Source organism: Gadus morhua, chromosome 17 (genome assembly GCF_902167405.1).
Source record: "Gadus morhua chromosome 17, gadMor3.0, whole genome shotgun sequence".
Lineage (NCBI taxonomy): Eukaryota > Metazoa > Chordata > Actinopteri > Gadiformes > Gadidae > Gadus > Gadus morhua.
Genome location: NC_044064.1, coordinates 158,505 through 228,305, shown reverse-complemented (window position 1 = coordinate 228,305; position 69,801 = coordinate 158,505). Strand labels below are relative to the sequence as shown.

The window sequence follows — 69,801 nt, the reverse complement described above, 5'->3', positions numbered from 1 at the left end:
TGCTGTCACATGGAGGGTAGTGGTGTGTAAGCTAGTAGCGCGCTGTTACATGGAGGGTAGTGGTGTGTAAGCTAGTAGCGCGCTGTCACATGGAGGGTAGTGGTGTGTAAGCTAGTAGCGTGCTGTTACATGGAGGGTAGTGGTGTGTAAGCTAGTAGCGTGCTGGTACATGGAGGGTAGTGGTGTGTAAGCTAGTAGCGCGCTGTTACATGGAGGGTAGTGGTGTGTAAGCTAGTAGCGCGCTGTCACATGGAGGGTAGTGGTGTGTAAGCTAGTAGCGCGCTGTTACATGGAGGGTAGTGGTGTGTAAGCTAGTAGCGCGCTGTTACATGGAGGGTAGTGGTGTGTAAGCTAGTAGCGCGCTGTCACATGGAGGGTAGTGGTGTGTAAGCTAGTAGCGTTTCAGATGCATCGTACACCACCCGCGCCTGTTGCTCTTGTGACGTCATTTCCTGTCTTGTAGCACTGCAAGCGTTCCTGTTTGTCTTTGTGGGCGTCGCTACACGACGACTTAAGCAGCAATGCAATATAGTGTGTAAGAGCATTTAAAATTGACAGTAAAACTACCAACGTGGTACAAATACAAAGAAAATACATCTCATTACGGGCGCAGCCATCTTTGTTTGTGGAGTCGTACGGTTTGACACGGTGGACTCTCGGAGTGGGACGGACACAAAGGGGGAGTGCCTCGGTGAAAGGTCACCAGGCAGCTGGGAGGTGTCCCACTTTGCAACTCGTGCGGGGGGAGCACGAACGCACCAATAGCTAGCTGGTAGCATGCTATTACATCTGTTAAAGGTTTGCATTTTATTCAACTTTAATACATGCTCAGTAACTAGATATAGATATATAGATAGATATTTTGTTCTATATAGTGTGTATAGATACAGTATAATGTATAGATACTGTATACTCTATACATCCCTAACCCTCATGGCTCCTCCCCATCCCAGATAATCTGAACTTGGACTCCAGCCTCATCATGAGCTCCACTCACCTCCCGTTGCTGTCCCGCTGACCCCCAGGGGCCAAGGAGGGGCCGACCGGGCCCTGTGGGCCCTTTCCTGTAGACCGGGCCCTCTCCTATAGACTGGGGGCGGTGGCCCTGTCCTATAGACTGGGGGCGGTGGCCCTGTCCTATAGACTGGGGGAGGTGGCCCTGTCCTATAGACTGGGGGAGGTGGCCCTGTCCTATACACCAGCCCTGTGTCTCTGTGGACCTGCAGACTGCCTCCTTGTCTCTCCTCTTCGTATGGCAGCTCTGTGACTGTGGAACCATGTGAAGTGCTGCACTTGTTCCTACTGAGAACTTTGTCGCTTTCAGTTTCAATAGAGAACTTGTCTAACGTCAAGATCAAGGGAGGCCTGAATTAATCACAATAGATTTCAATATGTTTATTAAGTCAATTATAGATTTTTCCTTTGAAATTGCAATGAAACTAATGCATAATTGAAAAATAAAAATGCAATATTTGGCCTAAGAAATGTCAGGAATTGTGCAAAAGGAAAAACGTCTCTCTCTCTCGCTCGCTCGCCAGGGTGTTGTTCTCCGGGGCTGCAGCTGGATACTATTGGGTCTGTGCGTAAACGAGGCATCGATCAGAGTTTCCTTTCTGCCGGCGTTCGGGAATGTTTTTAATATATAGCTTTATTATATGAATAAAATCAATACTTTAAAAACAGCGGCGTTGCTGTTGTATTTTCGTCTTTAATGTGTAGTTATATGTTTTTAGAGTTTAACCGAAGTTCACCTCGTATGTAATCTGGCCAAAAAATATATACTGCCAGCAGTTCTCGTTTTGTCCATCAGAGGGCAGGCGTTGACTGACTGTGAAACAAAGGGTATGGGAATGTCTTAAGTTGTAACATTATTCCATTAACGAAGTCAAAATCTTAACTTGCTGTTTGGTTCATTTAATTGCATAAATAGTATTTCATGGAACACCAATCTCGAAACGTATGCTATGACAACGACCTACCTATGGGGACGATATATCCGGGGCACCGGTAGTGCCGGATATCCGGGGCTAGAATTCCTCATCCGTCGGCGTGTAATTGTTTACAGTCCGACGAGCAACTTTAAACGCAAGTATTGAGTTGCAGCATATATTTTTATTTGCAGGCAAGTCTAACGTTGTTATCATCGTTTTATACATACATATAATGTGTTTCAACACAGTTTTCTATTCAAAGATCTCAACTGAAGTTCACCTCGTATGTATTTGCGTTCCTGGCCACACAAAATATATACTGCGTGCAGTTCTCGTTTTGTCCACCGGGAGGCAGGCGTTGACCGACTGTAAATATATGTGTTTTCATATGAAATGAACATTAAACAACAGATAGGTGCAATAAATACACACATGCAGAAGGTATTCATGTTATTTATGTTAAATCAATATATGTTCTACTAAAACTCAGAAAAAGCTAAAGTTTGTAAGAAACCAAACCGTTTGTAAATCCTTCAAGATTTCAGCGAGATAAGAGTATTAGCGTTTTTGCAGATCACTGATTTACGGCCGCTACAACAGATTCCACCAGAGAGCTACCTATGGGGACGATATATCCGGGGCACCGTTGGAGCCAGATATCCGGAGCTTGAATTCCTCATCCGTCGGCGTGTCATTGTTTACAGTCCGACAAGCAACTTTAAACGCAAGTATTGAGTTGCAGCATATATTTTTTGTTTGCAGACAAGTCTAACGTTGCTATAATCGTTTTATCTATACATATTATGTGTTTCAACACAGTTTTCTATTCAAAGATTTCAACTGAAGTTCACCTCGTATGTATTTGCGTTCCTGGCCACACAAAATATATACTGCGTGCAGTTCTCGTTTTGTCTACCGGGAGGCAGGCGTTGACCGACTGTAAATATATGTGTTTTCATATGAAATGAACATTAAACAGAACAGATAGGTGCAATAAATACACACATGCAGAAGGTATTCATGTTATTTATGTTAAATCAATATATGTTCTACTAAAACTCAGAAAAAGCTAAAGTTTGTAAGAAACCAAACCGTTTGTAAATCCTTCAAGATTTCAGCGAGATAAGAGTATTAGCGTTTTTGCAGATCACTGATTTACGGCCGCTACAACAGATTCCACCAGAGAGCTACCTATGGGGACGATATATCCGGGGCACCGGTGGAGCCAGATATCCGGGGCTTGAATTCCTCATCCGTCGGCGTGTCATTGTTTACAGTCCGACAAGCAACTTTAAACGCAAGTATTGAGTTGGAGCTTATATTTTTTGTTTGCAGACAAGTCTAACGTTGCTATAATCGTTTTATCTATACATATTATGTGTTTCAACACAGTTTTCTATTCAAAGATCTCAACTGAAGTTCACCTCGTATGTATTTGCGTTCCTGGCCACACAAAATATATACTGCGTGCAGTTCTCGTTTTGTCTACCGGGAGGCAGGCGTTGACCGACTGTAAATATATGTGTTTTCATATGAAATGAACATTAAACAGAACAGATAGGTGCAATAAATACACACATGCAGAAGGTATTCATGTTATTTATGTTAAATCAATATATGTTCTACTAAAACTCAGAAAAAGCTAAAGTTTGTAAGAAACCAAACCGTTTGTAAATCCTTCAAGATTTCAGCGAGATAAGAGTATTAGCGTTTGTGCAGATCACTGATTTACGTCCGCTACAACAGATTCCACCAGAGAGCTACCTATGGGGACGATATATCCGGGGCACCGGTGGAGCCAGATATCCGGGGCTTGAATTCCTCATCCGTCGGCGTGTCATTGTTTACAGTCCGACAAGCAACTTTAAACGCAAGTATTGAGTTGGAGCTTATATTTTTTGTTTGCAGACAAGTCTAACGTTTCTATAATCGTTTTATATATACATATTATGTGTTTCAACACAGTTTTCTATTCAAAAATCTCAACTGAAGTTCACCTCGTATGTATTTGCGTTCCTGGCCACACAAAATATATACTGCGTGCAGTTCTCGTTTTGTCCATCAGAGGGCAGGCGTTGACTGACTGTGAAACAAAGCGTATGTGGGAATGTCTTTTAAGTTGTAACATTATTCCATTAACGAAGTCAAAATCTTAACTTGCTGTTTGGTTCATTTAATTGCATAAATAGTATTTCATGGAACACCAAAAATCTCGAAACGTATGCTATGACAACGACCTACCTATGGGGACGATATATCCGGGGCACCGGTAGTGCCGGATATCCGGGGCTAGAATTCCTCATCCGTCGGCGTGTAATTGTTTACAGTCCGACGAGAACTTTAAACGCAAGTATTGAGTTGCAGCATATATTTTTATTTGCAGGCAAGTCTAACGTTGCTATACTCGTTTTATCTAGGCATATTTTTTTTTGAATAGTTTTCTGTTCAAAGATCTCAACCGAAGTTCAACTCCTATGATTTCGCCTTCCTTGCCACAGAAATCCAATAGTATCCAACTGCAGCCCCGGAGAACAACACCCTGGCATGACGGAACACCCAGGCGGGACAGAAGTACTGTGGCTGGACGGAAGTTACCTCCGATTATTTTTTCTATAGACAAATAAACGTATTTATCGCTTGAATTAACAAAACATAGAAATAAAAAAATATTTCGACGCGTTAGTAACCATTTTTAGAGCTTAAAAAAGTTCTTAAACTTATTAGACCAAAAAATTAGAATAAAACAATATTATGAGATGTCAGTAAGCTATTTTTATAACTTCATTTTGTTAACGTTATTTAGACGAATAAAATGATTTAGGGTGTAGACAATTATTTTATGGAATTGTGTATTATACACTTTACTAATTAAGTAATTGACCATTAGAATTAAGTAATTGGAATTAAGTTTTTTTTTTTAATATGTCTAATAGAAACAAATTTATTTTTTTGTAAAGTATATCATCATAATTTGATATAAATATACATTGAAGAATAACCACACCAAAGTTTCCTCACAATTTATTTAACAAATAATCTACAGAAGCTTAAAGATATAGCTTCTTCATGCTAACTGCCATCAGCTCCAACTCACTGTCAAAAGAATCAAACAGTCAAATCAATATTAAGCCTAAACAATATATTATTTGTATTCTGTCACTGGAAACGTCATTCACTTCTCTTTTTCGCCTCAGTCTGGAGACTGGTGGAAGTAGTCCAGCCGCCATTTGTTTGGCCTCCTCCATGAAGTGTGGGAACCTTCTGCCGTGCCTGTATAAATAAAGAGAAATGATTGTAGGAATTATATATATTTTGTTAATATTGGGGTTGAGGTATATATTCATATTTGAAATAAAAAAAAAGGGTTAGTGTTTTTTAGTTAGTTGTGATCGCCGATGTCTTGCTTTCTTGTACTTTTGCCTCTGTAGTCTGTTTTGATGCTCGTCATTGTAGTCCTTTCCTTTTGCTTAAAAACATAAGGGGTAACGCTGTCTTCTTTTTTATCGGGCTTAATGAAAAAAAACTAAAGGGCTAACACTGTCGTTTTTATTGGTCGTCATGAAAATTGTTTCTATCAATTCAAACTTAACGGACAACACTGGTGTTTTCTTATCTTAAAAACACAAGGGGTAAAACTGTTGTTTTTTATCCTTCATCAAGAAAAAAATCATAATGGGTAACACTGTCGTTTTTATCGGACGTCATGAAAAATAAAAAAGGGTAACACTGTTATTCAATCAAATAAAACATAAGGGGCAACACTGTCGCTTTTGATCAATTATGAAATAAATGGGTAAGACTGTCGTTAGTTCTCAAAGGAAACACAAGGGGTAACACTCTCGTTTTTTATTGGTCGTCGTGAAAAAAACCATAAGGTGTAACACTGTATTCTTCGTTAAAAAACGGTCGTTTTCTATCAATTCAAACTTAAGGGAAAACACTGGTGTTTTCTTATCTTAAAAACATAAGGGGTAACACTGTTGTTTTTTATCGGTCGTCATGAAAAAATCATAAGGGTAATACTGTTATTTTATCAAAATAAAACATAAGGGGTAACACTGTCGTGTTTTATCAATTAAAACATAAGAGGTAACACTGTCGTGTTTTATCAATTATAAAATAAATAATTGATAAAATGTCATTAGTGTCGTTAGTTCTCTAAGAAATCACAAGAGGTGATGCTGTCGTTTTTTATTGGTCGTCTTGACGTCACTGTTCCATCCGTTTAAGTCAGAACCGTTGATGCAGAAGTTGATGGTACATCCGTTCGAGTCAGAACTATGGATGCAGAAGTCGATGGCTCTGCTGTAGAAGTTTGAACCGTAGTTTGAGTAGTCAATTGGTCAGAAGTAACTGTTCCATCTGTTGAGGTCAGAACTGTGGATGCAGAAGTCAATGGTCCATCCGTTTAAGTCAGAACTGTGGATGCAGAAGTCAATGGCTCTGCTGTTGAAGTTTGAACCGTTGTTCGAGAAGCCAATTGTTCAGACGTTACTGTTTCGTCTGATGAAGTTGGAAGCGTCGACTTTTCAGTTGAAGTCCCTGTACAGAAAAGTTATTATTTTACACTTCTAATTATTTTTATTCGCCGTACAGGATTTAATATCAATGTGACAGGTAATATGTATGACAATAAAGATGATAAGAGCAATCTTAATCTACATATACTTCTGTACATTCTGTATTTGTATCTGTCTGGGGGATGGCTGTGAATGAGAGCACTCATTCCCCAGAACAGATAGGAAACAGCTCTCCTGCCGAGGCACCTCTTATTGGTCAAAGGTTCTAAAATGCTAAAATTGTCAAGTGTTGTCTCCCCACTTCTCTACCAGAGGTTTCAAGGAGACTATGTTTGCCGGGACATGAACCCATGTTACCAGATCACGGTTGGGATTAGGTGTGCATCGACTACCTCCGGTACACCACGAGACGCACAGAAGTAGGTGTTCGGAAGTTATACTTGTAGTTGACGTCATATAGGAATCAATGTCATGTGAATCTACCGTGTCAAATATGACTTTGACCACGTTCTGGCTAGCCTGTCAGTGGTCAAGTGGAGTGTCTTTACGTTACTAAGGGGAGACGTTCGTAAGCACTGCAGACCTGGGTTCAAGTCCCACCAACAACACTCAGATCAAACATACTGGCTATTTTGAACTGTGAATCTCGTGAATTGTTAAGTCAATTATAACTTCTCACCAGTACCTTGCTGGTGTCTCTGTGGCGCAGGTGATAGAGCTGTTACCTATCTGTTCTGGAGACATGTGTTCGATTTCCTGCCACGGCAGGTTTTGTGGGAATGATTGTATGGTGAACGGATGATTGCGAATAACCGTCTGTGTGAATTGATTGATGTGAATGACTTAATTCACATTAATCAAATTGCCTAGACGGTAATTCAGAATGAATGGGTGAGTGGGAATGGCTGTCTGGGGGACTGGATGGCTGTGAATGAGTGCACTCATTCCCAGCCATCCATTCTCCCAGACAGTCATTCGAAATGAATGTGTGAGCGAATGGATCCCTTCACTAGACAGTTGTTCCCACTAACTGCCCATGGCAGGAAACAAACCCATGTCCCCAGAACAGATAGGAAACAGCTCCACCACAGAGGCACCTCTTGTTAAAAAAGTGTAAAAAAAAACAACAAATATTTTATAGACATACCCAGGACTCGAACTCAGGTCGCTAGATCTCAGATGAGGTTGAATTTTTCAACAGCAGCAGTGTCTTTCTCCATTGCGCCACCGAGACACACAGTCTGTGAATCTCAGAAGTTCTACTCGTAGTTCAAGTTAGAATGGACATAAAAACAGGAGGATTTCCTAATCAACAAGATCCTGTGCTCTCAAATGCAGGATGTACGTGGTCCAGTGGAGGGTACTGACGTCTTTAAGGACTGACCTTCATAAGCACTGCAGACCTGGGTGAAGTCCCCCCAATGACACCTTCGGTGACCAATTCTTGAGACACGTGCTCCTCGTGGGTTCAGCTCACGCCAAGATTGCTCTCCCTGGAATCAAAATACATTACAATAATCAATTTCAAGTGAACTGTAAAGTCAATTATAACCTCTCACCACTTACTAGCTGGTGCCTCTGTGGCGCAGGTGGTAGAGCTGTTACCTTTCTGTTCTGGAGACATAGGTTTGATTCCGGCCTAGCCCTAGGCCGGAATCGAACCCATGTGGGTGAATGGATGAGTGCGGATAACTGTCTGTGTGAATTGATTACTGTGAATGACTTAATTCACAATAATCAATTTCAAGTGAACAATGCTATGTGAATTATAAATTCTATTTTAAACTTTAGCGCAGTGGCTAGAGCTGTCGGTGATCAACTCTGGAGACGAAGCCCGACCTAATGAGCTCGTTGATACCCGGGTAGACAACGCTGAACTTGTATGTTCCTAAGCTTTCCTTGGTGAGTGTAATCTAACCTATCTAGGGGGGGGGGTCAGGTGCGAGGCACTCACCACAGGTCCACAGCCACCGTAGGCGAACAGCTCCGTGTCCCGGTGCACCGGGATCCCACCGAATTCTGCGTGACCCCAGGGGGCGCTGTTGCATATGTTCTGCAATATGCATGAGTTTGAAGCGTAGACAGGCAAGGAAAAAACATAAATAAAACATAAAATCTCCCCCCAACCCCTTACCTTATTATTAAAGGTGCTTAATAAATACATTTGATTTGATTAGCATTTTACAGCCCCATACAATGGATAGGGCGTTTAGTACGGTCCTTCTTTACCCATAAACAGCTACAGTAAGTGTTAAATTACGCTGATTTACCTTTGAGCATTTCCTATTACAGGCTACTTTGTAAAATGCTGTTTAGAATTAATGTTGGTATCAAGAAAAGAAAGACCCACTGGTGGGGGGAGATCTTATGTTTTAGTTGTAACACACATGTTCATGTTGAAGAAAATGTGCAACAGGTATAATTGAAATTTACTTCATTGAGGAAATAATACTGAAGTATTAAGTAAGTATTAAGTATTTCAGTAGGTTTCTTTTTCATCAAAATATTATGATATCTTATAATTGTTAGTATTTGTTACCATCTATCTGTAGATAGATGGTAACAAATAATATATAGATGGTGTTTTCTTTTTTATCACTGTTATATTAGATGTAAAGACTTTATCGATAAGAAGATATATCCATCTATAAAGTCTGGCATCTTAAACGTCAAAGTACACTGAAACACTGAACCCGATCAGCGGTGAATTGACTGATCACCAAACAGGTGGTCAGCTTGAGGGTGAGGGGAGCCTGCGTGCGTTGCTGACCGTGTTGGGCTGCAGGTGAGCGAGCGAGGGCAGGTTGAAGAGCCCCTGGATGAGCTCGGGGGGGGCAGGCCTGGCCCAGCCACAGGAAGAGGGCGTGGCCGTTCTCCAGCAGGACGGCTCCGCCGTCGGCCAGGCGGTCCTCGGAGCAGCGCAGCGGCGACGGCACCGCCTCGCCCTCCAGCTCCATGTTGTGCTGCGGAAAGATCGGAAACGTTACAATTGATCGGAAATCTATTTTATCGAAAAACCATCATCTACCGAGTTCCGCCGAGTTCCACAGAGTTCCACCGACTACCATTTCTAGCCGAGTCAGAGTCAGCCCCTGCCCCTCGGTGAACCCCCCCCCCCCCCCCCCCCCCCCTCACCAGTGGGATGAGGCGGGGGTACAGCAGCAGCTGGGTGTCCTCCACGCCCATGGCCATGACGGCCAGCCGCTGGTGGGCGCGGTCGTCCGTGGACAGCTCCGTGCTGCCCACCAGGGGGGGCCGTCCTCATCAGGCTGTTCATGTACACGGGGAACACCTTCATGGTCTCGGGCAGGATCAGCTGGGAGGAGGGGACGGACGGATGGAGAGGAGTCCATTAGACCAGCCAGAGAAGTCATTACATTTAGGCCCAATCCCATTTCTACCCCTTACCCCTCCCCCTGGTTTTGAAGGGCTACCCCTTACGCCTTCCCCTTACCCCTTGCCTCAACTTATTCAAGTCAAGTTTATTAAAAACATTCACATGTTTTGAGTAAGAGCCCGCTTTCCGAAAAAAGTTTATAACTGCCTTGGCATTTTTTGAGCTCAGTTTCATCCACCAATTAAAACCGTTGTGGATGGCCGTAAAGGGTTAAACGGACATCGTTGCAGTTTCGCAGGGATTTCTCTCCTGATATTGTAGGAGATGTCATCCGCAGTCATCTTTACGAGGAGAGCATGTGGTCCCGGTTACCAGGAGAGATATTAATCCCAGTGGCTGGTAAGCCGACGAGCAGCCATGTTAAACCAGACTTTAGGGTGATGTATGGAGTGGCAAGGAGAAGGAGTAGGGGGGTCAGCCTGGGGTCAAACCCAGGCCCCGGCATTACAGTGTGGGGCTGTCTGTCAGCACGTCTTAGGTATGATGAACGTGCGTCTGAAATAAAGCACTGCTCAGACTCCTTTTCTCATTATTACTGCTACTTGGACAACGTTTGCTAAAGCCTCTGGCAGGTCAACCTGTACTTTTTCTTGTTTTTCTTAACGGGAAGGTGTTTGGAGTCATGCCGGCATTGTTAAACCGGCAATACATATCAATTAATACTGTTAACATTGAGATATGATCACACTTTAATTCATCTGGCATAATGTATCTTCTAACTAAAAACAACAAATGAACGTCTCAACTGGTTCGGTTATGACGTCTCGATGACTGATTAACTTCTAATTCAATTGTTGGCGTAGTGGAATATATATCCGTCATCTTATCATCACTATGAAGGTATTAAGGCTGTAAACGAAGCAAACGCATTCATTTTAATAGCTGGTATTTTCCAACTGACATTTCTAACCGACATATTCAAACTCAAATTGAGGTTCAAATAAGCTGAGGAACGCAGAAGAGTTACTGCGGTGTGGAAACGCAAATGGAAACGCAAATCTTTAAAACCTAGGGTGAGGAGAGGGGTCGGGAACGAACAGAGAGAGTTGGATGGTCACCTGTTTTGGAGAAGAAGTTGATGAGCGAGTCCGTCTCGCAGCTCTTGAACAGCTCCATCAGCTGGGAGCTGCAGTTCAGACTGAGGTTGTGGACGCGCAGACGCCTCTGGCCCCCGGCGGTGGTGTAGAGCAAGGCACACTGGGTAATACGGACAGACGGACACGGCTTTACAACAACAGCGGAGTACACGATTGTTATAAACGAAGCGCTGGTGATGCATCGTGTCTGATGATATAAAATACAACGAATAGAGCAAGGCATTAACATCGCCAGGGTTGGAGGTTTGATTCCCACCGGGGCTGTTTTACGCTGACAATGTTTGATAAGGTGTTGTGAGACACTTTTGATCGAAACTCCCACGAAATGGCATTCATCAGATTATCCACCCAATGGTTTAGAAGATAATAACTAACCCATGGCTAGCAAACATTTGCTGGGCGGATTATTATTGTGTTTTGATACATTCCTGTGACAAAAAAGACCTGTAGATTATATTTCCCATTCATCGGTTTGCTGAGCGTGCGTTGTGCGCGCGTTGTGCGTGCGCTGCATGTGCGTTGTGCGTGCGGTCCCCCGTGACGCGCGTACCTACATGAAGGCGCCCGTCTCCTCGCTGAGCGTGTCGTCGTGCTTCAGCTCCACGGTGATGGCGTGGTCACAGTCCACCGCCGCCAGCTCCACGTCCGTCGTGTTGTTCATATACACGCCGCCGAAGAAGTCTGTCGCCCGGAAGCCTGGCGGGACGGCGACGGAGGTTGAGTTACTGCGGGTTGACTGTTAAACGGGAGGTTGCTAGTTCGACCCCCCGGCTCCTCATAGCTCGGTGTCGTGGTGCCCCTGAGCGAGCCTTGCATGGTAGGCACCGACGTGGATGTGTGTGTAAATGGATGTAGGTCGCTTTGGATAAAAGTGTCTGCTTAACGCCCTAAGGGTAAGCTATACTTGAGGACGTGGTTTGACCTTGGATGCTTTTTATTTTTAGTTGAAACTCACACTGCTCAAGAGAAATCCTGCCTAAAAAAAAAACTAACCTTTCACTACCCTCTCCACAGTTATTGTTCGCATTAGGGCATTTTATCTAAAATGATTGTTAAAAGTATCCAGGTTGAAAAATCCTTGACATCACCTTTAATATAATTCCCATATTTTTTCAGGTTTACAGGTTTTTGCATACCTGTGCTGGTGCGGACGCGCATGATGGCGTCAAACCCGATGGGCTTCTCCACATCCTTCCTCAGGTCCCTCAAGAAGTGTTCCCCCGTCGGTCTCCACCTAGGAACCCAAATTAGCGTTCAGGCTGCGCTTAGAGGAGGTGCGTGCGTGTACCGTTTCACTGATACACGCACATGCTTGTTGAATTTTCATGGAATTCAATTTTGTTTGGATTCTTTCTCATCAACTGTGTTGACGACTGTGATAAACAGTCTTTTGAATCCTAATTAATTGCTACTCTTTCTTTATCACTTGAGGCCAACTACTGAGTAAATATAATAATAAAGCAAAGCTAAGCGTTGTTTTTTTTACATCTGATCTAAAGTCTGCTTCAAGTGCACATGCCTGGCCTGTAGCCAGAGACAATAGCCTAACTGGAAAGTATCCACAGTTTCATTAATAGATTGTTATCCCATTTCGGGCCACAAAAACATCCATGTTTGAATAGATTGTAATGTGTTCTAAACGCACAGACACACACGCACAGACACACTCAACCCATCAACACAGCAACAAACACACAAGCAATATAACACTCACACCCCCACACACACACAAACACAGACACACACACGCACACACAACCCACCCACCCACCCACACACCCACACACCTGGAAGTTGCTGTACTTGTAGACGGCGCCCCCGGTGTGCGGGCACATCCCCCTGGTGGCGATGTCCAGGTACTGGCTGGGGAACAGGAAGAGGTCCACAAGGCACTGAGCCACACAGTCCTTGGACAGCTGCTCGTACACGCCCTTCACCGGGTGGAACAGCGTCTGATTGGGCGGCAGACACATCAATCAGTCAACCGGTCAACCAATCACAGCCCTTTATCTGTCCCCGGGGGAAATTTTGCTGAGATGCGTATGGTAAGCAATTTCTGTAACAATACAGGAACTATGGAGAAAAAAACATGAATCTAAAAATGAGCTGTACACATTTTACCAGTATACCACTTAAAATGGAAAGATCAGCATTCCTTGATACGCTAAATGAATACGCAAGGAGCATTTGAGGATAATGATAATGATAGATACAAATGAAATGGGATAATTATAAGATGAGATGTAAACATGTTTAAAAAAACGTCATAAGTAATTAAGCACATGAGTCAAATATCAAATAGAACAGATATGTTGAATCAGTGCATAACCTCGACCAGCTTGAGCCGAACTGAGAGTAGAAGCAGTGACCCCGAGCCTCACCTTCTCCTTGTCCGTGCTGACCAGGTTCTTATCGTCTCGGTTCTTCAACTTCCCAGGAGCCTCAGCGGAGAGAGAGAGAGAGAGAGAGAGAGAGAGAGAGAGAGAGAGAGAGAGAGAGAGAGAGAGAGAGAGAGAGAGAGAGAGAGAGAGAGAGAGAGAGAGAGAGAGAGAGAGAGAGAGAGAGACCTCCTGTTACAAGCTCTTTGGTGTGGTCTCTGTAGACACAAGCCTTTTGGGCAACAGAACAGTACCTCATTGCAGCGGACCACCGAAATGAGCACAACATTTTTTATTCTGAATCATTTTTCCCCAACTGAAACCTGCAAGTGAACCTCAGCTCTGAGTCGTTCCTCGACAATGACATCATGTCGTTTCAGTTGTAAGAAAAATAGAATAATGTTCTAAAATAGGTACAAGATTTCCCTTGATGTTTACAAATATACATCAAGAAAGGCTGCATGTTGGCCACAAAAAATATACTGCCCGCAGTTCTCGTTTTGTCCATCAGAGGGCAGGCGTTGACTGACTGTGAAACAAAGCGTCTGTGGGAATGTCTTTTAAGTTGTAACATTATTCCATTAACAAAGTCAAAATCTTAACTTGCTGTTTGGTTCATTTAATTACATAAATTGAATTTGATGAAACACCAATCTCGAAACGTATGGTATGACAACGAGCTACCTATGGGGACGATATATCCGGGGCACCGGTGGAGCCGGATATCCGGGGCTTGAATTCCTCATCCGTCGGCGTGTCATTGTTTACAGTCCGACAAGCAACTTTAAACGCAAGTATTGAGTTGGAGCTTATATTTTTTGTTTGCAGACAAGTCTAACGTTGCTATAATCGTTTTATATATACATATTATGTGTTTCAACACAGTTTTCTATTCAAAGATCTCAACTGAAGTTCACCTCGTATGTATTTGCGTTCCTGGCCACACAAAATATATACTGCGTGCAGTTCTCGTTTTGTCCACCGGGGGGCAGGCGTTGACCGACTGTAAATATTGGATTGTGGGCCTCAGTCTTGTGATTGCTCCATCATCTTTTCTTATGAAAAGCGTCTTACCATATTAAGCGCTATATACATTTCATTTATTATTATTATTATTATTATTATGCACAAACAACAAATGAACGGTTCGGTTATGACGTCTCGATGACTGATTAACTTCTAATTCAATTGTTGGCGTAGTGGAATATATATCCGTCATCTTATCATTACTATGAAGGTATTAAGGCTGTAAACGAAGCAAACGCATACATTTTGGACAAAATGGCCAACTCCAAAATACAAATGTGACATTCCAAAATTTCAGTGCAGCAGTTTCCTGTTGCCGTACGTTTTCATCCAGATCAGTATCTCGTCTTCCTACAGTTCAGCAGACATGTCTTTAACCCTGGAGGTGATTGGGACCATAGATATATATATTAACTAGATCAGGGGTTCTCAAACTATATGGGGCCTGGGACCCCCCCCCTATAGGGCAGAAATTATTTCAAGGACCCCCTCATAACCGCAACACAAATGTAATAGGCTCATGTCTATTTTTTCTGTTAGATGCTTTTGAATTATTTTATGCTTCAATCATTCAGTGCTAATACCACAATAGTGTTAATTAAGCATTTTATTGTATTTTGGCATAACTTTACAATATGTAAATAGATTTAACTTTTTTATAAATGTGTGTATAAAAATTATTTCGCGCACACACACACACACACACACACACACACACACACACACACACACACACACACACACACACACACACACACACACACACACACACACACACAGGCCCGCCGACAGGGGGGGACAAACGGGTACGTTGTCCCGGGCCCTGGACTGGCCCTGGAATGGGGGGGGCCCATAACTGGACCCCCATGAAGTTGGGATTAATTATTGTATGCATACTTCAAAATGTGTTGATTTAGAGAAGAAAATTGCTTTATTTGCATTAAATTAATGACTCCTAGATTGTTTGCCTTCATTGCCCTTGAAAAAACGGCCAATAACCCCCCATCACCCCTATGCCAAAATGGTTTGGTCTTTGGAGAAGAAAAAAGACAACATCATTCCATTAGTGGTCAGTGCGCGAGTTGATTCAACATGCACAAGTCAGGAGCCCTGGAAAAAAAAAGAAAGGCGAAAAAGAGAGGAAGAAGCCGAAAGCCTGAGGGGATCTCTTTATAAATATTTCAGAAAAGACTCAGGTGATGCTGCAGGTACCAGTAAAGGCAGCTGTGCAGCACAGCCAGGTAGGACACGGCCAACTTTCTCCAGCCCCGTCGTCAAGTAACGCAGGCACAGGCGGCGTGTCAAACATATTAGCGCAGCACCACATGAGCAAGTCACACGGAGATCAATATCAGACAGACAGGGGGCATTGAATAATTTGATAACCACAACGGCTTTATTACACTGTGTTTCATACGCCTATATCTAATTGAATCTTAGAATATGCACATTACCCCGCAAATAGGCCCATGTCCAAATCAAATGTTTCAGGCAGGCACGCGCTGCGCACTCCAATCAGGCTGAATTGATTTGAGAATCATTCCCAGTCAGCTGAATTACAGCCAGTGTAACGCGGCTCATGGTTTAAAATAAGCCAGTGGCATGGCAACATGTGAAATTGCCATTTAGATAGAGTTGGATGTAACGAATGGGTTATAAACGTGACGTTTTGGGGTAGCCTGTAACTTAGTTTCTGATTGCCGTTAACTTGAAACTCGCCAGATGAATGGGCTCCGCCTTGTTCCCCAAACATTCTCTGGAAGTTCAGCGGACATAAACGCGGGTCTGGCGATAAATAAAAGTACCCTTGACATGATTCCCCTTGGTCAAGTGAAAAATGGTCGATGAAATGTGCAGTTAATGAGCTCTAAGTGAATACAATAGCGTGAGTTTTATTGTGGTTTGATTCTGAAAGCCATAACTTCACTCAGTCCATATCCATAGCCTATCCAATTAAAGTTGTAAATAATCCTTTTGGTTTATCCGTAATAAATGGGCTTGTCATCCCGACGTCATGTGTTTGGGAGCTGCACAAGGGAATTCTGTGGTTGTGTTTCGGCGTTTGACAATTTTGGGAACAAAAAAAAAAAACCTTAGATTTTTAAACTTTTGTAGGGGGCCCATTGAGAGAATTTTGTCCCGGGCCCAGCCAAACCTGTCAGCGGCCCTGCACACACACACACACACACACACACACACACACACACACACACACACACACACACACACACACACACACACACACACACACACACAATACCCAACCCAAACAAAACCAGCAAAACATGACACGGCAACATTGCCCAATGTTGTCACAATGGAGATGGGACAACGGCAGAGGACATGTTTATTTCCAAATGTCTGCAAGGATTGGTTTACAAGAGAGATAGTAAAGTGGTGTAAAACAGTTATATTCACCCACGTAAACACGTTACCTACTGTTACCAATGGTCCATCGTAACAAATCGCCTGCTCGGCATGCCATGCATATATGGATGCAGCTTTGAAGGGGACGCAAAACAAGCATTGGCAACTCTGTTGAACGCTGATTGGCTGTCATCACGCGTTTGCTGCCAAACCCGCAACGCGTCTCTACATTCACTTTGAATGGGATCGTGCTGCGCGGCATATTTTTGCATCTTTTGGTGTAAACGCAGGGCAGACTCGAGCATGCGTTGACAGGTTGACGCAATGTTAACAGAGTTACTATTGGCCGAAAATTAAAGCAGGGGGAGGGCTGAACATACGGTTGCGCTGAGCATTCACCAAATAAAAAAAAGTTTCACAGCTAATGTAGCCGTTAGCACACTCAGGATCTCGTAATTACGAGATAATATCTCGTAATTACGAGATAAGGATCTCGTAATTACGAGAAAAGATCTCGTAATTACGAGATACGGATCTCGTAATTAAGAGATAAAGATCTCGTAATTACGAGATAAGATATCATATTTACGACATAAGGATCTCGTTTACGAGAAAAGGATCACGCCTCTCATTCATCAATAACGTTGCTGGCTAGCTGCAGGCCGGCAAAGTTGACGCTATCCGCGCTATCGTATTTAATCTCCTGCTTGGGTTGAGGCAATGGGAAATATTGATGTTCCTTAAAAGTGAGGAGGGCATTAATATAAGTATGTCAACATTGCGCAGACGAAGTCATTGGGACTGCTCAGGAGAAAAGCCCAGTCAGACCTGCTACAAGTGGCTCTCTTCCTGCAGGAGCAGTTGAACCAGTACGGGATGCTTCACGGATACAAATTGATGCATCTGAAATGCAACCAAGCAGGCTTGGTAGCAGGGCTGGACTGGGACCAAAAAATGGCCCTGTCTTTTTTGGCCATGGCAGCCCACTATGATTATTTATACGACATGCAGAGGCACAAAACATACCAGAAAAAAATAAAAACAAAAGAACGTACCCGGGCAGCGATTGTTGACGGGGGGGGGGGGGGTTGTATCGTGGACGGTTTCATTCCGTCTATACGAGCGGGTGTCCGCCTGCAGCCAGAGGGGGGGCCACTAACTAAAACACAGTAAGTCAAAGTGGCACGAGAGAGAGAGAGAGAGAGAGAGAGAGAGAGAGAGAGAGAGAGAGAGAGAGAGAGAGAGAGAGAGAGAGAGAGAGAGAGAGAGAGAGAGAGAGAGAGAGAGAGAGAGAGAGAGAGAGAGAGAGAGAGAGAGAGAGAGAGAGAGAGAGAGGAGAGAGAGAGAGAGAGAGAGAGAGAGAGAGAGAGAGAGAGAGAGAGAGAGAGAGAGAGAGATTCTCTGCGCCTCCTTTACGTTTCTTCTCCATTTTTCTGTCAGTTAGTGACGTGACTGATTGACAGCCGAGGCCCAAGGGGCGGGACCTCGGCCCTCTGCTGTGTGTGTGATAGGGCCAGGGCCAGCCTACAACCAATCATAATGAGTTATGGCCTGGGCCAAAGTTTTATTGAACTTTCAGGTTAAGTTGACAGCCCGCACGACCGAGAGGGAAGGAACGGACCTCGGCCCTCGGCTGTGTGACGGGGCTGGGCCGGGCCGGGTCCATTTAAAAAAAAAAAAAAAAGTAAACCTCGTCGGCCCAAAAAGGCCTGCCAGCCCACCGGGCATTGGCCGGTACGCCCGATGGCCAGTCCAGCCCTGCTTGGTAGTCACTCATACTATCAATCTTTAAAGATATTTAAACTTTGACGCGACATTCGCGTGATGACAGCCAATCGGCGTTCAACAGCCTGGCCACTGAGTGACATGTGTAACGTAACAGCCAATCGGCGTTCAACCGGCCAACTCAGTGCAGTGCAGTCCGGGCCCCGGGGTGAACTGCAGTATGGAGGAGTAAGTGATTGTTGCCGTTTGCGACTCCCGGAGCTCTTTATATCATATTATACAACGGGGGGCCTAAATCCAGCGATCTGACTGGTTCCTAACTGTTGTATAATGAGCGTATACATAACTGCTATGACGCCCAATGAAGGGGGTCGCCGGCCCTCCGCTGCGCGTCGGGGCCGGACAACGCCCCTTAACAGTGGTATAATGAGCATATACCACAGCCTGGCGTGATCTATTGCTTAATTATTCTACTTCATTTAAGAATGCTCGATTCTGATTGGCTGGGAGGGATGCATTAATCCGGCATATTGCCCGCTGACTTGTCGGTTCTACTTGCTGCTTACTGAGCACAGTAGATCAATACGCCGCTTGTATCGTTTTCTATCACATACATTTCAAACATGAGGTTCATTGTAACAATTATTTGGAATAAGGAGTGCATGTTTGATCGATCGTCATTAAAGCTGACTTGATACGAATGTAACAACTACATTATTAAACTAGTGATCAGATGCAGCCTTGTGTGGTTGCTATAGAAACGCGTTACCTACAGCTGAGCTAACGTTATTCACCGTAGTTCTAAAGGGAACTACTTTTCGAAGGAGATTAATTTAAACAGAGTATACATTTAATAAGCATGCAATACGAATGAGAAAATGGCTAATTATTAAAGTATTTGAATTGTTTGATTATGTTGGCCGGCGAGAAGTAGAATAAACGGAATAATCACCTCAAGGCAGGGCAATAAACAGTTTGATATGCCCGGCTCGTGGAAGGGCACATCAAACTGTTTATTGCCCTGCCTTGAGGTGATTATTCCTTACATAGTGGAGGGTGTAGTCTTCCCCAGGAGGGTGAAGTCTACTGAACCAGACTGACCATGTTAAGGCCCAGGAACCCTTTGCAGTTATTTTGACGTAATTAACTGATTAGAGTGTGACATCTTGAGTCTATAATATTGAACTTTTTTCTCAATATTAAAAATTTAGGAAATACAGAATTTTGGGCTTTTATGAGCTGTAACCAAACAATCCACATGACAGAACAAGAGGACGCAGGTGCAGTAATTCAGCGGAGCATTTTGCAATTCGCTCCTCTAGGTGGATGTCTGAGAGGGGACTCGAACCATAGTCTATAGAGGTTTAACCAACACTATTACCGAATCTAAGAAGGCTAGTCCTATTATTAAAGGCAAAAATGTAATGCCATTTTTTTTTTTTTTCCCAAAAAAGGACAACGGATAACAACTTAACTTAAATAAATCCCTGACGTCGCGTCAACATTAATAAACTCCCACGGTCCGTCCTGCTCCTCCCTGAGATCTGGAGACATCATGGGTTCGAGTCCCGGCGACCCCTCTCTCTTTGAAACCTCTGGAGCCACGGTGTGAGCTGACCAATAAGAGGACCCTCTGTGGGGAGCTGAACAATAAGAGGAGCCTCTGTGTAAATTGTTACTGTTCTGTTCTTTAATTGGTCCATAGAGCCAGAGGGCTACCGTCGGGCTCATATATATATATATATATATATATATATATATATATATATATATATATATATATATATATATATATATATAGAACACTGTGTATATATATCTATGGTAGGGCTCTTGAACCATAGACATAGACCATGGAAGAATGTCTTGAACGCACCCTCATGTACGTCCTCAGACTTCCGGTTTTAGTTTTCAATCAGGAAGTCCGGTGACATGCTGTCAGCTGACATGCTGTCAGCTGACTCAGGGCAGGAGTTCTAAAACCAGCCAACAGTTCGATCGGTGGTCTGAGCTCTTAACTCCACTTCTCCTCCTCATCATGTCGTGTCTGATCTGCGGGCCCAAGCTGGCGACGTGCGGCATCGTGATCAGCGTCTGGGGTGTCGTCATGCTGGTAGGTGATTCACGCTCCTCTCGGTCCGGTCCCCCTAACCCGCTCCCGTCTCACCCTCTCCCGTCTCCCCCTCAGGCCCTGCTGGGGGTCTTCTTCAGAACCCACTCCGCGGTGCTCATCGAGGACGTCCCGCTGACTGAGGAGGACTTGAGGGAGTAGGTTATCCTATCGCAACTACTAACCAGAGGTCCAGTTCACTAACCTGTGTCTCTTTCACTAACCTGTCTCGGTCCTGTTCACTAACGTGTATCTCGGTCCTGTTCACTAACCTAACCTCTTGTGGTTCCAGTACCAACCCTCCTCAGAAGGTCTACGGGATCTACAACCAGGTCGCCTACAACTGCTTCATCGCGGCGGCCGTCTACGTGGTGGTGGGGGGCTTCTCTGCCAGGTGGCGCTCAACCGGCGGAAGGTGATTTGGTCAATGCTGGTTCTCATGGCCGTGTTAGAATAACATTCACATAAATCACATGACCACCCGAGTCCACGATGTGTAGTAATGTTGATGTTTCATCAGGAATACCTGGTTCGGTAGCAGCCCCTAGCGGAGAAGAGGACTTCCTGGAGCTTGAGGAGCGGTTAATGCGCTCCATCGCTGTAAACACTTTGTGCCAAAACATTTCCTACGACAGTCTCAGTGCCTTCTTTGTCTTACAAATGGTGAATTCAGAATAAATGATTTTTTTCATTTATACATGGCTTGATCACAGAAGTTGTAGATGTATTTTGTAACAAGGAAATTATAAATCCCTGAAGCATTTTGCAGACACAAGTGGTTTCCTTGCAACCGGTTTGATTGAAGATTTTTCCTCCAACTTCACTGTGAAAACTATGCAGGTGCAGATAAACACTCGCAGTATAATCGAAATCATGACATTATCTTTACATTAAATCGTAAATTACATGCACAGTCAAACAAGCTGAACATAATACATGGAAATGGCAAACCACAACTTTTTTCATCTAATCTCGACTGGGTTTTTGGATTGTCTGTGCCGTTAAAGTAGCATTAATAATCGTTTACTACTTTAACGGCACCGACAATCCAAAAACCCAGTCGAAAAAGTGCAGTTCAAATCGTGACGAAGCTCTTACTTCTTCGCCATCTAGTGTATTTACGATCATTAAAAAAATATATTTCATGGGTTTCAATGGAGAAAGTAATTATTCTATGGTCCCAGTCTTTATTTGCCCTGGATTACACATATGTTTGCAGATTTAAATTATAATTTTTCATGCAAAGAAAAAATAAAAAAAATCGCAAAGTTTAATGTTTTGTGTGAGAACTCATAGTGAACTACAGCGCTCCCAAGCCCCGGGGAACAGTGCATACTTCCGCAATCCACCGCTGCTCAGCGGCCAAGCCGGGTATTGCAGCTGTTTAAGCGGGCTGTGGACGGGTCCCTCGATTCAATGGGGCCCAGAAGTAGTTATCTCCGTTCACTCCGATACAAGTTGGGCACAGGAATGTGTCTCTGCAAAAAATGACTGGATATGAATCAAAGGCTCATAATTATCTTTATGCCCTGTACTAAAAATATGTTAGTTTTCTCTTTTCAAAACGCCAACTCAAGCGTTTTATTAGCAGTTTTGTTATTTTTTGCTGAAGGAGGGGTGGGCAGCTGAAAGCAGTCGTAGTGAAACAAATGTTTTCGGCCCGGCATTCGAGAGGGCCTAGAGCACGGCTCCGTTAACTTCTCGTGTCCGGGGTTTTTCCTTTTACCTTCTTTCAAGGAGAGCACAAAAGCCTTGATCGAGGTGAAAGAAGGTGGTAAAATGCACCAAAGACACAGCCATGTTCCGACTGCTGGATCTGTTTGCGAGTGGTGGTGACGTATATCATACGCGTCGAGAGCAGCGGGAGTTGTAGTCCACAAAGCGCCCCACACAAAAACTAACCGTATCAAACTCCTACCCGCTAAATTATAGTTTTCTTTGCATGAAAAATTATCATTTAAATCCACAAACATATGTGTAATCCGGGGTATATAAAGACTGGGATCAGAAAATAATTACTTTCTCTCCATCGACTCCCATTCATTTTTTTCGGTCTCATAGGTCCCATGAGCAATGGCGACTTACGAGCTCTATTAGGAAGGGGGGTCTACTCATGGACATAATAAAGGATGGACCACGGACTGGAAAATGGCCGCCCATTCATTCCTATGCAAACCTGCTCAGTGGCGCATGGCTACATACAGGAGCGATTTGCTTCCGCGTTATGTGGCCAAGACACGTGACCTATTCCGTGACGTACCGGATGCAGAGATCTTCTTCTTCTTCTAGTTTAGTGGCGGATCATAGTTTTTCCCCATATACCGCGACCTACTGGACTACTACACAGGAGTTTGTGACAAGGACGTTGACAAGGACAAGGACGTTGGCAAATCATACTTTAAATCATACAAATAAATTCAAAGAAAAAACCAAACTAACGAAACAAAATAAACAAAATAAAACAAACTAACAAAAGAAATGAATAAATAAAAATAAGAAATATATATACTTAAGGTTAAATTCTTCTAATTAGGTTAGTATCTTTTAGCTAATTTATCAGCAATTTCATTGCCATATATTCCATGGTGGGCTGGAATCCAACAGAACTGAATAACTAAACCAAGGCTTATAATATTTAAAAGAAGATGCTTTACCAAATCACCAAATCTTCACGTATTGAATTATTTGTTATAAAACTTAGTATCTACAACCCATCTAAGAGCGGTGATTATTGTGGCCATCTCGATTGAGTATACTGATAAAGTCACCCACTCTATATCCATATCCTTTTTCAAATTCTGGAATATATATGCCAATACCACATTGTCACATTGAGTTAATGGAAGTTAATTCGGAATTTAATTTAATTCGGAAGTTAATGGAGCCGTGCACTTCAAAATAGGTCCATAGCAAGGAGCCGTTTGTTTCAGTACGGCTCCTTTCAGCTGCCCACCCAACATCAACTGCTAATAAAACGCTTGAGGAGGCGTTTTGAAAAGAAAAAACTTACTTTTTTTTTAGAACAGGGTAGATAGATAATTATGAGCCATTGATTGATATCCAGACATTTTTTGCGGAGACACAATCCTGTTCCCCACTTGTATTGGAGTGGACGGCGATATCTACTTCTGGGCCACATGAAATGACGGACCCCCGTCCACTCCCAGCTAAAACAGCTGCAATACCAGGTTTGGCCTCTGAGCACGGGTGGATTGCGGAAGTATATGCCTATCCTGGGGGCCTGGGTCTACTATGGAGGTAGATTTGTGTCTTTATTATGCAATCAAAAATAATAGGTTTGAGAGCAAAACTTTCCACACTGCAATCAAAAAATAGATTTGAGAGCAAAACTATCGACACTGCAATCAAAAAATGTTTTATTGCAAGATAAATTAATGTGATAAAAAAAATATTAATGGGAATCCAAAAGTTTTGTTTGCAAACCCAAAAGTTTTGTTTGCGAATCCAAAAGTTTTGTTTGTGAATCAAAAAGCCTTTTTTGCGAATCCTAAAGTTTTGCTTGCGAATCCAAAAGCTTTGCTTGTTGTTGAGCTAAATCTCGTGGGCGGGACCTACGCCGAAAGATGTAAGACACGTCTCTATTGGCCAGTCTCGATCGGAGTGACAGCTTGGCAACATCCGAAAAGCCGCTGCCCCCCGACCGCCTCCAAAAGCAGATTGTCGGCCTGTTCGTTTGTGCCTCTCAATCCGCGGCGGCGGTCAACAACATCGCCCTGCTCTCCTCTGCCATCGTCTCCTTGCCGGCTGACAGGGAGGCCTACGGGATTCTCAGGGCACGCAAGCGCGCGCACGGGACAAGCCCATAAGGCGAAGCCTAGACGGCGTAGCCTACATGAAATAGAACTCCCTCTCTCGTTACTAACTGTGGATGTTGCCAAGCTGTCACTCCGATAGAGACTGGCCAATAGAGACGTGTCTTACATCTTTTGGCGTAGGTCCCGCCCACGAGATTCAGCTCAACAGCAAGCAAAGCTTTTGGATTCGCAAGCAAAACTTTAGGATTCGCAAGCAAAGCTTTTTGATTCGCAAACAAAACTTTTGGATTCGCAAACAAAACTTTTGGATTTGCAAACAAAACTTTTGGGTTTGCAAACAAAACTTTTGGATTCCCATTAATATTTTTTTTATCACATTAATTCATCTTGCAATAAAACATTTTTTGATTGCAGTGTCGATAGTTTTGCTCTCAAATCTATTTTTTGATTGCAGTGTGGAAAGTTTTGCTCTCAAACCTATTTTTTGATTGCAGTGTGGAAAGTTTTGCTCTCAAACCTATTATCTTTGATTGCATAATAAAGACACAAATCTACCTCCATACTCTACTCCCCAAGTTTGCAGGGGCACAATCTGCTTCCGTGGGGCGTTTAACTATTTAAATAAAGTTGTATCCTTAAACAACGTAATAACGATGTTTAAAATTGTAAACATAACTTAAAAGTTATTTCCTCTATGCTTATCTTCTAATATGAAAATACAAAATATAATAACAGCATATTTTTAATGATGACAGTTACAGAAATGATATCAAAAGCCATGTACAGGAAACATCAATCACAGAACATCAATCACAACAGGAGGCTGCAAGTGACCCCGCCCCCCAAGTGCTGGTCTCTACGGCCCACTCGCTGGACTGAACCTCGAAAAAAACGTTAAACTGGGACCCATAACAGGGGGTCGGTCAGTCCTGGGGAAGGGGGGGCAGTCCTGGGGGTGGGGGGCGGTCAGTCCTGGGGGGGGGGGGGGGGGGGGGGGGGGGGGGTCAGTCCAGACATGGGAGGCTGGAGCTGGAGCCGCCCTCCTCTTCGTCGGGGGGGCAGGCGATGAAGTCAGCCAGCATGGAGGCCACGCCCCCTTCCTCCACCTGAGAGACAACGCAGTCACACTCAGTACATTACACACACTACACAATGCCCACAGACTGTGCACTGCCCACACACACACCACACTGTCCACACGGCCTCAACCTGTTTGACGAAGCGTCTCTGAGAGGCGCTGCTCATCAACAGTAGACCTGGAGGTCAGCCTCCTTTAACAACCACTTCAAATAAACACAGGCTTTAAAGGGCCCCAATTTATTAACTCATCAGGGGCCCGGCCCACTAGGGATGTCACCAAGGGGGTGGGCCCACTAGTGATGTCACAAGGGGGCGGGCCCACTAGTGATGTCACGAGGGCCCACTAGTGATGTCACGAGGGCCCACTAGTGATGTCACGAGGGCCCACTAGTGATGTCACGAGGGCCCACGAGGGCCCACTAGTGATGTCACGAGGGCCCACTAGTGATGTCACGAGGGTCCACTAGTGATGTCACGAGGGCCCACTAGTGATGTCACGAGGGCCCACTAGTGATGACACCGAGGGCCCACTAGTGATGTCACGAGGGCCCACTAGTGATGACACCGAGGGCCCACTAGTGATGTCACGAGGGCCCACTAGTGATGTCACGAGGGCCCACTAGTGATGTCACGAGGGCCCACTAGTGATGTCACCGAGGGCCCACTAGTGATGTCACCGAGGGCCCACTAGTGATGTCACCGAGGGCCCACTAGTGATGTCACGAGGCAGCGTTTAGTCACCTTCCTCTTGTCGGCGCCCTGCAGGTCTTCCTCCTCCCTCTTCCTCTTCAAACCCTTCACGTCCTCGGGGCTCTCGTCTTCGGCTCCGGTGGTCTGGAGGTTGGCGGCGCCGTCACCCTCCTGCGGGGGCCCCGAGGGGGCCAGGGTGCTGCTGGGCGGGCTGCCGGGGGGCGGGGCTTCTGGCTGACCGGGGGCCGGCTCAGCACAGACACCGGGCCCCTCCATGGACGGAGGGCCCTGAGGGTCAAACAGCGCACGATCAGAGACAGTGCGGCTCAGAGACAGAGCGGCTCCGCTCAGAGACAGAGCGGCTCCGCTCAGAGACAGAGCGGCTCCACTCAGAGACAGAGCGGCTCAGAGACAGAGCGGCTCCACTCAGAGACAGAGCGGCTCAGAGACAGAGCGGCTCAGAGACAGAGCGGCTCCACTCAGAGACAGAGCGGCTCCACTCAGAGACAGAGCGGCTCAGAGACAGAGCGGCTCCACTCAGAGACAGAGCGGCTCCACTCAGAGACAGAGCGGCTCAGAGACAGAGCGGCTCAGAGACAGAGCGGCTCAGAGACAGAGCGGCTCAGAGACAGAGCGGCTCCACTCAGAGACAGAGCGGCTCAGAGACAGAGCGGCTCAGAGACAGAGCGGCTCCACTCAGAGACAGAGCGGCTCCACTCAGAGACAGAGCGGCTCAGAGACAAAACGGCTCCACTCAGAGACAGAGCGGCTCAGAGACAGAGCGGCTCAGAGACAAAACGGCTCCACTCAGAGACAGAGCGGCTCAGAGATAGAGCGGCTCAGAGACAGAGCGGCTCAGAGACAGAGCGGCTCAGAGACAGAGCGGCTCAGAGACAGAGCGGCTCCACTCAGAGACAGAGCGGCTCAGAGACAGAGCGGCTCCACTCAGAGACAGAGCGGCTCAGAGACAGAGCGGCTCCACTCAGAGACAGAGCGGCTCAGAGACAGAGCGGCTCCGCCCAGAGACAGAGCGGCTCCGCCCAGAGACAGAGCGGCTCCGCCCAGAGACAGAGCGGCTCCGCTCAGAGACAGAGCGGCTCAGAGACAGAGCGGCTCAGAGACAGCGGCTCAGAGGCAGAGCGGCTCCACTCAGAGACAGAGCGGCTCCACTCAGAGACAGAGCGGCTCCGCTCAGAGACAGAGCGGCTCCGCTCAGAGACAGAGCGGCTCAGAGACAGAGCGGCTCAGAGACAGAGCGGCTCCACTCAGAGACAGAGCGGCTCCACTCAGAGACAGAGCGGCTCAGAGACAGAGCGGCTCCACTCAGAGACAGAGCGGCTCAGAGACAGAGCGGCTCCACTCAGAGACAGAGCGGCTCAGAGACAGAGCGGCTCATAATGATACGACTCATAATAGTAATAATGATAATAATGCTACTAATAATGATAATATAATAATACTAATGATAATACTACTAAAGCGTCTTAGAGTAAAATATTAAGCACTATATATTTTAATAATTATTATTACTAATAAGGGTAATGTAATAATAATAAGAATACTACTAATAATGATAATATAATAATCAATAATACTAATGATAATAATACTACTACTAATATAGATAACATAATAATAATGATTATAATAATTCTAATAGTAATGATAACATGATAATGATTATAATAACGGTAATCACGCGACGCCACATTACAACACGTCGTTCTCATCAGGGGGCGTGGCTCACCGGAGGTCCCGCCTCCCCGCCGGCCGGCTCCTCCCCAGGGGGCGGGCTGACCTCCTCAGGGGCCGGCCTCCACTGCTCCTCCTCCTCCGGCGCTGCCCTGGCCGGCTCCTCCTCCGGCGGGCCGACCTCCTGCTCCTCCAGACTGCCCCCGGTGACGCACAGGATCTGGGGCATGGTGGGGTCGCCCCCCTCCTCCTCCAGCGCCTCCCGCGCCTCCAGAGCCTCCCGCGCCTCCTCCATCACCCCGATGCTCTCCACTTCCTGGAGCCGCTCCCCCCGCTCCGCCCCGAAGGCCGCTCTGTTGGTCTGCACCTCCTCGATGCCTCCCATCTCCCCCTCCACCCCCGACGTCTCCGCCCCTTCCTCCTCCTCCACCTTCCCCTCGAGCGGGGGCATGTCTCCGTCCTGCTCCTCCTCCAGCTCCTCCGCCTCCTCGTCCTCGTAGTCGTCGTACTCCTCGTCGTACGGCTCCTCGTCCTGGAAGTCGCTGCCCTCCTCCTCTTCCTCCATGCCGTCCTCATCCTCCTCCTCCTCCTCTCCCAGCTCGTCTTCCTCCTCCTCCTCCTCCTCCTCCTCTTCGTCTGAGCTGTTGATGTTGATGACGGCCGAGTCCTTGGGGCCCGGCCCCAGCGGGTGGGCGGGGCCGTGGAGGTGGCGGTTCTGGGGGGCCAGCTGGTGGCCCGCCGCCCCTGGGGGGCCGGGGGGCAGCATCAGCATCTGCTGCAGCTGGGCGCCTCCAGGCAGCCCCTCGCCCGCGGCCCCGGGGCCCGGTGGGGGGGCCGGGGCCATCAGGGCGACGGCGGACGGGGGGAAGGAGTTCAGCGCCGCGCCATCCGAGGCGGCGAGCAGGGAGGAGGCGAGGTCTGCGGGGGGGGGGCCCCCCTCCGGGGCGGCAGGCGCGGGCGCGGCCCCGTCCAAAGGGGGGGGCGGGGCCAGGAGCCCGGGGGGGCTCTCGGCGCCCAGCATCCCCGGGGGCACGATGACCACACTGTCGTCAGAGTCGCTGGCCAGCGAGATCTCCACGTCCTCCGCCTCCTCGCGGTCGTAGCGCACGAACACGGGGCGCAGCACCTCGGGGGGCCCCTCGGGGCCCGGCGGGCCGTGGTCCGGGAGCCCCAGGGACAGGTGGTTCTCCAGGGAGCCCAGCAGGGCGGACGGGCCCAGGGGGTGGCGGGGGGGGAAAGCGGGGCTCAGCATGGCGGGCAGCGGGAGGCCGGAGGCGGGGCCCTGGGGCTGCAGCGGGGCGGGGCCAGGGGGGGCCCTTAGCGGGCGGGAGAGGGTGGGGGCGCGGGGGTGCAGCAGGCCGTTGCAGACTGTCAGCGCCTCGCCGCAGAACGACGCCACCTGCAGGGAGAAGAGAGGAGCAGCTAGACCGTCAGTCTGCTGCACTAGAACCTGAAGACCTTCAGTCTGCTGCACTAGAGCCTGAAGACCTTCAGTCTGCTGCACTAGAGCCTGAAGACCTTCAGTCTGCTACACTAGAGCCTGAAGACCTTCAGTCTGCTGCACTAGAGCCTGAAGACCTTCAGTCTGCTACACTAGAGCCTGAAGACCTTCAGTCTGCTACACTAGAGCCTGAAGACCTTCAGTCTGCTACACTAGAGCCTGAAGACCTTCAGTCTGCTACACTAGAGCCTGAAGACCCTCAGTCTGCTATACTAGAGCCTGAAGACCTTCAGTCTGCTACACTAGAGCCTGAAGAGCTTCAGTCTGCTACACTAGAGCCTTAAGACCCTCAGTCTGCTACACTAGAGCCTGAAGACCGTCAGTCTGCTACACTAGAGCCTTAAGATCGTCAGTCTGCTACACTAGAGCCTGAAGACCTTCAGTCTGCTACACTAGAGCCTGAAGACCTTCAGTCTGCTACACTAGAGCCTGAAGACCTTCAGTCTGCTACACTAGAGCCTGAAGACCTTCAGTCTGCTACACTAGAGCCTGAGGACCTTCAGTCTGCTACACTAGAGCCTTAAGACCCTCAGTCTGCTACACTAGAGCCTGAAGACCTTCAGTCTGCTACACTAGAGCCTGAAGACCTTCAGTCTGCTACACTAGAGCCTGAGGACCTTCTAGAGGAGGAGGAGCTCACCTTCAGGCTGCGGTCTCGGCGGCCGTGGCTCAGGATGGACACGGTGCAGCTGAGGGGCGCTGGCCAGCGGGCGGACGGGACCAGGACCAGAGCCAGCAGCAGCCTGAGGGGGGACATGATAGACTAGGACCATCAGAGACCCACAACATAACTACAGATGGAGCTTCCTAATAGAGTAGAGCATGACTGAACCGGTAGAGCTCTCTAATAGAGTAGAGCTCTCCATCAGAGTAGAGCTCTCCAATAGAGTACAGCAGGACTATACCAGTAGAGTTCTCCAATAGTGAGTAGAGTGCTGACTGAACCGGTAGAGCTCTCCAACAGTGAGTAGAGCGCTGACTGTACCGGTAGAGCTCTCCAACAGTGAGTAGAGCGCTGACTGTACCGGTAGAGCTCTCTAACAGTGAGTAGAGCGCCGACTGTACCGGTAGAGCTCTCTAACAGTGAGTAGAGCGCTGACTGTACCGGTAGAGCTCTCCAACAGTGAGTAGAGCGCCGACTGTACCGGTAGAGCTCTCTAACGGTGAGTAGGGCGCTGACTGTACCGGTAGAGCTCTCCAACAGTGAGTAGAGCGCTGACTGTACCGGTAGAGCTCTCCAACGGTGAGTAGAGCGCTGACTGTACCGGTAGAGCTCTCCAACGGTGAGTAGAGCGCTGACTGTACCGGTAAAGCTCTCCAACAGTGAGTAGAGCGCTGACTGTACCGGTAGAGCTCTCTAACAGTGAGTTGAGCGCTGACTGTACCGGTAGAGCTCTCTAACAGTGAGTTGAGCGCTGACTGTACCGGTAGAGCTCTCTAACAGTGAGTAGAGCGCTGACTGTACCGGTAGAGCTCTCCAACAGTGAGTAGAGCGCTGACTGTACCGGTAGAGCTCTCCAACAGTGAGTAGAGCGCTGACTGTACCGGTAGAGCTCTCTAACAGTGAGTAGAGCGCTGACTGTACCGGTAGAGCTCTCCAACAGTGAGTAGAGCGCTGACTGTACCGGTAGAGCTCTCTAATAGTGAGTAGAGCGCTGACTGTACCGGTAGAGCTCTCTAACAGTGAGTAGAGCGCTGACTGTACCGGTAGAGCTCTCTAACAGTGAGTAGAGCGCTGACTGTACCGGTAGAGCTCTCTAACAGTGAGTTGAGCGCTGACTGTACCGGTAGAGCTCTCGGCGGGTCTGTGCGCTGGCGTACTGCCCACTGCTACCGCCTGCAGCCTCGGAGGCGCCGGTACAGCGACTGGACAGCTGCTGCTGCAGACGCACGCACAGCGGGATGACCAGGTCATGGAGACGCTGAAACACAGGAAGTAACATGTTAACACTAGGTGCACCTGGAACATGTTAACACTAGGTTCACCTGGTACATGTTAACACTAGGTACACCTGGTACATTTTAACACCGGGTACACCTGGTATATGTTAACACCGGGTACACCTGGTACATGTTAACACCGGGTACACCTGGTACATGTTAACACCGGGTACACCTGGTACATGTTAACACCGGGTACACCTGGTACATGTTAACACCGGGAACACCTGGTACATGTTAACACCGGGTACACCTGGTACATGTTAACACCGGGTACACCTGGTACATGTTAACACTGGAAACACCTGGTACATGTTAACACCGGGTACACCTGGTACATGTTAACACCGGGTACACCTGGTACATGTTAACACCGGGTACACCTGGTACATGTTAACACTGGGAACTCCTGGTACATGTTAACACCGGGTACACCTGGTACATGTTAAAACCGGGAACACCTGGTACATGTTAACACCGGGTACACCTGGTACATGTTAACACCGGGTACACCTGGTACATGTTAACACTGGGAACTCCTGGTACATGTTAACACCGGGTACACCTGGTACATGTTAAAACCGGGAACACCTGGTACATGTTAACACCGGGTACACCTGGTACATGTTAACACTGGGAACACCTGGTACATGTTAACACCGGGTACACCTGGTACATGTTAACACTGGGAACACCTGGTACATGTTAACACCGGGTACATCTGGTACATGTTAACACTGGGAACACCTGGTACATGTTACATTAACACTAGGGTGAGGGGGTACCTTGTGTATTTCTTCCTTGAGCAGCGAGCCGCTGGTCATGATGATCCGTCTGAGAACTGATCAAAACAAAAATTAAGACTCAAATCACAACAGTGAGCATCAAAACATGAGTCGCCCCTCCTCCTCCCTCCCTCCTCCCGGGACACATTCCACCCTTAAGGGGACACACTACTCCCTTAAGGGGACACACTACTCCCTTTAGGATCGAGACCTGGTCAAGGGGGAGACCCGTCTCTTCTACAGAGGGAGTTGCACTAGGAGGTGCATTAAGACGTGCCCTAGGAGGTGCACTAGGAGGTGCATTAAGACGTGCTCTAGGAGGTGGAGGTGCACTAGGAGGTGGAGGAGGTGCAATAGGAGGTGGAGGAGTTGCACTAGGAGGTGGAGGACGTGCACTAGGAGGTGGAGGTGCAGGAGCACTAGGAGGTGGAGGTGCACTAGGAGGTGGAGGAGGTGCACTAGGAGGTGCACTAGGAGGTGGAGGAGTTGCACTAGGAGTTGGAGGACGTGCACTAGGAGGTGGAGGTGCAGTAGGAGGTGGAGGACGTGCACTAGGAGGTGGAGGTGCACTAGGACGTGCCCTAGGACGTGCCCTAGGACGTGCCCTAGGACGTGCCCTAGGACGTGCCCTAGGACGTGCCCTAGGACGTGCCCTAGGACGTGCCCTAGGACGTGCCCTAGGAGGTGGAGGAGGTGCACTAGGAGGCGAGACCTTTCAGCGCCATCAGGCAGGCGTCCTGATTGGCCAGCGGGTCGCTCTTCCTCTGCAGGGAGGGGGTCCCTTCCGGGGCCGCCGGCTGTGCCTTGGAGCGGCGGGGGCCGGGCCGCCCCCCCAGAGACGCCAGCTCGCCCAGAGAGCCCGCGCCCGCCCGCAGCTGGGGAGGGAGGGAGGGAGGGTTAGCGGGGGAGGGGCCTGGAGGTGAAGGTCATAAGGCCCCGTCGGAGGTCATGACCTTGTGGAGAGGTCATGACTAGGGATGGGGATCAATAGTATTTATTGATATCGATACCATTTTCGATACTCCTTAACGGTCCGAGTCTTTATCGATACTTTTCTATTAATTGGTGGAAATACGACGCGTTTTTACTGATGAAGAAAATATTTAGGAAATAAATAATTGTATTTTAAAATAAATATGTAATTCTTAATAAATGTCAACATCAGTAGTTTTAATTATATATACTAAAATGATAAGAGCACTATACAACTGTATTAGTAATACAGAAACATGAGTAATACAGTATTACTCATGTTTCTCACAAACTCAAAAACTATATTTACCGTTTCTCTATGTGACATTTGAACGGATCATAACCTATCGTTTACTTTTTAAGATAACTAGCTTGTATGCTACCGATTACAACACCGATTTCACAATTGGATTACTATTTTTAACTGACGGGACTATAGCGACAATGTCTGTGTGCGATTACCGCTCGTACTTTGAGTGGATGATTAAGACGGGCCCGTCTGTGGTGCGACAGGAGACGGAGGAGACAGTCGAAGGTACTGCATTTGGCCTTTATTTGATGCACAATGCTAATGTGCTTGGCCATTGAGGCTGTGTCCCCCCTTTACAATGAATGATTTTCGCCCGTTCAGCCATCCTCGCGAGCAAAGTTAACCGCCAGACTTCACTTAACTTGTAATACATGTTTGCTTACAATTCCATTCAAAAACTTTGGTGGACACGCTGCATTGATTGGATTGATTTGATTGAAATGCCGTGACGTGACTCACAGGACACAACATGACGTTACAGGACCTACGGGACAAAGAAAATAATAGATGAAGATAATCGACGGGACTCCATAGTGGTATCGATAAGCCCAAACGATAATGATTTTCGGGTCCTTGGTAGAACCGGGTTTTGATCCCCATCCCTAGTAATGAACCCGTGGAGGTGAACGTCATTAGGCCCTAGTAGAGGTCGTGACCCCGTGGAGGTGAACGTCATTAGGCCCTAGAGGCAGTCATGCCCTCACGGAGAGGTCATGACCTCGTTGGAGAAGTCAGGGCCTCGTGGAGAGGTCATGACCTCTTGGAGGTGAAGGTCATTAGGCCCCATTAGAGGTTGTGACCTCTTGGAGGTGAAGGCCATTAGGCCCTAGTAGAGGTTGTGACCTCGTTGAGGTCCATGTCATAAGGCCCTGGTAGAGGTCGTGACCTTGTTGAGAGGTCATGACCCCGTGGAGGTGAAGGTCATAAGGCCCTAGAGGTCGTGACCTCCTCACCTTGACCCCCTCGGCCCCGGGGCTGACGTCGCCCAGCAGGTGGCTGAAGAGCAGCTCAGAGTGGGTGGGGCTCCCCTGGAGGAGGCTGGCCGACGCTCCACCCACCTGCACCCACAGCCCCAGGGTGGAGTAGAGCGCCACGCGGACGGAGCTGGTGGAGAAACAGAGAGAACACCGTCAGAGAGCGGGTGGAGATACAGAGAACACCGTCAGAGAGCGGGTGGAGACACACTAGAGACAGAACACCGTCAGAGAACGGGTGGAGACACACGGAGAGACAGAACACCGTCAGAGCGGGTGGAGACACAGAGAACAACGTCAGAGAGCGGGTGGAGACACAGAACAACGTCAGAGAGCGGGTGGAGACACAGAGAACAACGTCAGAGAGCGGGTGGAGACACAGAACACCGTAAGAGAGCGGGTGGAGACACATGGAGAGAGAACACTGTCAGAGAGTGGGTGGAGACACACGGAGAGAGAACACCGTCAGAGAGCGGGTGGAAACACAGAGAACACCGTCAGAGAGCGGGTGGAGACACAGAGAGACAGAACACCGTCAGAGAGCGGGTGGAAACACAGAGAGACAGAACACCGTCAGAGAGCGGGTGGAGACACAGAGAGACAGAACACCGTCAGAGAGCGGGTGGAGACACACGGAGAGACAGAACACTGTCAGAGAGCGGGTGGAGACACACACAGAGAGAGACAGAACACCGTCAGAGAGCGGGTGGAGACACACGGAGAGACAGAACACCGTCAGAGAGCGGGTGGAGACACAGAGAGACAGAACACCGTCAGAGAGCGGGTGGAGACACAGAGAGACAGAACACCGTCAGAGAGCGGGTCGAGACACAGAGAGACAGAACACCGTCAGAGAGCGGGTGGAGACACACGGAGAGAGAACACCAACACCAACAACACTCTGACCGGGTGGGGACATGGCCCCCTGGTCTCTGGTCTCTGACCGGGTGGGGACATGGCCCCCTGGTCTCTGACCGGGTGGGGACATGGCCCCCTGGTCTCTGGTCTCTGACCGGGTGGGGACATGGCCCTCTGGTCTCTGGTCTCTGACCGGGTGGGGACATGGCCCTCTGGTCTCTGACCGGGTGGGGACATGGCCCCCTGGTCTCTGGTCTCTGACCGGGTGGGGACATGGCCCTCTGGTCTCTGGTCTGCGACCGGGTGGGGACATGGCCCTCTGGTCTCTGACCGGGTGGGGACATGGCCCTCTGGTCTCTGACCGGGTGGGGACATGGCCCCCTGGTCTCTGACCGGGTGGGGACATGGCCCTCTGGTCTCTGACCGGGTGGGGACATGGCCCTCTGGTCTCTGGTCTGCGACCGGGTGGGGACATGGCCCTCTGGTCTCTGACCGGGTGGGGACATGGCCCCCTGGTCTCTGACCGGGTGGGGACATGGCCCTCTGGTCTCTGGTCTCTGACCGGGTGGGGACATGGCCCCCTGGTCTCTGACCGGGTGGGGACATGGCCCCCTGGTCTCTGACCGGGTGGGGACATGGCCCTCTGGTCTCTGGTCTCTGACCGGGTGGGGACATGGCCCCCTGGTCTCTGACCGGGTGGGGACATGGCCCTCTGGTCTCTGACCGGGTGGGGACATGGCCCCCTGGTCTCTGGTCTCTGACCGGGTGGGGACATGGCCCTCTGGTCTCTGACCGGGTGGGGACATGGCCCTCTGGTCTCTGACCGGGTGGGGACATGGCCCCCTGGTCTCTGACCGGGTGGGGACATGGCCCCCTGGTCTCTGGTCTCTGACCGGGTGGGGACATGGCCCCCTGGTCTCTGGTCTCTGACCGGGTGGGGACATGGCCCCCTGGTCTCTGGTCTCTGACCGGGTGGGGACATGGCCCCCTGGTCTCTGGTCTCTGACCGGGTGGGGACATGGCCCTCTGGTCTCTGACCGGGTGGGGACATGGCCCTCTGGTCTCTGACCGGGTGGGGACATGGCCCCCTGGTCTCTGACCGGGTGGGGACATGGCCCCCTGGTCCCTGGTCTCTGACCGGGTGGGGACATGGCCCTCTGGTCTCTGACCGGGTGGGGACATGGCCCCCTGGTCTCTGACCGGGTGGGGACATGGCCCCCTGGTCTCTGGTCTCTGACCGGGTGGGGACATGGCCCCCTGGTCTCTGACCGGGTGGGGACATGGCCCCCTGGTCTCTGACCGGGTGGGGACATGGCCCCCTGGTCTCTGACCGGGTGGGGACATGGCCCCCTGGTCTCTGACCGGGTGGGGACATGGCCCCCTGGTCTCTGACCGGGAGGGGACATGGCCCTCTGGTCTCTGGTACTTTGGGTTTTGTTCCGGGGGTTAAGGTAACTTGTTTACTGCTGTTGGTCGGTAGGACTAGGGGCGACCTCCTGGACCATCATAGACCAGAGGGGCGACCTCCTGGACCATCATAGACCAGAGGGGCGACCTCCTGGACCATCATAGACCAGAGGGGCGTCCCCCTGGACCATCATAGACCAGAGGGGCGTCCCCCTGGACCATCGTAGACCAGAGAGTTAAGGACCGTACCTGAAGGCCTTCTGCTGCCCCCCGCTGGTCTCTGAAGCCGGGGTCCAGGCTGAGATGGTCTGGGAGAAGACCTTCTGCAACACGCCCGCATACTGGACCATCCCCCCCCTGACCCTGGAGCAGGAGTGAGAGGTATGAGGGAGTGAAGCTAGCGTTATGAAGGAGTGAAGCTAGTGATATAGAGGAGTGAAGCTAGTGATATGAGGGAGTGAAGCTAGTGATATGAAGGAGTGAAGCTAGTGATAGAGGAGTGAAGCTAGTGATATGAAGGAGTGAAGCTATCGATATGAAGGAGTGAAGCTAGCGTTATGAAGGAGTGAAGCTAGCGTTATGAAGGAGTGAAGCTAGCGATATAGAGGAGTGAAGCTAGCGATATGAGGGAGTGAAGCTATCGATATGAGGGAGTGAAGCTATCGATATGAGGGAGTGAAGCTATCGATATGAGGGAGTGAAGCTAGTGATATGAAGGAGTGAAGCTATCGATATGAAGGAGTGAAGCTATCGATATGAAGGAGTGAAGCTATCGATATGAAGGAGTGAAGCTATCGATATGAAGGAGTGAAGCTAGCGTTATAAAGGAGTGAAGCTAGCGTTATGAAGGAGTGAAGCTAGCAATATAGAGGAGTGAAGCTAGCGATATGAAGGAGTGAAGCTAGCGATATGAAGGAGTGAAGCTGGTGTTGTGAAGGAGTGAGGTTGGTGTTGTGAAGGAGTGAGGTCGGTGTTGTGAAGGAGTGAGGTCGGTGTTGTGAAGGAGCGAGGTCGGTGTTGTGAAGGAGCGAGGTCGGTGTTGTGAAGGAGCGAGGTCGGTGTTGTGAAGGAGCGAGGTCGGTGTTGTGAAGGAGCGAGGTCGGTGTTGTGAAGGAGCGAGGTCGGTGTTGTGAAGGAGCGAGGTGGGTGTTGTGAAGGAGCGAGGTGGGTGTTGTGAAGGAGCGAGGTCGGTGTTGTGAAGGAGCGAGGTCGGTGTTGTGAAGGAGCGAGGTCGGTGTTGTGAAGGAGCGAGGTCGGTGTTGTGAAGGAGCGAGGTCGGTGTTGTGAAGGAGCGAGGTCGGTGTTGTGAAGGAGCGAGGTCGGTGTCGTGAAGGAGCGAGGTCGGTGTTGTGAAGGAGCGAGGTCGGTGTCGTGAAGGAGCGAGGTCGGTGTCGTGAAGGAGCGAGGTCGGTGTCGTGAAGGAGCGAGGTCGGTGTCGTGAAGGAGCGAGGTCGGTGTCGTGAAGGAGCGAGGTCGGTGTCGTGAAGGAGCGAGGTCGGTGTCGTGAAGGAGCGAGGTCGGTGTCGTGAAGGAGCGAGGTCGGTGTTGTGAAGGAGCGAGGTCGGTGTTGTGAAGGAGCGAGGTCGGTGTTGTGAAGGAGCGAGGTCGGTGTTGTGAAGGAGCGAGGTCGTTGTTGTGAAGGAGTGAGGTTGCTGTTGTGAAGGAGTGAGGTTGGTGTTGTGAAGGAGTGAGGTTGGTGTTGTGAAGGAGTGAGGTTGGTGTTGTGAAGGAGTGAGGTTGGTGTTGTGAAGGAGTGAGGTTGGTGTTGTGAAGGAGTGAGGTTGGTGTTGTGAAGGAGTGAGGTTGGTGTTGTGAAGGAGTGAATGCTGCGTAGCTGAGAGACTCACGCGGTGATGAGTGCTGATAGGACCGTCAGCGTGTTGCTGTGGACCGCAGGAAGAACCAGCAGTCGCATGCTGTCGTCCCCCCGCACCCCCTGCAACACACACACACACAGCCCCCCGTCACACCCTGCAACACACACACACACACACAGCCCCCCGTCACACCCTGCAACACACACACACACACAGCCCCCCGTCACACCCTGCAACACACACACACACACACACAGCCCCCCGTCACACCCTGCAACACACACACACACACACACACACACACACACACACACACACAGTGGCATCCCGCCCCGTAAACCTCGGCCCGGACCAGCCCGAGGGTTGGTCCGGGCCGGCGTGTACCGCCCTCACCCACCAGACGGTGACCGAGAGCAGCCCTTTCGCCCCCTGGCCGAAAGCCGAGGAGGCGAAATAAAAGGACTGACATCTGGGCAGACCAGGGAGGAGAGCGAGGAGGAGGAAGCACTCGGGTCCACGAGCAGCTAGAGGCCCACGGAGGCCCTAGAGACCGCGAGTACCTTGTTTGTTGAAGCTGTCTGTAATAAATGCCTTGGATGGCTTTAACCCCCGCTAAACGTGTCGTTTATCCGTGGAACCCGGCCCAATCGAGTACCGGGTTGCCACAACACACACACACACACACACACACACACACACACACACACACACACACACACACACACACACACACACACACACACACACACACACACACACACACACACACACACCACGTCACCCCCTGCAACACACACACGCCCCCCCCCCCCCCCCCCCCCCCCGTCACCCCCTGCAACACACACACCCCTCCCCGTCACACCCTGCAACACACACACACACCCCCGTCACACCCTGCAACACATCCCCCCGTCACACCCTGCAACACACACACACCCCCGTCACACCCCCCCCCCCCCCAGGTGTGTTACTCACGAGGCTCTTGGGGCCGACTGAGAGCGCGCGACACACCAGGTTCAGCAGCTGGCGGACCGGGACCACCACCGCACACTGGGGGTCCACACTGTGAACACATGAATAGAGGTCACCACCGCACACTGGGGGTCCACACTGTGAACACATGAATAGAGGTCACCACCGCACACTGGGGGTCCACACTGTGAACACATGAATAGAGGTCACCACCGCACACTGGGGGTCCACACTGTGAACACATGAATAGAGGTCACCACCGCACACTGGGGGTCCACACTGTGAACACATGAATAGAGGTCACCACCGCACACTGGGGGTCCACACTGTGAACACATGAATAGAGGTCACCACCGCACACTGGGGGTCCACACTGTGAACACATGAATAGAGGTCACCACCGCACACTGGGGGTCCACACTGTGAACACATGAATAGAGGTCACCACCGCACACTGGGGGTCCACACTGTGAACACATGAATATAGGTCACCACCGCACACTGGGGGTCCACACTGTGAACACATGAATAGAGGTCACCACCGCACACTGGGGGTCCACACTGAACACATGAATATAGGTCACCACCGCACACTGGGGGTCCACACTGTGAACACATGAATAGAGGTCACCACCGCACACTGGGGGTCCACACTGTGAACACATGAATAGAGGTCACCACCGCACACTGGGGGTCCACACTGTGAACACATGAATAGAGGTCACCACCGCACACTGGGGGTCCACACCGTGAACACATGAATAGAGGTCACCACCGCACACTGGGGGTCCACACTGTGAACACATGAATAGAGGTCACCACCGCACACTGGGGGTCCACACTGTGAACACATGAATAGAGGTCACCACCGCACACTGGGGGTCCACACTGTGAACACATGAATAGAGGTCACCACCGCACACTGGGGGTCCACACTGTGAACACATGAATAGAGGTCACCACCGCACACTGGGGGTCCACACTGTGAACACATGAATAGAGGTCACCACCGCACACTGGGGGTCCACACTGAACACATGAATAGAGGTCACCACCGCACACTGGGGGTCCACACTGTGAACACATGAATAGAGGTCACCACCGCAAACTGGGGGTCCACACTGTGAACACATGAATAGAGGTCACCACCGCACACTGGGGGTCCACACTGTGAACACATGAATATAGGTCATCAGGCGTACCTCAGGGTGTGGGGGGGTACCTCAGGGTGTGCTGGAGGGGGGGGGGGGTACCTCAGGGTGTGATGGAGGGGGGGGGGGGGGTACCTCAGGGTGGGGGGGGGTACCTCAGGGTAGGGGGGGGTACCTCAGGGTGTGATGGAGGGGGGGGGGGGGGTACCTCAGGGTGTGGGGGGGTACCTCAGGGTGTGCTGGAGGGCCAGGCAGGCCGCCCGGTAGCGGTGTTGGAGCTCCAGCAGCAGCAGCGGGTCGGCCTCGTCCAGAGCAGGGAAGGACAGCTCCACGCCCGGGCCCTCGTACGAGACGGTCCCCTCTGAGGGGGAGGAGGGGAGAGGGAGTCAGGGAGAGGAGGGAGTCAGGGAGAGGGGGAGGAGGGAGAGGAGGAGGGAGTCAGGGAGAGGGGGAGGGAGTCAGGGAGAGGAGGAGGGAGTCAGGGAGAGGGGGAGGGAGTCAGGGAGAGGGGGAGGAGGGAGAGGAGGAGGGAGTCAGGGAGAGGGGGAGGGAGTCAGGGAGAGGAGGAGGGAGTCAGGGAGAGGGGGAGGAGGGAGTCAGGGAGAGGGGGAGGAGGGAGTCAGGGAGAGGAGGAGGGAGTCAGGGAGAGGGGGAGGGAGTCAGGGAGAGGGGGAGGAGGGAGTCAGGGAGAGGGGGAGGAGGGAGAGGAGGAGGGAGTCAGGGAGAGGGGGAGGAGGGAGAGGAGGAGGGAGTCAGGGAGAGGAGGAGGGAGTCAGGGAGAGGGGGAGGAGGGAGAGGAGGAGGGAGTCAGGGAGAGGAGGAGGGAGTCAGGGAGAGGGGGAGGAGGGAGAGGAGGAGGGAGTCAGGGAGAGGGGGAGGGAGTCAGGGAGAGGGGGAGGGAGTCAGGGAGAGGAGGAGGGAGTCAGGGAGACGGGGAGGGGGGAGTCAGGGAGAGGGGGAGGAGGGAGTCAGGGAGAGGGGGAGGAGGGAGAGGAGGAGGGAGTCAGGGAGAGGGGGAGGGAGTCAGGGAGAGGAGGAGGGAGTCAGGGAGAGGAGGAGGGAGTCAGGGAGAGGAGGAGGGAGTCAGGGAGACGGTCAGGGAGAGGGGGAGGAGGGAGTCAGGGAGAGGGGGAGGAGGGAGAGGGGGAGGAGGGAGAGGGAGAGGGAGAGGAGGAGGGAGTCAGGGAGAGGGGGAGGAGGGAGTCAGGGAGAGGGGGAGGGAGTCAGGGAGAGGGGGAGGGAGTCAGGGAGAGGGGGAGGAGGGAGTCAGGGAGAGGGGGAGGGAGTCAGGGAGAGGGGGAGGAGGGAGTCAGGGAGAGGGGGAGGAGGGAGAGGAGGAGGGAGTCAGGGAGAGGGGGAGGAGGGAGTCAGGGAGAGGGGGAGGAGGGAGTCAGGGAGAGGGGGAGGAGGGAGTCAGGGAGAGGGGGAGGAGGGAGAGGGGGAGGAGGGAGAGGGAGAGGAGGAGGGAGTCAGGGAGAGGGGGAGGAGGGAGTCAGGGAGAGGGGGAGGAGGGAGTCAGGGAGAGGGGGAGGAGGGAGTCAGGGAGAGGGGGAGGAGGGAGTCAGGGAGAGGGGGAGGGAGTCAGGGAGAGGGGGAGGAGGGAGTCAGGGAGAGGGGGAGGAGGGAGTCAGGGAGAGGGGGAGGGAGTCAGGGAGAGGGGGAGGGAGTCAGGGAGAGGGGGAGGGAGTCAGGGAGAGGGGGAGGAGGGAGTCAGGGAGAGGGGGAGGAGGGAGAGGAGGAGACCCTCCAGCAGGAGATCCGGAGCCTTTAGAAGAGGCTTCAGGGCGACCAATAACAGGTCTGGACCCCAGCAGGCTGGCCCATTCAGCCCACGGTATCGACAAATCACCACACTGTGTTCTAAGATACTTCCTTCACTGGACGTCACACAGACCGCACCTGCTTCAGCGCCTTGGTAGATCTGAGCCAGCGTGCTATTGGCCGAGGCCAGCAGGCAGTGGAGCTGATTGGCCCAGGCCTCGGCTCTGCTGGTCCCCACCCCTCGCTCCAGAGCCCCTCCGAGGCAGGGGAGCCGGCCGTAGCACCGGCACGCCATCTGGAGGACACCTCACGTTATTACAGCATTACATTAAGACAGGCCATCTGGTGGACACCTCACGTTATTACAGCATAACATTAAGACAGGCCATCTGATGGACACCTCACGTTATTACAGCATTACGTTAAGACAGGCCATCTGGTGGACACCTCACGTTATTACAGTATTACATTAAGACAGGCCATCTGGTGGACACCTCACGTTATTACAGTATTACATTAAGACAGGCCATCTTGTAAAGCTTATAACAAACCTATCAGCTTTCAAACATCAAGCAGCCCTGGCTGACTCACCTCCTGTGTAGCTGGGTTAGGGTTAGGGTTGGGGGGGGTAAGGGTTAGGGATAGGGTTGGGGGGGGACTCACCTCCTGTGTAGCTGGGTTAGGGTTAGGGTTGGGGGGGGTAAGGGTTAGGGATAGGGTTGGGGGGGGACTCACCTCCTGTGTAGCTGGGTCGCTGCTGGTGATCCTAGCCAAGAAAAAGGCCGCCAGTTTGTCCTGTGAGAGCATGAAGATAGCAGTGAGACAGGCTGTGGAGGAGACACAGACAGGCTGGGGAGGAGAGGAGACAGACAGACAGGCTGTGGAGACAGACAGACAGGCTGTGGAGACAGACAGTGAGGCTGTGGAGACAGACAGACAGGCTGTGGAGGAGAGCAGACAGACAGACAGGCTGTGGAGACAGACAGACAACAGGCTGTGGAGGAGGAGAGCAGACAGACAGGCTGTGGAGGAGACAGACAGACAAGCTGTGAGGGGGTCCTGAGCGTGTCTTACCCTCAGCGAGCCACAGGCCCGTGGGTAGTGGGTCATGCAGGCAGCAATCCCCTCCAGAGCAGTCAGCTCACACTGGGGACACCAGGAGACGTTACCGTGACAACACAGCATCCAGCAGCGGGGACGTCACCATGACAACACAGCATACATACACAAACACACACACACCATTAGGATGCTTGCCACTGTCAGCACATCGACTGTCCTTAAGGTTTCTTCTTTATTCCCTCCGCTCGTTCTTTGTGCATTGTTTTACAATGTAAGTCAATAGGTAAGCTTCTCTGACACTTCCAACTACTTCAGACATCATAACTTGGTAATTGTTCAAATTTAACCTTCGTTCAAACCATTTAACAAATCAACACACTTGTATCTTCAATAATCTGAAAAACTAATTTAGATTATCATTATACTCTGTTCAGAATCACAGTTTAAGTTCCACAGCGGCTTGTATCAGTTGGTCTCCTTGGTTCACTGAGGGTGGAGCGCGAGCGCGTGCAGGCACTGGTGGTGTAGGGCTGGTGGTGGTGTAGGGTGGTGGTGGTGGTGTAGGGTGGTGGTGCTGCTGTAGGGTGGTGGTGATGTAGGGTGGTGGTGCTATAGGGTGTGGCTGTAGGGTGGTGCTGTAGGGTGGTGCTGTAGGGGTGGTGGTGGTGTAGAGTGGTGCTGTAGGGTGGTGCTGTAGGGGTGGTGGTGGTGTAGGGTGGTGCTGTAGGGTGGTGCTGTAGGGGTGGTGGTGGTGTAGGGTGGTGCTGTAGGGTGTGGCTGTAGGGTAGTGTAGTAGGGTGGTGGTGTAGTAGGATGGTGGTGTAGTAGGGTGGTGCTGTAGTAGGGTGGTGCTGGAGGGTGGTGCTGGAGGGTGGTGCTATAGGGTGGTGCTATAGGGTGTGGCTGGAGGGTGGTGCTGGAGGGTGGTGCTTTAGGGTGTGGCTGTAGGGTGGTGTAGTAGGGTGGTGGTGTAGTAGGATGGTGGTGTAGTAGGGTGGTGCTGTAGTAGGGTGGTGCTGTAGTAGGGTGGTGCTGTAGTAGGGTGGTGCTGGAGGGTGGTGCTGGAGGGTGGTGCTATAGGGTGTGGCTGGAGGGTGGTGCTGGAGGGTGGTGCTGGAGGGGGTCGCTGTAGGGTGGTGCTGTAGGGGGGAGGTGTAGTAGGGTGGTGGTGGTGTAGGGTGGTGGTGTAGGGGGGAGGTGTAGGGTGCTGGAGGGTGGTGCTGTAGGGTGTGGCTGTAGGGGGGAGGTGTAGTAGGGTGGTGGTGGTGTAGGGTGGTGGTGTAGGGGGGAGGTGTAGGGGGGAGGTGTAGGGTGCTGGAGGGTGGTGCTGTAGGGTGTGGCTGTAGGGGGGAGGTGTAGTAGGGTGGTGGAGGTGTAGGGTGGTGGTGTAGGGGGGAGGTGTAGGGTGCTGGAGGGTGGTGCTGTAGGGCGTCGCTGTAGGGGGGAGGTGTAGGGTGCTGGAGGGTGGTGCTGTAGGGGGGTGCTGTAGGGGGGAGGTGTAGTAGGGTGGTGGTGTAGTAGGATGGTGCTGGAGGGTGGTGCTATAGGGTGGTGCTATAGGGTGTGGCTGTAGAGTGGTGGTGCTATAGGGTGTGGCTGTAGGGTGGTGCTGGAGGGTGGTGCTGTAGGGGGTCGCTGTAGGGGGGAGGTGTAGTAGGGTGGTGGTGCTGTAGGGTGGTGGTGTAGGGGGGAGGTGTAGGGGGGTGCTGTAGGGTGTGGCTGTAGGGGGTCGCTGTAGGGGGGAGGTGTAGTAGGGTGGTGGTGCTGTAGGGTGGTGGTGTAGGGGGGAGGTGTAGGGTGCTGGAGGGTGGTGCTGGAGGGTGGTGCTGGAGGGTGCAGGGTGAACTGGTACCTCAGCCTGCAGCCCCAGCAGGGAGGTCAGCAGCCCCAGCAGCCAGGTGAGCCCCACCTCGCGGGCCAGCTCGGGCAGCATGGAGGAGTACTGCAGCAGGTCGGCCAGGACGCCCACCGCCAGGCGGGCCGTGGGCCCTGGGGCCGGGGCCTGGAGAGAGGGGGGAGTCAGAGTGGGGAGGGGGGCAGGGCCTCAGAGTGGGGGGGGGGGTCAGGGCCTCAGAGTGGGGAGGGGGGGCAGGGCCTCAGAGTGGGGGGGGGGGGGGGGGAGTCAGGGCCTCAGAGTGGGGAGGGGGGGGTCAGGGCCTCAGAGTGGGGGAGTCAGGGCCTCAGAGTGGGGGGGGGGGGGGGGGGGGGCAGGGCCTCAGAGGGGGGGGGGGGGGGAGTCAGGGCCTCAGAGTGGGGAGGGGGGGGTCAGGGCCTCAGAGTTGGGGGGGGGGGGGAGTCAGGGCCTCAGAGTGGGGAGGGGGGAGGGGAGTCAGGGCCTCAGAGTGGGGAGGGGGGGCAGGGCCTCAGAGTGGGAAGGGGGGGCAGGGCCTCTGAGTGGGGGGGGGGGAGTCAGGGCCTCAGAGTGGGGGGGGGGGGGAGTCAGGGCCTCAGAGTGGGGAGGGGTGAGGGGAGTCAGGGCCTCAGAGTGGGGAGGGGGGGCAGGGCCTCAGAGTGGGGGGGGGGGGGGGAGTCAGGGCCTCAGAGTGGGGGGGTGGGGGGGGGAGTCAGGGCCTCAGAGTGGGGAGGGGGGGCAGGGCCTCAGAGTGGGGAGGGGGGTTCAGGGCCTCAGAGTGGGGGGGGGGGGGGGGGGAGTCAGGGCCTCAGAGTGGGGGGGGGGGGGGGGGGCCTCAGAGTGGGGAGGGGGGCAGGGCCTCAGAGTGGGGGGGGGGGGGAGTCAGGGCCTCAGAGTGGGGGGGGGGGGGGGGAGTCAGGGCCTCAGAGTGGGGGGGGGGGGGGGAGTCAGGGCCTCAGAGTGGGGGGGGGGGGGGAGTCAGGGCCTCAGAGTGGGGGGGGGGGGAGTCAGGGCCTCAGATGCCCCTTTCACACCGCCGCAAAATCGGGGCCGGTTCCGGGCCAGTTCGGAGCTAGGGCCAGGGCTTTGGTTTCACACCGCCAAAGAACCGGCTCCGGCCCCTAAAAACCGGTTCAACTCTGGCCCCACTTTAGAGCGGGGCTAGAACTAGAACCGCTTTTACGCCGGGGGCAGGGGGTGGAGTTATCCGTACCTTCATTAACAGGAAGACCAACGAAGACCGGCATTTTTTAAAACACCCAAGTAAACAATGGACGTGAATCCGTGTATGGTTCTTTTTTGTTTTTTTCTGATTTTGTTTTAAATCGGAATATTCAAAGAACGAACCATACACGGATTGAATCGAAGACGAAATTGTTGTTGTGTTTGAAACTGGCGCGAGGGTTCTTCTGCGCGCCTAACCTGACGCTTGATCATTGTGTGGTGGTTCAACGCGTCAACGCGCCAACGCAGCCAGATGAGTCCATGTCCATGCAAGTGAACGGAGCGTTCCCTCTTCGTCATAACTATCAAACCAAACATCCTTCACATTCACCGAGCGAACATTATGAAAGTAAAATGCACATTTCTCGCTAAAAATGTTTCCATAAACGCATTTGATGGCGTAACTATGTTACTATTTCCACCCAGAATAAAGAAAGATGTCGGCCGTTTGCTTCTGTCCAAGCTCACTAGCGGAGACGTTTGCAGTGACGTCATGACGTTGCTCACGCCGGCTCCATGGCTGGCTCTGGCCGGTGTGAAACCAACCGGTTCTTAACTGGGGTAAGGCTGGAACCAGTTTGGAACTGGCCCTAGCACCAGCCCGGAACTGGCTCTCGGTTCTTTTTGGTGTGAAAGCGGCAAGAGTGGGGAGGGGGGCAGGGCCTCAGAGTGGGGGGGGGGGGGGGGTCAGGGCCTCAGAGTGGGGGGGGGGGTCAGGGCCTCAGAGTGGGGGGGGGGGGGGGGGGGGCAGGGCCTCAGAGTGGGGGGGGGGTCAGGGCCTCAGAGTGGGGGGGGGGGGGGAGTCAGGGCCTCAGAGTGGGGGGGGGGGGGTCAGGGCCTCAGAGTGGGGGGGGGGGGGGGGGCAGGGCCTCAGAGTGGGGGGGGGGGGGGGCAGGGCCTCAGAGGGGGGGGGGGGGGGAGTCAGGGCCTCAGAGTGGGGGGGGGTGGGGAGTCAGGGCCTCAGAGTGTGGGGGGGGGGGGGCAGGGCCTCAGAGTGGGGGGGGGGGAGTCAGGGCCTCAGAGTGGGGGGGGGAGGGGCAGGGCCTCAGAGTGGGGGGAGGGGGGGGGCTCAGAGTGGGGGGGGGGGAGTCAGGGCCTCAGAGTGGGGGGGGGGGGGCTCAGAGTGGGGGGGGGGGTCAGGTCCTCAGAGTGGGGGGGGGGGGTCAGGTCCTCAGAGTGGGGGGGGGGGGGAGTCAGGGCCTCAGAGTGGGGAGAGGGGGCAGGGCCTCAGAGTGGGGGGGGGGGCAGGGCCTCAGAGTGGGGGGGGGGGGTCAGGTCCTCAGAGTGGGGGGGGGGCTCTGTAAGGTCCTCAGACTGGGGGGGGGGCTCTCTTAGGTCCTCAGACTGGGGGGGGGGGCTCTCTTAGGTCCTCAGACTGGGGGGGGGGGGGGCTCTCTTAGGTCCTCAGACTGGGGGGGGGCTCTCTTAGGTCCTCAGACTGGGGGGGGGGGGCTCTCTTAGGTCCTCAGACTGGGGGGGTTCTCAAATGAACTACATCACTACAACATATTTACTACACTTTTATCAATAAGCTTCCATTCATAAGTAAATCACAATATGCTATAAAATACAGACTTACCTGAATGACCTGTTGTAGCGAACGCAACCAAGACAGGCAATGCTGTTGGAAGACTTCAGTAGAGCTGTCCTTGACCAGCACCGAGAGCATACACAGACCATCAAACCTGAGAGAGAGAGCGAGAGAGAGAGACACAGACACAGACAGGCAGAGAAGTGTTGGGTGAATGTATTTGTCAGATGTGTCAGCCTGGGACACAGAGAGGTGAATAACTCTTACTTGGTTTTGGAGGTGGACAGTTTTGCGTTGGAGCAGCCCACCAGTCCAGCCACGCCACTGGAGCCCTGAGGACCACCACAGACAACAGCTCATCACACAGCCAACATGTTCCTCAACATGTCCCCCCAGGTATCCAATGCTGTTTCTGATTCACAAATATAATAAAGGAGCCCATGCTTTAAGGGGATCCGATATCAATACAGCATCTTCTGTTTGCAAACAAGCTCCTTTATTCGACATAAGGGAGCGCTCCTCAGTGTGACGCGGTTTGGGGGCTGGCTTGGGGTTAGCGCCCCCTGCTGGACGGTCTATGGAGTCACTAGGGGGCTGCATGTTATCCCAGTACCAAATAGGATTCATCTGACATGTAAAACGTTTGAGCTATGCTAAATGCACGTGTACCGCTGAAGGTACATGTGGCTGAAGGAGGATCCGGAATGGAAGCGTTACCCCGGTTATAGCGACGCCACCTCCTGTTTATTTTATGAACTGTAAACACCCGTTGACAGTCACTGACAACGAGAACAATAAGCGAAGACAAGGAAAATAAATATGTATTTTCTAAGGAAAGGACTAGTCAAAGCAACAATCAAAACATTTAACATAAGAGTTATTCTTCCATCAGAAGTCCCGGCCTCTCTCTCGCCAGTAACGCTTAGTTTGAGCATCCCGTTCCAAAGAGAAGGGACGAGCTTGGACATCAACCCGAGCCCGTTTACCTGGGTCGGGACGACCCCATGTTCTCGGTAATTCGCCAATAGAGCGGGTAAACAATGCGGCCGCTGTTCCTTCAGGACGGACTCCAGACACTCCGTAAGTCGCATGTTAGTCGGAACGTGTAGCCAAGCCGACGTCGCCATGTTGCTATCCACAGCTTTTCTTCCTCGTCCCTCTCGCTGCGGCTGAAGGAGGCGCCGCCTGACCGGTCCTGCCCCCTGCTGGAAGAGGTGGTTTCGTCCTTCATCCTGACGTCACAAGAAGGCGACATTCCGTACTGGTCGTTGGTTGTAGTACGCATGCGCTTCTTCCCCTCCCGTTGAAGGAGTATTATTGTTTATCTTGTTGGTGTCTGAAGACCGTAACGCCGTGGGTTCCTTGCCTTTTCAATATGCTGTTGTGATTATATGATGCGATCAGCCGCCACAGAAAGGTCTTTGGTAAAAAAGAGAAATAAGAAGAACGTGAAATAGTAAAGTGAGATAAGCAGTGATGGCCAACGAGCGTCTCCGCGCCCTGGAGGAGGTGGAGAAGGAGGTCGGGGTGGTCCTGCAGTGCGCAGGTAGGACCAGACCTAGGTCCCTCTAGTACCGACCAGACCAGGACAGACCCTGTAGTAGGACCACACCGGACCCTAGACCTCTAGTAGCGATGAGTACAGACTGTACCGCCGGGCTTCGTGTGTTTTGCCCCAGAGAATGAGTCCGGTGTTTCTCAGCTGATGGTCGCGGTGTAATATGAGATGTTATGATCCACTGGTAGGACAGAAGACGATAGAACCATCATGTTTTAACCCATGGTTTGTCAGTGCAGAACGATATTAAAGGTTGATATATTGAAGAGGTTAGGGTTAGGGTCTGTGAAGAGCCAGCGTGCAGTGAAGGCTGGAGCGGTGTTTAACTCCTTCATGTCCGCCAGGTAACGTCCTGCTGGAGCTCTCCAAAGACAAGCACAACGCCAGCTTCCTGGACCGACAGCTCGCCCAGTTCCTGAGCTCAGTTAACCGCATCGAGAGCGAGCTGAGCGGCCAGATCCGCTACCTCACACAGGTAGGAGCTGCCTGGTTGTGGGGGGGTCGGCTCATCCTGTAACCCCTTTCTGTTGACCTCAGGTGGCGACGGGGGGGGGGGGGGGGGTCGGCTCATCCTGTAACTAGGGGTGTGCCAAATAATCGTCATGACGTTGCATCGCGATTCTAATTTTCACGATCTACTGCATCGATTGTTGACGCCAAGAATCGATTATTAATATAAAAAAATGAATAATTAAAAAATATATATTTTTTTTATATAGTTTTATAAAGCCTATTCACTTTTTGTGGCATCAGTTTGTCCTCTTATGTTTATGAAATGATATTGTTGTTATAATGGCAGCTACTTCCAAAAGGGGAAATGTTTGAATGTTTTCATTTCATTGGTTTAAAGGACCACTGAGGCCATGTAAACGGCACTGAATATCCTTATTTTGTTATTTTAAGTTTTATAGATCCTTAGCACTTCTTGTCAGTGTATCCAGTAATAGTCGTTTCAATAAATACAGCTATGTATGAATTGAGTTGCTTTGAGTTATCAATTGAACACACTATCCAGATCATACACAGCCAGTCAGCCACTGGTAATGGCTTAATTTTTTTTTAACAGTGTTCAGTGAAAATTCGCAATGCATCGCAATGCATCGCAATAATTCAAGTATCGCGATGCATCGTGATAGAATCGCATTGTGGCATGTGAATCGTGATACGAATCGAATCGTGACTTCTTTGGCAATACCCACCCCTACCTGTAACCCTCTCTGTTGACCTCAGGTGGCGACGGGCCAGCCTCACGAGGGCTCCACCTACTCGGCCCGGAAGGACTGCCAGATGGCGCTGAACCGGGCGGAGTACGCCAAGGTGAAGCTAGGCGAGCTGGGGCGGACCTGCGAGCTGATCCTGGACCAGCCGCTGTAGGCCCGCCCCCAGGACGTCCTACGAGCTGATCCTGGACCAGCCGCTGTAGGTCCGCCCCCAGGACCTCCTGGCAGCTGATCCTGGACCAGCCGCTGTAGGTCCGCCCCCAGGACCTCCTGGCAGCTGATCCTGGACCAGCCGCTGTAGGCCAGCCCCCAGGGCGTCCTACGAGCTGATCCTGGACCAGCCGCTGTAGGCCCGCCCCCAGGACGTCCTACGAGCTGATCCTGGACCAGCCGCTGTAGGTCCGCCCCCATGACGTCCTACAAGCTGATCCTGGACCAGCCGCTGTAGGTCCGCCCCCAGGACCTCCTGGCAGCTGATCCTGGACCAGCCGCTGTAGGCCAGCCCCCAGGACGTCCGACGAGCTGATCCTGGACCAGCCGCTGTAGGCCCGCCCCCAGGACGTCCTACGAGCTGATCCTGGACCAGCCGCTGTAGGCCCGCCCCCAGGACGTCCTACAAGCTGATCCTGGACCAGCCGCTGTAGGCCCGCCCCCAGGACGTCCTACGAGCTGATCCTGGACCAGCCGCTGTAGGCCCGCCCCCAGGACCTCCTACGAGCTGAAGACATCATGTCCCCTTGTTGCTTTTATCTTATTGCTTACATTTGTTCGTTTTGCATTTTACGTCATAATTTTGTATGAACTGTCAGAATGTTTACGGGTTACAATGGAAAGCAGACAAACCGCCTTTAATTAAAAGATCAAGCATCACACATTGATTGACGTCTATCTCTGAACTTGTCGACCTCCCTTGCAGTGACACGAGCGTCTCCTCTCCGGGGTAATGACGTCATGTTAGTTCCAACTCTCACCAATTTTATTTACCTTACAGATCTTTTTCATTACTTAAGTAGGCTTCTAGTAATGCTATTAATTAGTTGTGGTCCAGTAGTCCAAAAACCATCCAGGTTATGTAAAGTCATATTTTATTATTATAACCTTAAGCATGTGCTTTGAGTGTAATTGTTCTCCTAGCACAAAGTCACAGGGCCGAATTCTAGTTTACTCCCAGAGATATCATTTAGAAGTATTCAGTCAGTTAACAAACACACAAAACCTAACACACACACACACACACATAATATCCCGCTAGCAATTTTAAGAAACAATTGAAATTGTCCTTACAATTAAAAACAAAAAAATATATACGTTGGAATACATTTTACAATAACACACTTCACTATAAACATTTGTTGTTGAACATCTGTTGTAACACCTCCACTGGTTAAATTCAAGAACGGATGCTACTTGATGTGTTGGGAAAACACTGCGAGGAGCGAGGGACACATTAAGATATGCTAATTAGTGGAGTTGATTCAGGCCTGAATCCGTTTGGACGAACAACCACAAGGCCAATAGTTGGTGGTTGATCTCAACCTTCGACTCATGTTTCCCCAACCCTGGGGACTCAATTGGAAAAATCTTTTCCAGAAAAGTCTTACCAGTAACAACAATCCTTTAGTGTATAAATTACCATAAACCAAGAGAAAGAAAGAAAAATAAGCTCCTATTCATCATCGTCATCGTCATCTTCGTCATCATCCTCGTCTTCATCCTCGTCATCATCGTTATTCGTCATGGTGTGTTGTTGCTGTTGGGTTTGTTGTTGTTGTACCAGGCTGGCTCCTCCCCCCACCTTTCCCTTAGACTTGTAGTCGGCAACGTCCTGCAAGTCAAGCAGCACCAACTTAACATCTCAGAGTAGAGACAAGCACGTTTACCTTTAAGAGTAGAGACAAGCAGCCCCACGTTTACACTTAAGGGTAGAGACAAGCAGCCCCACGTTTACACTTAAGGGTAGAGACAAGCAGCCCCACGTGTACACTTAAGGGTAGAGACAAGCAGCCCCACGTTTACAACTAAGAGTAGAGACAAGCAGCCCCACGTTTACACTTAAGGGTAGAGACAAGCAGCCCCACGTTTAAACTTAAGAGTAGAGACAAGCAGTCCCACGTTTACATTTAAAGGACAAATCCGGTGTAAAATGGATCTGGGATATGTTTAGTATGATAACGAGTTGGAATGTTCGCTTGGGAGCTAAAAAGCGTGCATAGACACATTCTTCAGTTGGCTGTTTTTAGCCGATTCTACCAAAACGCTATACACTTGGAACGATGGGGGCATGTGTTATGGTAAAAACTAAATCGTTATTTTAAACCACTTAAAAGGCTAGAAGTAGCCCGAGTCTTCTTTGGTAGTATAATAAGGGTCTTAACATATAAAACGAAGCAGCATTGATAACTTTGTAAGTGTACAGATTGTTTTTTAAAAAGGACATTTTATACACACAATACCATCAGTAGTTCACCCGTTGACGCCATCTTGTTTTTAAGGCTCGATAAGTTGATTGGCGAACACTTGCGTGTTGTTCACGGATGTCACAAGCTCTGTGTTCGTCGAAGAGTCGGGCTACCTCTGGCCTTTTTAAGTGGTTTAAAATAACAATTTCGTTTTTACCATAACACATGCCCCCATCGTTCCAAGTTAATAGCGTTTTGGTAGAATCGGCTAAAAACAGCCAACTGAAGAATGCGTCTATACACGCTTTTTAGCTCCCAAACGAACATTCCAACTCGTTATCATACTAAACATATCCCAGATCCATTTTACACCGGATTTGTCCTTTAAGGGTAGAGACAAGCAGCCCCATGTTTACAGCTCAGAGTAGAGAAGGTGGTTTCAGCGAGCTAGCATACCTTCTGGTACTTGTCCTTGAGCTTGTTGGCCTTCTGCAGGTAGGGCTGCTTGTTGGCATCTGTCAGGTTGTTCCACTGCTCCCCGAGTTTCTTAGCCACGTCTCCGATGCCCAGAGTGGGGTGTACCGCCTTGATCTTTGGCCGGTGGTCCGCGCAGAAGATGAAGAAGCCAGAGCTAAAAGAGGAGGAGGGTGAGGGGAGGCAGATGGTCCAGAACGCTAACCCAGTGAGTTCGGGGTAATCCTAACCCAGTGAATTAGTGCTAACCCTAACCAAATGAGTTGGTCCTAACCCTAACCCAATGAGTTAATGCTAACCCTAACCCAATGGGTTAGTGCTAACCCTAACCCAATGAGTTAGTGCTAACCCTAACCCAATGAGTTAGTGCTAACCCTAACCCAATGGGTTAGAGCTAACCCTAACCCAATGAGGTAGAGCTAACCCTAACCCAATGAGTTGGTCCTAACCCTAACCCAATGAGTTGGTCCTAACCCTAACCCAATGAGTTAATGCTAACCCTAACCCAAAGAGTTAATGCTAACCCTAACCCAATGGGTTAGTGCTAACCCTAACCCAATGGGTTAGTGCTAACCCTAACCCAATGAGTTGGTCCTAACCCTAACCCAATGAGTTAATGCTAACCCTAACCCAATGGGTTAGTGCTAACCCTAACCCAATGAGTTGGTCCTAACCCTAACCCAATGAGTTGGTCCTAACCCTAACCCAATTAGTTAATGCTGACCCTAACCCAATGGGTTAGTGCTAACCCTAACCCAATGACTTAGTGCTAACCCATTTCATAGGTTTCAAACAGACATAATTCGATGTTGTTTCACACTTCCTTACGGGGGTCTCTTGGGTGCATTGGGGTCTTTCTTTTGACCCTTCTTCCTGCCAGGAGCGAAATGCTGCATCTCGTTGTCGAAGCGGACCTTGTCCTGCTTAGCCAGGTCCTCAAACTTCCCCTTTTCTTTGCTGGAGATGGTCTAGGGAGGGCAGAACGCAGCGATCACCATACAGAACACACCCTAACAGTTGTTCCACCTATGACTCAAGAACACCAGACGTCTGGCCGGTTCTAAGGCCCCGGTTCTCACCTTCCACCGCTCTGAACACTTCTTGGAGAACATGGTGAAGTTCACAGGAACCTCGGGGGTCTTCTTCTCGTGCTCCTGGCGGCAGGTCTTGATGAAGTACGCGTAGGCGGACATTTTGCCCTTGGGCTTCCTGGGGTCCCCCTGCACGCGGGGAGTCATGTTTAGAGAGACCCCGACAACACAGCCAGAGGTTTAGAGACCCCGCAACACAGCTCAGAGACCCCGACAACACAGTTCAGAGGTCAGATGCTCTTTAAAGAGACCCAGAAAACACAGCCAGAGGTTTAGAGACCCCGCAACACAGCACAGAGAGACCCTGACAACACAGTTCAGTGGTCAGATGCTCTTTAAAGAGACCCAGAAAACACAGCCAGAGGTTTAGAGACCCCGTAACACAGCTCAGAGACCCCGACAACACAGTTCAGAGGTCAGACGCTGTGTCTCAGCCCGCCTCAACACAAGTTGCCACGAGGAGCCGAGCTCTTTCAGAGGGGCAGCAGGTCGTCACCGAGTGCTCATCTCGTGGATCACAAGTGGCCTCAGAAACTAGCCCTCAACCCACCTTGGCCATGCTGAAAGCTGGAATGCGCTGGATACGAAGTCAGTGATACGGTGCTGCAACAGAGAGGAGGATTAGTGGGCCACATCTTCCACCTTAATTAAAGATCAATATATTCTAGCTTATTTATCAAATTTAAATGGACGATAAAAATAAAAGGAAATAAATATAAAACGTTAATTGCTTCATGCACATGCTCAAACATCAACATATTTTTTATTTGAAAGAACTTTCAACTTTTTATTGATATAATTTATAACATCAAAAATATGGTTTTAACAAACACATTTCTTTAGTTAATAAAACAAAAAAATAACATTTATTGAAATCAGTCATTATAATATTTATCTAATATCCTTTATTAGTTGACAAAGATCCTTGTTTAATCTTAGTATTTGACCCAGTATTTATCAGTTTTATAGTAATTATTAGTATTTCAGTATCAGTATTAGAGCAGGCCTATAGTAGGCCTATTGAAGATGAATAACCCTCCATCACCGGAATAATTCATTGTTAATCTTAGTATTTGACCAAGTATTATAGTATTTATTAGTTTTATAGTATTATCAGCATTATAGTATTATTATTATTATTAATAATAGTAGGCTATTATTTAATGGTGAAGATGACCCTACACCACCAGAATTATTCATCTTCCATTTTGAGAACTGCGGATCTGATGTGAGAAACTAACGTTTATTTTCCTCCATCTTGACGTCTACCACATCGTTTTCATGTGAGCTCGTTGTTTTTCTGCATTTTCCCACCGTCGGCCCACCATTAGTACTGGTATACTGGTAACGGTGGGATAGCGCTGGGAGCGCTGGTAAAATGGCTTCTGAGAAGAGAGCAGCTGCTGGTTCAACAAAGCCGTACCGCCCCTCCTGCTCTACCCTGACAAAGCCCTCCGACGGGCCGGGAGGACCGACAGCCCATAGCCTGACCGTAACCGAGGGGAGGGCAGGGTGAACCGTGAGGACGGCTCTGCCTCATGATCGGGGTTATGTATTTAATATTATTTGACGTTTTAAAGTTGTCCTCTCGGTCTTTTACTGCTAACAAAGAAGACCAGCAGCCATTTGTAACGCCGAGGACAAAGTTACAAAACACGGAATGAACTTGCAGAGAACACATTCACGGGTCCTGTCATGAGGAGATAGATGGATCGGGGAGAAACTGAAGCCCCGCCAGCCCCCCGGGCGGAGCGGGCAGTAGTGCCGGGATCAGACTGCCAGCCCCCCGGGCGGAGCAGGCAGCAGAGCCGGGATCAGACCGCCAGCCTCCGGGGCGGAGCGGCCAGCAGAGCCGGGATCAGACTGCCAGCACCCCGGGCGGAGCGGGCAGCAGAGCCGTGATCAGACCGCCAGCCCCCCGGGCGGAGCGGGCAGCAGAGCCGTGATCAGACCGCCAGCCATTTTACCGTTGCGCGGACCTCGAATCAGATCTCCCTCCGCGGCTCTAACCTTATTATTCTAACATCTTATTCTAGGCCCTCCGATCCTCTCTTATTAAACAAACCACCGCCACGGTGGAAATATATATGAAGTCCGTGTAAAACCCCATCGATGGGCTCAGTCGTCATGGCTCCACCGGCCGTAAGAATAACATTTATAATGTTAATAACATTAATAACAATAACCAACGATGAGCTCGTTTGTTTTATTTTTTCACAGGTTTACCTAAGTATTACAGGATAAAGGCTATGTATGTATGCATGCATGTATAGTATTCTTTCTATGTTTAGCGTCATAACATGACGATGTGAATTAAATGTCTCCCGGATATAAGGGGGAGATGTATGTCTTCATGAGAAAAATATTCAATACGTAATTAACCAACTGAAGCATTTATAAATCAACTCTTAAAATGTTAAGCAGTTAAAATGATACATTAAGATTTAAAATAGGCCCTGTTTCTAGAACAAACTATAACGCACATATTGAAGTGGACCAATCCATAATCTGTCTATCAATAAGGTGGTATTCTAAGAGGACATGGAGGCTCCGGGCTCACCTGGTCTAGTCCGGGTCCTGCGCGCTTCTCGGTCTTCTGCCGCGCTCTCCTCTCGCCCTCAAACCCGTCCGCGCAGCCATCGCGCTAGCTCACCACGAGACCAGCCGGAAAACGCGAGACCAGCCTGAAGACACGAGACCTTCCTGATTGGATGAGAGCCGCCTGATAACGCGAGACCAGCCTGATGACACGAGACCAGCCTGGTTGGATTCATGGACATAATAAAGGGGTTGGATTAGAGCCGCAGCGGTTCAAAGCAGCCTCCACTCGAGCCCATTGGTCGCCCTTCTCTCTGACACCGCAGCGTGCCTCGTGCATCACCTCGTTCATACGTCCAGGTCCTGAGAAAACATCCCGCCAAGGTACCGTTAGCACCTTTAGCTCACACCTGCTCACCCCTCATGGAAAACAAGATTAAAACAATATACTCTAATTAATGATGGATACATATATTTAGTCCTATATATATGTAAACTAAAAACAGCAATTTCTTAAGCAAAATGCAAATCCTGACAAATAATTGCATCAAAACACAAGCTGTGTGTGCACTTAAGTAGAATATATTGACATGACATATATAAATATAGACATATATTTATGTATAGACATAAATATAGACAGATATATTGTGGCGAGCAGCACGGGGAGGACAAGACGGGAGGCCAGGTTCAGCAGTTATTCAGCTCTCGCGCCCCTTACACCGCACGACTACGAGAGTAGTACACACCCACGACACCAAAACACACTCGACATAACCAACCAACATAAACGTCTCGGTGACGTGTCGGGAACAACAACTCAATAACAGCAACGCTAACCCACCCATACATAGCGATAAACAAACCCCACACAATGTCCCCGCCACAAAGGACCCAGGAGGGCCAGAGGCCCAACTCGCGATGGTCCAAACAGCACCCCCCCAGGACCCCTGCGACACCCTGTACACCACGGTCGCCACAATATACACACATATATATATATAGGCCAGGGCTCTATTAAAATGTGACTGCATACAAATGTGTCCAGAGACATGGTGACTAATGTTTGATAGCAAGCATTATTGGCCCTTAACACTAATATTCAGGAACAACACTGCCTCAAAAGGGTTTTGGCCTAAGCAACGCCAGCAGACGCATATACTTTTTCCTGAAATTGTAAACGTTGCAAACGTGCAAGAACATAGATATATATTTATGTGGCGTTCAGACCAAATGCTTAAAATATATCTGTGGCATTCAGTAGGCCAATGCTGTGGTAAAGTGTAAAGTATGACCAAATGTTTCTCTCTGTTCAATTGATAGAACTTTTTCAATCCCCTGTAGGAGACATTTGTTAATGTTTGTCCCTATAAAACAATAATAGTAAAAAAATAAATACAAAACATGACGGTAACTCTAAAGTCAAACCGTCCAATCTGAAGGCTCTACTTAACCTCTCCCCCTACTCACTTCCACCAATGCAAAGCGAACAGAACTGAGTAGGGGAGGGTGTAGCCTAATTAGTTTGTGAACGACCCAGAGAAACGCATTTCAAATTCAATGTGAACGTGTATGAGGCTTTCTAATAAAATCCAGGACGATTTAGAAATTCCGCCCGGACACATTTTTTTAAAAGTGTCTCAAAAAGAGGGCTTGTCCGGGCAAAAGAGGACGTCTGGTTACCCTACGTACGGGGAACCCATTTGATTCCTACCTGTTCCACTCTTAAATAGCGGCCCTAATTGGTGTGCACTATCCTGGTAATTTCTCTGCGTGAGAAATACGTGTGGCGTGTGAGCATGTGCATGGGTTGAATTGTGTGTGTCTCACGCCGAATGCGTGAGACTTGAGAGCCCTGATATAGACATATATATAGACATATTTATAGAGACATAAATGTTTAGACATATTTATATAGACATAAATATGTAGACGTATATATAGACATATTTATATAGACATAAATATGTACACATATTTATATAGACATAAATATGTACACATATATAGAGACATATATCTACCTCCGGCCCGGGGGGCAGAACGTAGCAGCCGTTTGCTCCTGGGTGGTTTCGCGGTGGTGTTGAAATGCCGTTTAAAAGCTTTGGTTTTCGGAACCGATTTTAGCTCTGCATTGAGTCTCCTGTTATTAACTCTAGTTAGGGTTAGGGTTAACCAGTTTTAGCTCTGCAGTGGGTCTCCTGTTATTAACTCTAGTTAGGGTTAACCAGTTTAGCTCTGCAGTGGGTCTCCTTTTATTAACTCTAGTTAGGGCTAGGGTTAGGGCTTAATAATCAGCCCTCCCCTATTTCTGACATAAGGGGTTCCTTAAGTTCCAGTGATCACAGTAGACTATTCAAACTATAGTATCTTACTATATGATGTGGTTATATATTCCGTGGTTGGATTTATATTCCGATGGACAATTTGAAAACAGCAAAAGTTGTCGTGGATCACATCCAAAGTGACGGAGTGACGCAATTTATTATTTAAAAAAAAAAATATATATATTTTTTTTTTCTTTGGTTCAAAACAAAGAAGCAGTAGCCTGACTGCTATGTTCAAGACAGTATGTTTGTATGTTCATCGTTTAAATGCACTATAGGCATTTTTTTTGTATCGTCCTGTTTTGATCAGTATATGCCAATGTTGTTATCAATAAAAAAACATTTGCACAAGGCAAGCTGATGCACTTCTCCATGTTGATAAGATCATTAAAATGAGAACAATTAATGGGAAAAATAAATCAAGGGATATTTTAGTATAGAAAAAAGATTTGCGAATAATCGCGATTAATCGCGAGTTAACTATGGCATTAATGTGATTAATCGCGATTACATATTTTAATCGCTTGACAGCAATAATATATATATAGATAAATAGGTATACCGTATACCGAACTGAGCACCCCGTACCGAAACGGTTCAATACAAATACATGTACCGTTACACCCCTAATAAATAAATAGATAGATAGATGGATGGATGGATAGATGGATAGTTTTATACTTATATTATACACCTGATCTTTTTATTTTATTGTTCACCTGCTTTGGCAATGCAAATGTATATGTATCATGCCAATAGAGCTCTTTGAATTGAAAGGAAATAGATAGATAGATGGATAGATGGATGGATGGATGGATGGATGGATGGATGGATGGATGGATGGATAGATGGATAGCTATTGATGTATAGATAGATGGATCGTTTTATACTTATATTATACCTGACCTTTTTACCTGACCATTTTATTTCACTGTTCACCTGCTTTGGAAATGCAAATGTATAGATTTCTCATGCCAATAAAGCTTTTTTGTATTTTAGTGAATTTACAGTTTATCTTAGTTGCTTTGCTACATTTCTCCGATCAGAATTGAAATTCTCCAAACTACTTGTTCAATCTTCACATTATTGTTTCACTTGTGCACATCAAAAAAGCATTTTCTCATTTCTTGAACAAGTTACAAATTCTTTGGTACATCCATGCAAATGATTATGTACAATTCTCTGCTCTTCCTACATTATCAATTGCTTATATCCTGTTGATCAAAATGTATTATAATGGTTCTCGGTCAAAAAGTCCTACCCCCCACAACTTTTAGCCATTAGTTCATTGTATGAGTCTTTACATGCAAAATGGTTGAACAAGTTGCCATAATATGTCAAGCATATCTCTATACATTTACATTAGACTTTTTTTCTAAATCTGTCCTGAATTTGTAAATTGCACAACGATCAACAACGATCAACCAGTTTACTGAAATAGCTCAAAGGTGCATCTCATGAACCATCAACTGGCAAGTATATATATAGCTGGAGCTGTCATGGGCTGTGTCCCAATTCATAGGACGCATCCTTCGTAGACCGCGTCCTTCGAAGGATGCGGCCTTCGTAGACCGCGAAGGACACTCCGAAGGCCGAAGAAATGGGACGGTCTAGCCTACGGAGCATTTCTGGTTTACGTAACAAACCGTTACCGCCCTTTCACTTGCGTGACCACGCGCTGCTCCTGTCACCTAGCAACCCTGACAGCTGAACTGACCTGTTAGTAAACAGAAGTTAAACCGGACAGCGCGAAAAAAAGAAACCAACAAAAATTATTATTGATCATGTTTTTGTCTATAGTAGTTTTATAATAATTGTTGTAAATAGTCACATGAATGTTTGTTGTAAATAGTTTTATTGTTGTATATATGTTTTATAAGTTATATACGAATACATTAGTCAATACAAAAAAGTTAGTAAGGGTATTAATAAATAGTTAATCAAAAAAGTTAGTTAAATAGTTAGTTAACTAAGTTAGTTTCAATAAATATGTAAATAATAATAAACAATGTGTTAAATATAACAGAACATAAGTTATTTGTCCACCAAACGCTCCAAAATTGAGAAAAACCTATCCATTCTTTCCCTGCTTTCCTGGGCTCTTCTCTCCTCTGCCTCCCTTTGTAGCCTCATGTCCTCTTTTATTAACTGGAACATTTACATTTTACATTTACATTTAGGGCATTTAGCAGACGCTTTTATCCAAAGCGACTTACAATAAGTACATTTGTCATAAGAAGTGCATCAATATATCGCTGTCGGTACAGAAAGGATGTTCATAAAACCAAGTGCAAGTACCACAATCGCTAGGCTAACCCATTCCCCGTGTTACAGCCATGATAGCAGCTACTGCAGTTGCTACACAGTTAAGTACTATAATACAATACAATACAACACAGTGTACAATGGTTGCCAGAAGGGGGAGGGTGGCTATGCAGTCGAGGTGGACTCTGAACAGGTGAATCTTGAGTCCTTTTCGGAAGATAGTGAGCGACTCTGGAACATGTCTTCCTCTCTGTCCCTCTTTCTGGACCTTGGCCCTCGCTGTCTTTCCTCCTCCTGATCCTTGTCCTCCAACTCCTGATCCACCACTGCTGTAGGCTACTTGGCCCTGGTGTGTTCTCAGGGATGGAGGCAATTAGGACAGGGGGGTTGGTGGAATGCCTCTGTCCCAATACCTTATCCATGGGGACAAACCAAGGCCAAGTGGCAGCAGTGGGTTTCCCACCTACCCCCTCTCCTGACCCTGGATACTTGCAATCCTAAGGCAGAGGAAATCAATCATGGCAGTTAACAACAACAGCAGTATCAAAACAAATTGGAACAGATTTCTGGGGATGTTGCATCTGTCCTGCTGTTTAATGAGGGCTAATTTAACTAACCTTTACAAGATGGTCAAATGTAGATATATAAATGGCCTATAATAATTTTTATAAACTAACGATATAAATAAACGATTGTTTCCTTACCCCCAAGCCACACTTGCTGAGTAGGCTATTTCACCCCGGTGAACCGCTCATCGTTCTCCCCCCTCTATAGAATAAATCGAGCAGTATGCTGCTGGCTCCCTAAACCAAAACCAAATGTTAGAATTAGTTTTGCTTTACACTACCAAACAAAAGCAGCTTAAATAGCAAGATAACGAAGTTAACTGTGTAATCAATCCCAACGTCTGTAACGGTACGGTCTGAAAACGGTCCACAACCTGTGTTCGCGTTGGTCCATTTATCTAACGTTACAGAATAGCAAATTATCTATATAATCGCCACAATTTCGGTAAATATAACCATTTTGACCTCTTAAATTTGAAACTACAGGGCTTAACGGATGTTCTTAGTTAACGTTACAGCGTCACTAACTGTAACGTTACCTAACTTATATTGCCTATTACTTTAATGAAAAAAGTTTTAAGGGCCCTTGTTTTTTTAAACGTTTGTATCGTTAAATACTCGAGTGACTAGAAACCAAATACTTACATTTAAATGCAAAACTTAAATCGCCATTCTCCGCCATCTCCATTGATTGAGTGCGCAATGAATCTTGGGAGGGATACGTTGGGCCGTGAAGGATCTTGGGATACGTTGGGCCGCGAAGGATACAGCCGATGCATCCTTCAAATCCGGGAAAAGAAGGCTGCATTCGTAGGCCGCATTTGAAGGACCCTTGGAATTGGGACAGCACTTGGCGCGTCGCTGTGACGCAATCGGCGTCGACGCATCCTTCGAATGCAGCCTTCGAAGGATGCGTCCTAGGAATTGGGACACAGCCATGGTCTGTCGTGTTTTGGTGTGTTTCCCTGTGTTTCCCTCCTGTGTTGATTACTGTTCCCTCCCCTAATGTGTCTCAGCTGTTCCTCGTTGTGTTTGTTACTTAAGCCCTTTTCTTTCCTTTGTTCCTTGTGCTATCATTGTGGTTGTTCGTCCTGCGTGTTCCCTGTTGTCACCTGAGTTCCCTGGTTCCTTGCCTTAGCCTTTAGGCATAAATAAAGTGCTGTTCTCCCTAAACCGTCTGCGTCTGGGTCCTACCTGCCTGCCTGCTCCGACAATCCTAACAGGAGCACAACACAATGTTACATTGTCTGACAATGGAAGGACAAGCAATTGGACGGGGTCAACAGCCAGAGAGAAGAAGAAGAGGAAGAGGAGTGAGGCTGCCTGAGAATGAGAATCTGTGGCCCAACAGACAGGAACGTCACGAGGTGTAGGATGACTGCACTGTAATTCCTACAGCACTGCATGTACAGTTTTCGCTAAGGAGATTGTCCTATGTTCACATTTCTACTTTTGTATTTTTCTGTTTTTCTTTGTGCTATGCAGTGCTGTCTTTTCCTTTCTGTATCGCAATGAGCGTAAATTTGAATCTTGTCCAATCTCTTCCAATCAATCTCCCACATACACTAAGTGTAACTTACAATTTACAATAATTGTCTTCAAAACTTTAGCTATAGTTTACATCAGAACATCCCTCCTGATTACACTGATATATTGACAACATGACTAAGCAATTTAGTCTTATCTGTACACAATGATATAAGGTCATTAACATTAACATTGTCATTCTGATGGCACCAGTGTGTTCATTGACACAGAAATTTGCTTTTGAGAGATGTACTAAGGATTGAGAGCAAGAGACTGCCTTCTGCAGGTAATCCATGTTGCTTTGCTATTTGTACCAATTGTTTTGAGAAATGCACTTACTGTTTTGCAAATATAAAGGATGATTCGAGAAATGTACCAAGCGAACTGAGAAAAATTGAATTGATTTGAATGGAAATATATATATACATATATATTTATATATATTATGCTGGGTCAGGAAGCGGACAGAACCATTTATATAACTGATATAACTGATATCACATATAACTGATTTTACCCTTGAAAAACTTTCTAGCTGCTTCATTTGATGCGGGAGCTGTTAAATGCAGCATAAAGGTTGTTTATTGCAGCTTCAAACTCCAGCTAAAGCCTTAACCCTAACCTAGCTAAACCCCAGACCCTAAGCCTAACCCAGCTAAACCCCTGACCATAACCCTAACCCCAACCAGCAGTTCAGTTCAGTTAACCTGAACTGAACATGCACATGTATATTTCTCATGCCGATAAAGCTTTTTTGAATTGAATTGAATTGAATAGATAGATAGATGGATAAATAGGTAGATAGATAGAGAGAGAGATGGATAGAGAGATAGATAGAGAGATGGATAGCTATGTATAGATAAATAGATCGTTTTATACTTTTATTATACTATAAACCTGACCTTTGAACCCCAGCTAAAGCCTTAACCCTAAGCCTAACCCCGCTTCAAACCCCAGCTAAAGCCTTAACTCTAACCCTAACCCAGCTAAACCCCAGACCCTAACCTAGCTAAACCCCAGACCCTAACCCTAACCCAGCTAAACCCCTGGCCCTAACCCAGCTAAACCCCAGACCCAGCTAAACCCCTGACCCTAACCCAGCTAAACCCCTGACCCTAACCCTAACCTAGCTAAACCCCAGACCCTAACCCAGCTAAACCCCAGACCCAGCTAAACCCCTGACCCTAACCCAGCTAAACCCCAGACCCAGCTAAACCCCTGACCCTAACCCAGCTAAACCCCTGACCCTAACCCTAACCTAGCTAAACCCCAGACCCTAACCCTAACCCAGCTAAACCCCTGGCCCTAACCCAGCTAAACCCCAGACCCAGCTAAACCCCTGACCCTAACCCAGCTAAACCCCTAACCCTAACCCAGCTAAACCCCTGACCCTAACCCAGCTAAACCCCTGACCCTAACCCTAACCTAGCTAAACCCCAGACCCTAACCCAGCTAAACCCCTGGCCCTAACCCTAACCCAGCTAAACCCCTGACCCTAACCCAGCTAAACCCCTGGCCCTGACCCTAACCCAGCTAAACCCCTGGCCCTAACCCTAACCCAGCTAAACCCCTGGCCCTGACCCTAACCCAGCTAAACCCCTGGCCCTAACCCTAAGCCAGCTAAACCCCTGGCCCTGACCCTAACCCAGCTAAACCCCTGACCCTTTAACCCCCCCTCCAGGAGTTCAGTGAATCAAACTAAGCTTTCATTTTCTAAAAAAGACCTCTGTTTCAGTTTTAGTAGCAGCTTATCTGTGTGTGTGTGTGTGTGTGTGTGAGAGAGAGAGAGAGAGAGAGAGAGAGAGAGAGAGAGAGAGAGAGAGAGAGAGAGAGAGAGAGAGAGAGAGAGAGAGAGAGAGAGAGAGAGAGAGAGAGAGAGAGAGAGAGGGGTTGGATGCTGCATCCCACTCAGACTCAGATGTTATTGCATGACGAAGATCCGTTAGCAGAGTTGTGTTCATAGGGAAGACGTCACCATCGCGACATCACAGCTATCGCGACATCATAGCTCCATCCTATTATTATTATTGTGATTCGTCGGAGGAAACGGTCCCGCACTCCGCTGCAGTCTGGACGTCACGTCCATCCGTCCATCGCGGTCTGCAGCAGAAGACCTCGTGCGCTCTCTTCCCGTGTTCAACACACGCACGAGCGTTCCGCGGTCCGCCGCCCGGTGAGCCTGTGTACCGGGGGGATGGAGACCGAGCGGACGCACTAGAGGACAGGGGGGGGGGGGGGGGGGGGGGGAGAGAAGACCATGCTTTTTTGCCGCAGGCCACGCAAGCATCATCGTGAAACCGGACACCGACTTGCGGCGGATGGGCTGACGGGGCCGGTCCCGCCCGGGAGAGGAACCCGCCGGTCCCGGTCCCGGTCCCGGGACTGAGGAGGAGGAGGAGGAGAGGACGATGACGACGGACGAGGAGACGACGGCCGCGGAACAGCCCATCCTGGAGGACGGGACCGGAAGAGAGCAGGTGTGTGTGTGTGTGTGTGGGTGTGGGTGTGTGTGTGTGTGCGAGAAAATAAGCTCTGTTGAAGTTGCGCAAAATGCATCTCCACTGCGCTCCTCGCACCCACGACACACGACATGTCGTGTGTCACGGCGGAGTGACGGTGACTGTGAGCCCCTCTGGGTCCCGGGACCGGGGCTCCGTGAAGGACACGCGGCGGGACCTTGGGAGATGTTAGTGGAGTAGTGTCGATATGATGGTCTGTCGGTGTACGTTATTATGGTGTAGTGTGTGACCATCCCGTGTATCCATCATCACGTCATACCCTACCGTGTCCTCTGCAACAACAAAAAAACGCGAGCCTCGCGAGCCGCGTCTGATGGCGCAAAGCTCAGAGCGCGAGGAGAGATCGTTAAAGATCCTCAAGCCGGTTCGTCTCAAGGCTCAGGTCAAATCCAGATGTGCTCCATGTTGACTTATCTTAAATTATCTTAATGACATTTGGTCCTTCTTTGCTCTTAGTTCGGCCCTCTAGTGTGGACTAATATCAGACTCACCTTGTGCACTACAAGGTGAGATAGCATTTAAGAGGGTCTAAACGTGTGTGTGTGTGTGTGTGTGTGTGTGTGTGTGTGTGTGTGTGTGTGTGTGTGTGTGTGTGTGTGTGTGTGTGTGTGTGTGTGTGTGTGTGTGCATACATTGTTATTTCATCGCCAGACTTTTGGTGTCTTATCCTCCACCTGCAGTGGTCTCACACACACAGCCTCACACAGCCTCACACACACAGCCTCACACAGCCTCACACATCTATCTATAGTGTATCTCTAGATATTATAGATATTATATAACTATTGTATCTCTCCATAGAAATACAGAGCACTGTATATCTATACAGATATCTTTATCTATAGATATACTGTTGTGTATTATATATAGTGTATCTCTCTCTATTGAGATACACTAGAGAGATATTATATAGAGCAGTACCGCTAGAGGAGATACAAAGTACTGCAGGTGTTCCAGGAACAAACAGGTTATGAACCATTGCCACCACCTTATTATCAACCATCCTGGGATTCATAATGTGACCAATCCCACAACATGTAGATGTGTTTAAACAACACGTTATTGTTCATATTACTCCTGCCTCACATGCTGGAGAACGGCTACTTCTTCTAGAGGTGCAGAGTTAAGGTAGGGAGCTGCTGATGTAGAGGATCCATGTCACTGGTGACGGCTCTGCTGAGACCACCGGCAGAGAGCCAATAGGACAAGCTAAGACATGCTAACCCTTCTGTTGTTTAACCTCAAGAGGAACACAAACTGAGTTGTCTGTTGTCCAAAGTTCCACTAGCCCGCTAGCCACCACTAGCCCGCTAGCCACCACTAGCCCGCTAGCCTCCACTAGCCCGCTAGCCTCCACTAGCCCGCTAGCCTCCACTAGCCCGCTAGCCACCACTAGCCCGCTAGCCACCACTAGCCCGCTAGCCTCCACTAGCCCGCTAGCCTCCACTAGCCCGCTAGCCACCCCTAGCCACGCCGACCAGCCAACCGATGGGCCCGTGGTCCGGGTCCCTGTTCTCTGTCCCGTTGAGGCTGGAGGTCCGGGGGAGGGGGTTCCACCAGCGGCCTCCAGGGCGCTCCCCGCTGCGCCTCCTCCCTCACAGCCTCCTCCCTAACAGCCTCCACCAAGAGGCTCAAAGGGCTAATGATAGCGGGGCTAGCTCCACCTAACCAGCAGGGGAGGAGCCCTTCAAACACCGAGGCTGAACGGTTTCGGTCTCTGAACCAAGGAGCAAGGAGACGTCCCAGCTAGCCGCTAGTCTCCCAGTGCTGAGGCTAGCGTTGGGGAGGTTCTGCCTCACGTTGAGGAGGTTCTGCCTCACGTTGAGGAGGTTCTGCCTCACGTTGGGGAGGTTCTGCCTCACATTGGGGAGGTTCTGCTTCACGTTGAGGAGGTTCTGCTTCACGTTGAGGAGGTTCTGCCTCACGTTGGGGAGGTTCTGCTTCACGTTGAGGAGGTTCTGCTTCACGTTGAGGAGGTTCTGCCTCACGTTGAGGAGGTTCTGCTTCACGTTGAGGAGGTTCTGCTTCACGTTGGGGAGGTTCTGCTTCACGTTGAGGAGGTTCTGCTTCACGTTGAGGAGGTTCTGCTTCACGTTGAGGAGGTTCTGCCTCACGTTGAGGAGGTTCTGCCTCCCGTTGAGGAGGTTCTGCTTCACGTTGAGGAGGTTCTGCCTCACGTTGAGGAGGTTCTGCCTCACGTTGAGGAGGTTCTGCTTCACGTTGAGGAGGTTCTGCTTCACGTTGAGGAGGTTCTGCTTCACGTTGAGGAGGTTCTGCTTCACGTTGAGGAGGTTCTGCCTCACGTTGAGGAGGTTCTGCCTCACGTTGAGAAGGTTCTGCTTCACGTTGAGGAGGTTCTGCTTCACGTTGAGGAGGTTCTGCTTCACGTTGAGGAGGTTCTGCTTCACGTTGAGGAGGTTCTGCTTCACGTTGAGGAGGTTCTGCCTCACGTTGGGGAGGTTCTGCTTCACGTTGAGGAGGTTCTGCTTCACGTTGAGGAGGTTCTGCTTCACGTTGAGGAGGTTCTGCTTCACGTTGAGGAGGTTCTGCCTCACGTTGAGGAGGTTCTGCTTCACGTTGAGGAGGTTCTGCCTCACGTTGAGGAGGTTCTGCCTCACGTTGAGGAGGTTCTGCCTCTCAGACCCTTTCCTCTGCCCGGCCCTGTCTCCCCAGTGATACAGTCAGGGGTCGCATAGAGGACTCTGTCCTCTGAGGTCCTGGACCAAGACTAACAGTCAGAGTCCTGCTGCAGCCGCATACAGAGGACACGAGTCCGTCTCAGTGTGTTGCCTCTCTGTGGTCCTGGACCAGGACCAGGACTCTCTCTCAGGCGGCTCCCAGTCTCCACAGGAGGTTCATTTCAAGGGTGAGGTGGAATGCACTATGGGCCCTCTCTCTCTCTCTCTCTCTCTCTCTCTCTCTCTCTCTCTCTCTCTCTCTCTCTCTCTCTCTCTCTCTCTCGCTCTCGCTCTCTCTATCTATGTTGCGCAACCTTCACTCTTCCTGTGCACCTAGGACTGGATCAATCCACTTAGGGCCTCTGAGTAGTGTGTAACACTTTAACAGCAGCCATAGCGTGTCTGTGTGTGTGTGGGGGGGGTTATGTGTTAAGAGAAATCATAATTTCAGTCGCTTGCTTCCTGAAACATGGGAAAGAGACAGGGTTCAGAGACGAAGAGACGAAGAGAGATAAAAAGTGGAGAGAAATAGAGAATAGAGAGAGAGAGAGAGAGAATATATATATATAGAGAGAGAGAGAGAGAGAGAGAGAGAGAGAGAGAGAGAGAGAGAGAGAGAGAGAGAGAGAGAGGGAGAGAGAGAGAGGGAGAGAGAGAGAGGATGAGGGAGAGAGGGAGAGAGAGAACATGCTGACTGTTTAGCAACCCTGGTCCAACAGACAAGGACACCAG

The 69,801-nt window shown here is 49.6% G+C and overlaps 6 protein-coding genes and 1 pseudogene across 8 annotated transcripts in view; 4 read left to right on the top strand and 3 right to left on the bottom strand.

Annotated features, from left to right (window-relative positions):
• The window catches only part of LOC115529971 (chromatin complexes subunit BAP18), a 6,597-nt gene extending 4,915 nt beyond the window's left edge, over window positions 1–1,682 (top strand). The window contains exons 5-6 of one of the 2 annotated variants that reach the window (XR_003973673.1): window positions 954–1,099; window positions 1,154–1,682. Coding sequence is in view for 1 of the 2 variants with exons in the window: in XM_030339127.1 (XP_030194987.1) it covers window positions 954–1,018 (65 nt within the window). In the remaining variant the exon portion in view is untranslated. Of the gene's footprint in view, window positions 1–953 lie in introns of both variants that reach the window. The other variant, XM_030339127.1, reaches the window with a different exon arrangement.
• Window positions 1,683–4,937: 3,255 nt separating this feature from the next.
• On the bottom strand, window positions 4,938–12,878 carry LOC115529969 (uncharacterized; annotated as a pseudogene).
• Window positions 12,879–15,481: 2,603 nt separating this feature from the next.
• LOC115529970 (ribonuclease kappa-A-like) lies at window positions 15,482–21,321 on the top strand. The gene is given in 6 exon segments (XM_030339126.1): window positions 15,482–15,590; window positions 20,336–20,554; window positions 20,630–20,709; window positions 20,844–20,929; window positions 20,932–20,966; window positions 21,072–21,321. Coding segments are annotated over 6 exon segments (480 nt in total). The 5' UTR covers window positions 15,482–15,548; the 3' UTR covers window positions 21,090–21,321.
• A 3,730-nt stretch (window positions 21,322–25,051) lies between these two features.
• pelp1 (proline, glutamate and leucine rich protein 1) lies at window positions 25,052–49,112 on the bottom strand. Its single transcript, XM_030339121.1, has 19 exons — window positions 48,894–49,112; window positions 48,175–48,239; window positions 47,956–48,061; window positions 45,153–45,302; window positions 43,313–43,384; window positions 42,974–43,033; window positions 42,377–42,533; window positions 40,706–40,838; window positions 39,330–39,417; window positions 38,385–38,473; window positions 36,787–36,900; window positions 34,252–34,402; window positions 32,729–32,891; window positions 32,017–32,072; window positions 31,076–31,212; window positions 29,931–30,033; window positions 27,845–29,188; window positions 26,149–26,385; window positions 25,052–25,433 (listed from the first exon to the last, which is right to left on the bottom strand). The coding sequence occupies exons 1-19, from the start codon at window positions 49,032–49,034 to the stop codon at window positions 25,332–25,334; spliced, it is 3,468 nt and encodes a 1,155-aa protein (XP_030194981.1). The 5' UTR covers window positions 49,035–49,112; the 3' UTR covers window positions 25,052–25,331.
• Window positions 49,113–49,159: 47 nt separating this feature from the next.
• med11 (mediator complex subunit 11) lies at window positions 49,160–51,563 on the top strand. 2 transcript variants are annotated; one of them, XM_030339125.1, is made up of 4 exons: window positions 49,160–49,453; window positions 49,810–49,940; window positions 50,696–50,813; window positions 50,912–51,563. In XM_030339125.1, exons 1-4 carry the CDS (start codon window positions 49,384–49,386, stop codon window positions 50,935–50,937), a joined length of 345 nt encoding a protein of 114 aa, XP_030194985.1. In that variant the 5' UTR covers window positions 49,160–49,383; the 3' UTR covers window positions 50,938–51,563. The 2 variants fall into 2 exon arrangements, with proteins under 2 accessions (XP_030194985.1, XP_030194984.1); XM_030339124.1 differs by having other exon boundaries at window positions 49,161–49,453; window positions 50,696–51,563.
• Window positions 51,564–51,753: 190 nt separating this feature from the next.
• On the bottom strand, window positions 51,754–57,309 carry hmgb3a (high mobility group box 3a). Its single transcript, XM_030339122.1, has 6 exons — window positions 57,210–57,309; window positions 55,200–55,252; window positions 54,638–54,778; window positions 54,387–54,526; window positions 53,541–53,715; window positions 51,754–52,510 (listed from the first exon to the last, which is right to left on the bottom strand). Exons 2-6 carry the CDS (start codon window positions 55,206–55,208, stop codon window positions 52,352–52,354), a joined length of 624 nt encoding a protein of 207 aa, XP_030194982.1. The 5' UTR covers window positions 55,209–55,252; window positions 57,210–57,309; the 3' UTR covers window positions 51,754–52,351.
• An 8,796-nt stretch (window positions 57,310–66,105) lies between these two features.
• The window catches only part of LOC115529901 (transmembrane protein 151B-like), a 17,698-nt gene continuing 14,002 nt past the window's right edge, over window positions 66,106–69,801 (top strand). Inside the window, 1 exon segment of the mRNA XM_030339048.1 lies at window positions 66,106–66,349. Within this exon segment, the coding sequence (XP_030194908.1) occupies window positions 66,281–66,349 (69 nt within the window). The 5' untranslated portion in view covers window positions 66,106–66,280.

Excerpts from the sequence above, each read along its gene's own strand:
- pelp1 (XM_030339121.1), bottom strand. The coding sequence starts at position 49,034 with ATGGCGACGTCGGCTTGGCTACACGTTCCGACTAACATGCGACTTACG. Across the intron at positions 43,034-43,312 it reads GGGCCTGTGGCTCGCTGAGG|GACAAACTGGCGGCCTTTTT; the intron begins GTAAGACACGCT and ends ATGCTCTCACAG. Across the intron at positions 32,073-32,728 it reads CTGCCTGATGGCGCTGAAAG|TTCTCAGACGGATCATCATG; the intron begins GTCTCGCCTCCT and ends TGTTTTGATCAG.
- med11 (XM_030339125.1), top strand. The coding sequence starts at position 49,384 with ATGGCCAACGAGCGTCTCCGCGCCCTGGAGGAGGTGGAGAAGGAGGTC. Across the intron at positions 49,941-50,695 it reads AGATCCGCTACCTCACACAG|GTGGCGACGGGCCAGCCTCA; the intron begins GTAGGAGCTGCC and ends TGTTGACCTCAG. Across the intron at positions 50,814-50,911 it reads CGAGCTGGGGCGGACCTGCG|AGCTGATCCTGGACCAGCCG; the intron begins AGCTGATCCTGG and ends GGACCTCCTGGC.
- hmgb3a (XM_030339122.1), bottom strand. Across the intron at positions 54,527-54,637 it reads AGTGTTCAGAGCGGTGGAAG|ACCATCTCCAGCAAAGAAAA; the intron begins GTGAGAACCGGG and ends TGCCCTCCCTAG. Across the intron at positions 52,511-53,540 it reads TCAAGGACAAGTACCAGAAG|GACGTTGCCGACTACAAGTC; the intron begins GTATGCTAGCTC and ends CTTGACTTGCAG.